The sequence below is a fragment of the Capsicum annuum genome, chromosome 5 (assembly GCF_002878395.1).
Source record: "Capsicum annuum cultivar UCD-10X-F1 chromosome 5, UCD10Xv1.1, whole genome shotgun sequence".
NCBI lineage: Eukaryota > Viridiplantae > Streptophyta > Magnoliopsida > Solanales > Solanaceae > Capsicum > Capsicum annuum.
The window spans coordinates 118852220-118924308 of NC_061115.1; positions in this window are offsets into that span (position 1 = coordinate 118852220).

Consider the following 72089-nt stretch of genomic DNA (forward strand, 5'->3'; position numbering starts at 1 on the left):
GGCTCAGTTCTTCAAGATTTTCTTGGAGAAGTACATGCCTTGCAGCCTTTGAGATCGCTTAAGGGTTTAGTTATAACGATTTGAGCAGGGCTCCATGATAGTTTTGGAGTATGAGGCTTTTTTTCATGAGTTAGATAGGTGTGTTACTTCTATTCTAGACATGGTGTACAAAGGGTTTGGTTCTTTGCTTCAAGATTAAGACTTCCCATTCATATGTCTACTAAAAGTTTGTTTTTTATGGATAGGTCTTGAGTTTTCTAACCATGCTTAGGTGATGGAGGATATGTATTGTGGGGCCAAAGGGGCCAACAGTAAGCTACCTGGATATCAGGGTAGTTTCACTGGGAATCATAGTAGCTCCCAACTTAGAGGTAGTCATTTTAAGGGTAGGTAACCACTGCGTCAACTATATCAGCCTCAAAGTTAGCCTAGTAGACCAATTTAGGAAGCACTGCAAATTACGAACAAAGGTCAGTCTTATGTTATTGATCACCCTAGTTATGGTAGTGGTTGTTAGTCTTTGAGGGATTCATCTTCTAGTTATTTTGTTCATTGTGGCTACTCCGAGTTAGATTTATCTTTAGGTTCAAGTTTACCACAGGTGAATTATTATAGTAATTAGGGTCATGGGCATTATTTGCCAAAGTTCTCAGGTCATGGGGCAATTGTTGTTTAATCTTAGAGTGTTCCCCTAATTATAGTAGTTTATCCCTCAGCTAGAGATGGTTTGCATTGTCGTAGAGGTGGTCCCCATGGTTCTAAGGTAGGTCTCAAGGAGATCAGTGAGGAGCCCATCCAGGTACAGGGCATGGTCAATTGTATATAGTGCCTGCTAAACACGAGGCTTTGTTCTTAGATACTTTTGTCACATATATGATTATTGTATGCCGACAGTTAGCCTTTGATTTATTTGATTCAAGATAAACTTAATCTTATGTTTCTATTTATTATTCTACACAGTTAGAGCTATCTTAGGATTTATTTTTTATTCCATTACGTGCATCTACTCCTATGGGTGATTCTTTAGTAGTGGATTGGGTGTTTAGATCTTTTGTTATGACTGTTACGGTAATACCCATAAGATTCAGCTCTTAGTTCCATGCTTAAGGGGTCCAACGCTAGAAAATTTCACCAAGTATTTATGACAATAATTTTCAAGACCTCAAATCTTTATGGATCTTTACTTTGGTCCTACCAACCTTGAAATGTTGGTTTATGAATTAGTTCATATTTAGGGAGCTTAAAAGTATGTCTCGGGAAAGTTTTGGGATCTTTGAATGAGGTTTGAGACTTCTTTTGATGGCAGAAATAGAGAGCTAATGAGATAAGGTCATGATGTATTAGTCTCTCCCATGGTAAGGTGGTGCGCAACGCATTGCTTTCTTCCTCGGAGTAAGCAACACAACACATTGGTTTCTCCGATGGAGAGAGAGGCACCACGTGTGGCACTATCCCACACAATTATGTGATTTATGTGCTGAAATGGGCATTTGAGTCATTTTCCCTCAACCTAATTCATCCTTAACATGTTTTGGGACTTCCAAAAAGGAAATATTTTCCCCTTTCAATCCAAATTAGTTTAAAGAAACCCTCTTCTTTTTTGAAGAACAAAACCCAAGCTCCTTGTCAAGAAATCAAGAGTTTAAACTTCTTATTTCAAGAAATCCTTAAGAAACTATCTACTACGGTATGTTGGTATTTATCTATGGGTACCTTTAACCCATTGAGCCCAAAAATACCCTTTTAATTCGTTAATGGATCTTTCATTTACTATGGAATTTCATATGGTCAAGATAGGTTAAATTCATGCGTTCCCTAGTAATTTAAACTCAATTCATGTCCCTGAATGATCCCATGAAAGGTGGTTAGGATGCTTCATGGTTTAAATTTAAGTTTCACATGTCATATTCAAGAGAATTTAGTGTTAAATCCCCAATTGATGAATTTACCCATGAAATCATGTTTTCTCCTAATACCTAATACCTAATACCTTCCGATGTTCAAGTTCATGATTCTTACATGTTTGATGAAATGCCTATGTATTGGGTCTTTGAACCATGATCCCAAACTATAGTTATAAAGCTTTGCTATCGTATTTTATGATCATTCCATGCAGTAGATTAAGAACGCTCGATACTTATGTGTTTTACGAGATTTTAGATTTTCTGATTATGATTTAGTTAAACCATGGATATTATTAGTTTACTCAGCTAATATAATCATGAGGAGCACCATAAAAAATAATGTTCATTTAAATTTAGTCCAATTCAGTACCATTGTCAGTTTAATTAGGAGTAGGATTTAGTACCGAGTGAATGCAAGGATGGTGGCTCTCCCGTCAGCTTAGGCAGAGTCATTAGTAGTAGTTCCTAAATCCCAGAACTATATAGCCAACATAGGATATAGGGGGTCACCCATCAGTTTAGGGGTCCCTCGTCAGTTTAGCATTGACACCCTGGTCCTTTGAGATTCTATTTTAGTGGATCCATACAACCAATGTTAGTACCCATGGCACGGTACTCACACCCTTCAAACTGGGGTTAGAGGTTTGACCCTAACTAGCTCAGATTGGTGCATGTCGATTATATGATTCCTCACATATTTTTAGTCAGTATGTTAACATATCTCAGCGCAACTTTACTTGACCAAGTTTACATATTTATCCGTTATTCAGTTATACTGATTTCATTTTATCTCAATAACATGCTTATGCTTGGTATTTTACTCGCAGATATATCATGTTTAAGCATTCATGCTTAGTTATCTTATGCATTTTAGTAAGTCCTTACCTCATATACCAGTACATTCAAAGTACTGACCGCTTACCTTTCTTTTCACTATGTTGACATATAAAATAGGTTCGGATGCTCAGTTTTCTGGCCATTCTTAGACAGCTCAGCATTACCCAGTAGCAGTAGTGGTGATTCCTCATCCATCGAGGATAAGATATGATTTTATCAGTTATTTCAACATTTCCTTATGTTCAGTCAGTTTGAGTTAGTTGGGGGTTTGTCCCATCAAATCATCATGTACTTTAGAGGGTATTAGATAATCAGTTAGACAGCTTGTCAGTTCTTTAAGTTTTACCAATTGTTTTAGAGATATCAGTATTACATCCTTTGGTATTTCAAATTTATAGTATCTAATCATATTATTTTCCATACATGTTGTATAATTTCTATTTTATTCAGTGATCATAACAAGTAACAGTTTATGGGTTAACCTGTGGTCACATTTGACCATAAGCCCCATTGTCACGACTATGAGGTAGACTCGGGTCATGAAAAAAATTGCTATCAGAGCTGAAGGTTTTAATGTGTCTTAGGGAGTCTTTACGCAGTGTAGAGTAGAGTCTTGTGCATAGGTGTAAAGCACGCCACACTTATGGATAAGAGACTATGAGACATTTTTAGGAAAGTTTCCCCTCTTTCAGTTTCCATGTCATGTGAAAGAGCATGATCTCTATTGAATTTCTCTTACTAATTTGTCCTTTTTTTGTTTACAATAATGCCTCCCAAGATAAACAATAGAAGAAGGAATGGGGATCAGCCCGTCACCCCATTGATTCAGAAAGATCCCCTAAACAACCATATTTATCACGACGAATTTAGGGTTGCTTTCATGACCTTAGCCTATTTTGTAGCTTCTTAGAACAACTAGCAGGCTATTGATCTATCCTATCCTGTGGTTAATAAAACAATATTTATGATTTAGGATTTCACTCGGATGAATCCCCTTCTACTTTTGGGATCTAGGTATGAGAAAGATCCCTAAGAGTTTTTGGAGATTGAGTAGAAAGTGACAGATAACATCGGTGTCACTTTGAGTTATAGTGCAAAGTTGACTACATATTACCTGAAGGATGTAACTCACTGCTGGTTTAAGCGGCGAAAAATGGACAGAGGAATTGATGCAGGACCTATAGAGTAGGAGGAGTTTGCCATAGCATTTTTTGATAGTGTAATATCCCGTATGTTCCTAAGCTTGGAAGTGAACCAGTTTTCTTACGCATGAAACCTCCTATCATGTAAATCATATTTTATTGCATGACTTATAATAAGTATCCTAGTGATAAGAGAGCTTATGATGTGTTAAGCATTCTCATATGAGTCACTTAGAGTAATGCAAGTTAATAGCTTTTGAATCCATCAAGTTTTAGTGTGTGGTTCTGTAAGATTAACCTTTGAACGAGGATAACTTATTTCTATGTGATATTTTGGTAGATTTAGACCCACCAAATTATAGAGAATTGAATTAGCGTGTCAACGATACCAATTTTACCAAAATCCGACAATCGAGCATGAAGTTATAGTCTTGCAAAGAGGAGTGGGACAAATCGCACATGGATACTAGACCAAATGTGTGATGACATGTGTGGCGCACAACCATAGTTGTGCGATAGCATGTGTGACGTACACCTCATTGTGCGATAGTATGTATGGCACATATCTTAGCATGTGTGATGAGGTGTGCGACGGACACTTATGATTTCACCCACGAAAACACTTAGTTTATGAGGATAATTAAGTCTTTTAACACTCCTTACACTTTCCTAAACTTAACTTTACAAATTTATATATTCTAAACATATTACAACTCTATTAACATCTCAAAGTTCTTTATCCAAGAGCACAATAGGAGAAAAACAACTAGGGTTACACAATCAAGCTTGAAGATCAATTTTCAAGGAAATTCCTCCGTCAATCATCAAGAATCTTCCTTCTAAGTTATGCGTTGTGTTCATCTATGGATCCAATCCGTTCATAGAGCTCAAGAACCAAATTTTAAATACTATTTTTGAACTTTTTCTGGTGATATGAGAATGTACATGTTGATGATTGTTGTTTAAGTTTAAAGATGATATCGAGAGGTGTTTTCATGGAATATATATGCTTGTTAGTTGAAAACTATGAACTTTAGGTGGTGTAAAATGGTACAAGTTATGAAACAAACCTATGCCTTAAAGAATGCATGCAAGGTGTTCGATAAAATGCTTAGAATTCTAGAAATTCATGTTTATATGGTTCCATGATGTCTAAATGACAAGTCCATGTTAGCTATATACTTTATTATGAATTCCATGCTTCTCATGTGTTGCTATTATTGTGGTATGAAGTATGTGTGATAATGGAGATACACAATATGCATATGAAATATTGTTATGCACTCTCTACCATGCTTAATATATTGAGGAACTACATAATGTATAATATCCCCCATTTATGATAATGTAAATTGTGGGCTCTAATCTTATAAACAAGTCAGTCATGTTGTGTCAGTTTCCTCCCATCGAGTCCTGGGGGTATTCGTACCCGAAATCTTTAGTAGTGTGCCTAGAGCCATGTCATGTTTCACGATATACAAAATCAAGCCATGATTCAGTAGAATCCAGTCAGTCATGTGACTTAGGAAACCTCATGGTCTCAGTCAGTTATTAGATATCAGTAGTATTCCATAAGTCAACAAAATTCAGTAAGTTCCACTCACGTACAGTCAGTTAAATCATATTTAATCTATTTAGATCAGAGTAGGAGTTAGCACCGAGTGAACCCAAGGATGGGAACTCACCTGTATATGAGGGTGTGATTCTTAGCAGTTATCCTTGTGTTCTAAAACTATATAGCTAGCATAGGTTGAGACTTCACAACCTGTTATATGAGGGTAGATGAGGTGGCTTAACCTGTTATCTGAGGATTCCCACCATTCTCATAGCAGTTACCTGTTATATTAGTATTGCTCACATATTGTCCTTACCAGTGGCACAGTATTGACACCATTCTAGTCAGGGAAGAGATTGGACCCCAGCTTAGCCATAATGGCACATATGGGGGCATGTCGGTTAAAAATCTACCTCCCACAGTCTCAGTAAATGAACTCAGATTGTTCTTCAGATATCAGTATACCAAGACTGTCAGATTTAGTCAAATTCAGGTATAGTGCAGAACTCAGATAGTTCCATCAGATTTAAGACTGTCAGATACAGTCATCCATGTTATCAAAACTACAGTTTCAGCTATGTCAACTTCCAGTAAACAATCTATTAGCATACAAATCTAGCTATCATGTACTCACGATCTTATTTACTATGTATGTATGTTTACACTTTCATGTTCATATTAGTCAGTCAGTCAGCATTGTTCATGTATGTAAACCCTTTTGCATTAGGCTACCTCACTAGTATACTTAGTACTCTAGTTTTTCTGACGCATTTGTGCTATGGTGCTTTCTTTTATGTTACACCATAGGTTCAGAGACACGAGCTCCAGATCAGTAGTAGCATCCAGCGACAGAGTTACAGTGAGTCCTCATCCATTCGAGGACGATAGTACTTTATTTCATTTATTATTTCAGATCAGTTTTGTTAGATGGAGTTAGTTGGAGATATGTTCCTTCAAATCCTTATTCAGACAGTACTTAGAGGTTTCCAGATTCACTATTCAGATTTAGTTCAGATTTGATTCATTTTTCAATTGTTTTGGGTACCTTTCACCTATATAGATATTATGCTTTGACAGATTTTTATTCAGTTGAACCTCATGGCCTACACATTCATATTTTCTGCACTATTACATTATATATTGTAGTGTACAAGTACAAATATTAGTCATGGGTTTGCTTGTGGTCCCTCAGGGTCATAAGAACCTTATAGCATTCTGGTTAAGATAATTGGGGCGTTACAAACTTGGTATTAGAGCCTAAGGTTTAATAGTGTCCTAGGTCATCTGAAAGCTGTATCTAGTAAAGTCTTGTACCTGGGTATGTTGCGCGCCAAATTTATGTACAGGAGGCTATAAGATGTTTTAGGAACAGTTTCCCTTATTTTAGTATTCATATCATGCTAGTGGGCATTGTCTCAAGTTAAACTCTCAGTCTAAGCCGTTCTTCTTTTATTTCAGAATATGGCCCCAAAGAGAAGAAACCAGCTAGCTCCTTAGCTCGAAGATCCTTTGGTCGAGCATGTTTCTCATGCGGAGTTTAGGGCTGCATTCACTGTAATTGCTCAGTCTATGGCCGCCCAGAATAAAATACCACTAGTTATTCTGTCTAATTCAGTGGCAAATTCCACAGCAGCTGGGATTTGGGACTTCACCCGAATAAACCCTCCATCTTTTTTTGAGTCTAAGTCTGACGAAGACCCTCAGGAGTTCAATGACCAAGTCCATAAGGTCATTGATATCATGGGAGTTACTTCTGTTTAGAGTGCTGAGTTAGCTACATACCAATTACAGGATGTTACTCACACTTGGTACTAATAGTGGATGTCCAAGAGGGTAGATGATGCAGGTCTTATTGAGTGGGAGGAATTTGTCACAGCTTTCTTAAACAGATTCTTTCCCCAAGAGCTAAGGAAATCCAAAGTTCTTGAGTTCATAAACCTAAGGCAGGTAAATAAGATGATTATATAGTATTATATATAATTCACTCAGCTAGCCAGATATACCCTTCATGTGGTTGCAGACAACAAGGCTAAGATAAGCAAGTTTGTGTCAGGGGTGAATGATAGCATTGAGAATGAGTGTAGGTTTGTGATGCTGAATAGTGATATAACTTTAGACAAGCTCATGACCCGTACCCAGCAAATAGAGAAGAAGAAGTTTAGAACTAGGGAGAGGCAAAACAGAGAGAAATATCAAGTAGTTTCAGTTTTCCTCAGCCCAATTCCGAACGAGGAAACCATTCCAAGTTTCGTCCAAAGTCAGCAGCTTCAGCTTCTTCCTCCACTAGTACCCCAGTGGAAAAATTAAGAGATGGCAATAGAGATAGAGCACCAGGCTCGAAATCTCACGGCATTGTTAGTAGTGCCCGTACTTATCCTCAGTGTTAGGCATACGGTAAGCACCATCAGGGTGTGTCTAGAGGGGTCATGGCATTTATTTTGGTTGTGGCAAGCTAGGCCACAGAGGTAGGGACTATCCTTAGCTAGGTCCTCAGCATCAGCAAAATTATTCCATAACTCAGTCTGGTCGCTCTAACCAATAGGGTGCCATTTCCAGTACTACTAGTGGGCAACACCCAAATAGACTCTATGCTCTTTAGACCCGATAGGGTCAGAAAAATTCTCCTGATGTTGTTACTGGTATGTTATAGATTTTCCATGTTCACGTTTATGCTTTACTAGATCCAGGTGCATCCTTGTCTTTTGTCACTCCATACATTACAAGAGATTTCAAAATCAGTCCTAAAATTTTAGCAGAGCCCTTTTCAGTCTATACCCAAGTGGGTAAAACTATCATAGCTCAGCGGGTATATAGGAACTGCTCAGTTATGATATTTCAAAAATCCCCTTCAGCAGATTTAGTTGAATTAGAGATGACTGATTTTGATGTCATTCTTAGTATGCATTTACTTCATTCCTGCTATGCCACTGTTAACTGCAGGACCTAGATAGTTCAATCAGTTCCCAAATGAGCCCGTCCTAGAGTGGAAGGGTAGTAATTCATCTTTCATGGGTGAGCTTATTTCTCACCTTCGGGCAAGGAGAATAATTTTGAAGAGGTGTGTGTATCATCTCGTGTATGTTAAATATTCAAGTTTCAAATGTCCTAGCCTTCAATTAGTTCTAGTTGCTAATGAATATTCAGATGTCTTTCTTGAAGATCTTCAAGGAATTCCTCCCAAAAGAGAAATAGACTTTGGGATAGATCTTTTCCCATATACTCAGCCTATCCCAATTCTGCCATATAGAATGGCACCTGCGGAACTCAAGAAGCTAAAAGATCAGTTAAAGGATCTCTTAGATAAGGGATTCATCAGGCCCAGTGTGTCCCCATGGGGTGCACCAGTCTTATTCATGCACAAGAAAGACGATTCTCTCAGGATGTATATTGATTACCATCAGCTAAACAAAGTCACGGTCAAGAATAGGTATCCGCTTCCTAGAATAGATGACTTGTTTGACCAACTTCAGGGTTCCAATTATTTGTCTAAGATAGACCTTAGATCGCGCTATCATCAGCATAGAGTTAGAGAACGTGGCATCCCTAAGATAGCTTTTCGTACTCGGTATGGTCACTTCGAATTTCTAGTCATATCCTTTGGTGTTGCCAATGCCCCTGCATCATTCATAGACATGATGAATCGTGTGTTCAAGAAGTACTTGGACATGTTCTTCATAGTCTTTATAGATGATATTCTTATCTATTCTCGCACCGAGCGTGATAATTCAAACCATCTAAGGATTGTTCTTCAGACTCTCAGGGATCATTAGTTAATCACTAGGTTCAATAAATCCAAATTTTGGATAAGATTAATAGAATTCCTTGGCCATATTATTTTTGATGATGGCATTAGAGTAGATCATCAGAAGACCGAAGCGGTAAGAAATGGGCCTCACCCAATAGCTTCATTAGATATTAGAAGTTTATTGGGTTTGGCTGTCTATTATAGATGGTTTGTCAAGGCATTTTTTTCTATTGCATCTCCCATGTACAGATTGACTCCGAAGAAGGTCAAGTTTTAGTGGTCAGATTCATGCGATAAGAGTTTTCAGGAATTGAAGACTCGACTCACTTGAGCTCTAGTTTTAGCTCTTCTAGATGGTTTAGATGGGTTCATAGTATATTGTGATGCTTCCAGAGTGGGTTTAGGTTATGTCGTCATACAGCATTGTAAGGTCATAGCCTATGCTTCCAGACAGTTAAAGCCCCATGAGAAGAATTATCCAACTCATGACCTTAAGTTAGCAGCCGTAGTATTTGCCTTAAATATTTAGAGGGATTATTTCTATGGAGTTCATGTAGATGTCTTCACAGATCATAATAGTCTCTAATATGTCTTTTCTGAGAAAGATCTTAATCTTCATCAGAGAAGGTGGTTAGAGCTCTTGAAGGATTATGACATAAGTGTCGTTTATCACCAGAGCAAGGTCAACGTTGTGTCCAATTCTCTCAGTAGACTCTCCATGGGTAGTGTTTCTCACCTTGAGGATAGAAAGAAAAAGATAGCCCAGGAAATCTATCAGCTTTCCAGACTAGGAGTTTGCTTAGTCGACTCTTCAGAGGGTGGCGTATATGTTTAGAGTAGTTCAGAGTCATCTCTAGTTTCCGAGGTGAAAGAGAAGCAAGACAGGGATCCTATCCTTGTGAAGCTAAAAAAGTCAGTTCAGGATCAGAAGGTCGAGGTTTTCTCCCAAAAAGGAGATGGTGTTCTTCATTGTTAGGGTCATCTGTGTGTTCCAGGTGTAGTTGACTTAAGGCAGTGAATTCTTATAGAAGCGCATGAGGCGCAATACTCTATTAATCCATGGGCCACTAAGATGTACCATGACTTACGGGAGATGTATTGGTGGAGTGGGATGAAAAAAGATATTGCAAAGTTTGTGGCTAAGTTCTCTACATATCAGCAGGTTAAGATAGAGCGTCAGAAACCTAGTGGTTCCATGTAGGATTTCACCATTCCTACTTAGAAATGGGAAGAAGTGAATATGGACTTTGTGATGGGTCATTGTAGACAGAATGACCAAATCATCCCATTTCCTTTTAGTTCATACTTCTAATTCAGCCGAGGACTATAACAAACTCTATATTAGGGAGTTGGTCAGATTACACGGTGTTCAATTATCTATCATCTAAGAAAGTGGTACCCAATTCACCTCTTACTTTTGGAAAGCATTCCAAAAGGGTCTTGGTACCCAAGTCCATCTTAGTATAGCGTTTCATCCTCAGACAGATGGTCAAGCATAGAGGACCATTCAAACTCTTGAAGATATTCTAAGGGTGTGTGCAATTGATTTCAAGGGAAGTTGGGACGACCACTTGCCCTTGATTGAGTGTACATACAACAATGCTATCATTCTAGTATTCCGATGGCTCTATTTGAAGTTCTCTATGGTAGGAGGTGTAGATCTCCAATTGGCAGGTTCAAAGTTAGTGAGGCCTCAGTCATAGGTCCTGACTTAGTGTTCGATGCCTTAGAGAAAGTTCAGTTGATCATAAAAAGACTCTAGGTTGCTCAGAACCTACAGAAGTCATATGTGAATATTCATAGGAAGGATCTCGATTTCAAGGTCAATGACTATGTCAATCTTAAAATACCTCCCATGAAGGGAGTAAAAAGGTTTGGCAAGAAAGGGAAACTCAGTCCCCGCTATGTCGGTCCCTTCAAGATTCTCAGTCGCTCCGGAAAGGTAGATTATGAGCTTGAATTGCCTTCAGATCTAGCCTCAATTCATCCAGTCTTCCATGTCTCTTTGCTCAAGAAGTTCATAGGTGACCCAGCAGTTGTAGTCCCTATTTCAAGCATTGACATTCAGAACAACCTCTCTTACGAAGAGATTCAAATAAAAATCTTGGACTACCAGACTCGTAGATTAAGGAACAAAGAAGTCCCTCTAATTAAAATACTTTGGTGAAATTAGTATCATGAGGGAGCTACTTAGGAAATAGAAATAGATATGCGTACCAAGTATCCTCACCTCTTCACCGCCACTTCCAATCAAGCTCAAGGTAACAGCGCTTCTTAAGCTTATAAAGTTCATATTTAGTATTTAGTTTCATGCTTATATTCCCATTATAAACTTTGTACCTATCACCTACCATTGCATACTCAGTCATTCATTTATGTATTATTCTAGTATTTAATCATGCACCACATATGCTTTCTCATTATGAGAACCACAGTCATGCATTCATGAATTAGTTACACGTGCATTCGATATGCATGTCAAGTATGATGTAGTCCATTTATTAGATGTGTCAGCCATGAGATCATGTTTCAGTCATTCATGTCCAGTTCATTTTCTGTTCATCTTTCATCCCCTCTCAGTAAATTATCATTTGAGGATGAATGTTCCCAAGGAAAAGATATTGTAATACCACGTATGTTCCTAAGCTAGGAAGTAAACTAGCTTTCATACGTATGAAACCTCCTATCCTTTGATTTACATTTAAGTGCATGACTTATAATGAGTATCCTAGCGATGAGATAGCTTATGATGTGTTAACCATGCTCATATGAGTCACTTGGAGTAATGCAAGTTAATAACTTTTGATATTAGGATTTAGTGTGTGATTCTGCAAGAGTAACCTTTGAAGGAGGATCTCTTGATTTATATGTAATATTTTAGCAGATTTAGACACAACAAATTGTATTGAATCGAATTAGCTTTCCAACGATACAAATTTTACCAAACTCCAACACCCGAGCATGAAGTTATGGTCATGCAAAGAGGAGTGCAACGCCTAAAAAATTTCACATGGCTATTGGATCAAGTGTGTGATGGCATGTGAGGCTCATGAACTAAGTTGAGTGATAGCATGTGCGATGTACACCTCATCTAGTACAATAGGATGTGCGGCGCACATCTTAGCATGTGCGATGAGGTGTGCGACACACACTTATGATTTCAGCCATGAAAACAATTAGTTTTGGAGTTATTTTGAGGATGATTAAGTGTTTTAAGACTCCTTAAATGTCCCTAAACTTATCCTTATGAAATTTATAGCTGCTAAACAAATTAAAACCCTATTAACATCTCAAAGTTCTTTATCCAATAGCACAACAAGAGAAAAACAACTAGGGTAACACAAAGAGCCAATTTCAAGGAAATTCCTCCTTCAATCATCAAGAATCTTCCTTCTAAGGTATGCGTAGTGTTCATCTATGGATTCAATCCGTTCATAGAGCTCAAGAACCATGTTTACATACTATTTTGTGAACTTTTTGTAGTGATATAAGTATGTACATGTTGATGATTGTTTTTTAAGTTTCAAAATGATATGTAGAGGTGTTTTCATGGAATATATATGCTTGTTAGTTGAAAACTGTGAACTTTAGGTGGTGTAAAATAGTACAAGTGATGAAACACACCTATGCCTTAAAGAATGCATGGAAGGTGTTCGATACAATGCATAGGATGCTAGAAATTCATGTTTATATGGTTCCATGATATCTAAATGACAAGTCTATGTTACTTGTGTACATTAATATGAATTCCTACTTTTCATGTGTTGCTATTATTCTGGTATGATGCATGTGTGATAATGGAGATATACAATATACACATAAAATATTGCTATGCACTCCCTACCATGCTTAATATGTTGAGGAACTACATGATATATAATATCCCCCATTTATGAAAATATGAATTGTGGGCTCCAATGTTATGATCAAGTCAGTCAGTTTTCTTCCATCGAGTCCTGGGGGTATTCGTACCCAAAAACTATAGCTGTGTGGCTAGAGCCATGTCATTTTTCATGATATACAAAATAAAGTCATGATTCAGTAGAATCCAATCAGTCATATGACTTAGCAAACCTCATGGTCTCAGTCAGTTATCAGATATCAGTAGTATTGCATCACTCGATGGAATTCAGTAAGATCCACTCACGTATAGTCAGTTAAATTATGTTCAATCTCATCAAATGGGAGTAGGAGTTACCACCGAGTGAACCCAAGGATAGGAGCTCACCTGTATATGATGGTGTAATTCTTAGTAGTCATCCTTGCATTCCAGAACTATGTTTCCAGCATAGGTTGAGATAGCGTAGCCTATTATATGAGGGTTGATGAGGTGGCTTAACCTGTTATATGAGGGTTCCCACTGTTCTCACTATAGTTACCTATTATATAATGGTTTCTCACATGTTGTCCTTACCAGTGGCGCGGTATTGACACCCTTCTAGTCAGGGCAGAGATTGGACCCCAGCTTAGCCATAATGGCACATATGGGGCATTTTGGTTAAACAACTACCTCCCACATTTTCAGACTTAATCTCAGTAAAAGAACTCATATAGTTCTTCAGATATCAGTAGACTAGGACTATCAAATACAGTCAAATTCAGTTACAGTGCAGAAGTTAGAGAGTTTCATCAGCTTTAAGACTGTCAGATACAGTTGTCCATGTTATTAGAACCATAGTTTCAGCCATGTCAGCTATCCATAAACCATGTATTAGCGTACAGATATAGCTATCATGTATTCACAATCTCAGTTACTATGCATATATGTTTACACTCTCACGTTCATATCAGTCAGTCAGTTAGCATTGTTCATGCATGTAGACCCTTTGGCATTAGCCTACCTTACTTTTATAATCAGTACTCCAGTTGTACTAAAGTATGTCCATTGTGGTGCTTTCTTCTATGTTACACCATAGGATCAGAGACACGAGCTCCAGATGAGCAGTAGTAAAAATTTAGAGATGGCAATAGAGATAGAGCAACAGGCTCAAAATCTCACGACATTGTTAGTAGTGCCCGTACTTATCCTCAGTGTTAGACATATGGTAAGCACCATTAGGGTGTGGAAAGTCAGGCCACAAAGGTAGGGACTATCCTCAGCCAGGTCCTCAGCGTTAGTAGAATTATTCCATAACTCAGTCTGGTCGCTCGAACCAACTAGGTACCATTTCCAGTGCTACTAGTGGGCAACACCCAAATAGATTCTATGCTCTTTAGACCCGATAGGTTCAGGAAAATTATCCTGATGTCGTTACTGGCATGTTATAAATTTTCCATGTTCATGTTTATGCTTTGCTAGATCCAGGTGCATCCTTGTCTTTTGTCACTCCATACATCGCAGGCGATTTCAAAATCATTCCTAAAATTTTAGCAGAGCCCATTTCAGTCTCTACCCCAGTGGGTAAAACTATCATAGCTCAGTGGGTATATAGGAACTGCCCGGTTATGATATTTCTGAAATCCCCTTTAGCAGATTTAGTTGAATTAGAGATGCTGATTTTGATGTCATTCTTAGTATGGATTGGCTTCATTCCTGCTATGCCACTGTTAACTGCAGGACCTGGATAGTTCAATCAGTTCCCAAATGAGCCCGTCCTAGAGTAGAAGGGTAGTAATTCATCTTTCATGGGTGAGCTTATTTCTTACCTTCGGGCAAGGAGAATGATTTTGAAGAGGTGTGTGTATCATCTCGTGTATGTTAAATATTCAAGTTTCAAATGTCCTAGCCTTCAACTAGTTCTAGTTGCTAATGAATATTCAGATGTCTTTCCTGAAGATCTTCAAGGAATTCCTCCCGAAAGAGAAATAGACTTTGGGATAGATCTTTCCCCAGATACTCAGCCTATCCCAATTCTGCCATATAGAATGGCACCTGCGGAACTGAAGAAGCTAAAAGATCAGTTAAAGGATCTCTTAGATAAGGGATTCATCAGGCCCAGTGTGTCCCCATGGGGTGCACCAGTCTTATTCATGCACAAGAAAGACGATTCTCTCAGGATGTATATTGATTATCGTCAGCTCAACAAAGTCACGGTCAAGAATAGGTATCTGCTTCCTAGAATAGATGACTTGTTTGACCAACTTCAGGGTTCCAATTATTTGTCTAAGATAGACCTCAGATCAGGCTATCATCAGCTCAGAGTTAGAGAACGTGGCATCCCTAAGATAGCTTTTCGTACTCGGTATGGTCACTTCGAATTTCTAGTCATATCCTTTGGTGTTACCAATGCCCCTGCATCATTCATAGACATGATAAATCATTTGTTCAAGAAGTACTTGGACATGTTCTTCATAGTCTTTATAGATGATATTCTTATCTATTCTCGCACCGAGCGTGATATTTCAGACCATCTAAGGATTGTTCTCTATACTCTCAGGGATCACCAGTTATTCACTAAGTTCAGTAAATCCGAATTTTGGATAAGATTAGTAGAATTCCTTGGCCATATTGTTTTCGATGATGGCATTAGAGTAGATCCTCAGAAGACCGAAGCAGTAAGAAACTGGCCTCGCCCTATATCTCCATCAAATATTAGAAGTTTATTGGGTTTGGTTGTCTATTTCAGATGGTTTGTCGAGGGAATTTTTTCTATTGCATCTTCCATGTACAGATTGACTCCGAAGAAGGTCAAGTTTCAGTTGTCAGATTAATGCGATAAGAGTTTTCAGGAATTGAAGACTCGACTCACTTCAGCTCTACTTTTAGCTCTTCTAGATGGTTTAGATGGGTTCTTAGTATATTGTGATGCATCTAGAGTGGGTTTAGGTTATGTCGTCATACAGTATTATAAGGTCATAGCCTATGCTTCCAGACAGTTAAAGCCCCATGAGAAGAATTATCCAACTCATGACCTTGAGTTAGCAGCCGTAGTATTTGCCTTAAATATTTGGAGGCATTATTTATACAGAGTTCATGTGTCTTCACAGATCATAACAGTCTCTAGTATGTCTTTTCTTAGGAAGATCTTAATCTTCATCAGAGATGGTGGTTAGAGCTCTTGAAGGATTATGACATAAGTGTCCTTTATCACCCAGGTAAGGCCAACATTGTGTCTGATTCTCTCAGTAGACTCTCTATGGGTAGTGTTTCTCACCTTGAGGATAGCAAGAGAAAGATAGCCCAGGAAATCTATCAGCTTACCAGACTAGGAGTTTGCTTAGTCGAGTCTTCAAAGGGTGGTGTATGTGTTTATTGTAGTTCAGAGTCATCTCTAGTTTCTGAGGTGAAAGAGAATCAAGACAGAGATCCTATCCTTGTGAAGATAAAAAAGTCAGTTCAGGATCAGAAGTTTGAGGTTTTCTCCTAAGAGGGAGATGGTGTTTTTCATTGTCAGGGTCATCTGTGTGTTCCAAGTGTAGATGACTTAAGACAGCGAATTCTTGTAGAAATGCATGATGTGCAATACTCTATTCATCCACGGGCCACTAAGATGTACCATGACTTAAAGGAGATGTATTAGTGGAGTGGGATGAAAAAAGATATTGCAAAGTTTGTGGCTAAGTTCTCTACATATCAGCAGGTTAAGATAGAGCATCAGAAACCTAGTGGTTCCATGTAGGATTTCACCATTCCTACTTAGAAATGGGAAGAAGTGAATATGGACTTCGTGATGGGTTTGCCTAGAACTCGTAATCAGCATGATTCAGTTTTGGTCATTGTAGATAGAATGACCAAATCATCTCATTACCTTCTAGTTCGTACTTCTTATTCAGCCGAGGACTATAACAAACTCTATATTAAGGAGTTGGTCAGATTACATGGCGTTTAATTATCTATCATCTAAGAAAGAGGTACCCAGTTCATCTCTCACTTCTGGAAAGCATTCCAAAAGGGTCTTGGTACCCAAGTCCATCTTAGTATAGCATTTAATCCTCAGACAGATGGTCAAACATAGAGGACCATTCAAACTCTTGAAGATATTCTAAGGGTGTGTGCAATTGATTTCAAGGGAAGTTGGGACGACCACTTACCCTTGATTGAGTGTACATACAACAATGCTATCATTCCAGTATTCTGATGTCTCCATTCAAAGTTCTCTATGGTAGGAGGTGTAGATCTCTAATTGGTTGGGTCAAAGTTAGTGAGGCCTCAGTCATAGGTCCTGACTTAGTGTTCAACGCCTTAGAGAAAGTTCAGTTGATCATAGAAAGACTCTAGGCTGCTCAGAACCTACAAAAGTCATATGTGAATGTTTATAGGAAGGATGTTGAGTTCAAAGTCAATGACAATGTCTATCTTAAAATCTCTCCCACAAAGGGAGTGAAAAGGTTTGGCAAGAAAGGGAAACTCAGTCCCCGCTATGTTGGTCCCTTCAGGATTCTCAATCGCTCCGGAAAGGTAGCTTATGAGCTTGAATTGCCTTCAGATCTAGCCTTAATTCATCAGGTCTTCCATGTCTCTTTGCTCAAGAAATTCATAGGTGACCCAGCAGTTGTAGTCCCTATTCCAAGCATTGACATTCAGAATAAACTCTCTTACGAAGAGATTCAAATCAAAATCTTGGACCACCAGACTCGTAGATTGAGGAACAAAGAAGTCCCTCTAATTAAAATACTTTGGTGAAATTAGTATCATGAGAGAGCTACTTGGGAAACAGAAATAGATATGCATACAAGTATCCTCACCTCTTCACCGCCAATTCAGATCAAGCTCAAGGTAACAGTCCTTCTTAATCTTATAAAGTTCACATTTAGTATTCAGTTTCATGCGCATGTTCCCATTATAAACTTTGTACCTATTACCTACCATTGCATACTCAGTTATTCATTCATGTATCATTCTAGTATTTTAATCATGCACCAAATATGCATTCTCATTGTGAGAACCGCAGTCATGCATTCATGAAGCAGTTACACGTGCATCAGCTATGCATGTCCAGTATGATGTAGTCCGTTTATTAGATGTGTCAGCCATGAGATCAAGTTTCAGTCATTCATGTCCAGTTCATTTTCCGTTCATCTTTCATCCCCTCTTAGTAAATTATCATTTGAGGATGAATGTTCCCAAGGAAAAGATATTGTAGTACCACGTATATTCCTAAGCTTGGAAGTAAACCAGTTTTCATACGTATGAAACCTCCTATCCTTTGATTCCCATTTTAGCGCATGATTTATAATGAGTATCCTAGCGATAAGATAGCTTATGATGTGTTAACCATGCTCATACGAGTCACTTGGAGTAATGCAAGTTAATAGCTTTTGAATCTATTAGGATTTAGTGTGTAATTCTGCAAGAGTAACCTTTGAACGAGGATTACTTGATGTATATGTATTCTGGCAGATTTAGACACACCAAATTGTATAGAATCAAATTATCTTTCCACGATACAAATTTTACCAAACTCCGACACATGAGCATGAAGTTATGGTCATGCAAAGAGGAGTGCGACGCCTAAAAAATTGTACATCACTACTGGATCAAGTATGTGATGAAATATGAGGTGCATGAACTAAGTTTTGTGATAGCATGTGCGATGTACACCACAGCTAGTATGATAGGATGTGCGCCGCACATCTTAGCATGTGCGATGAGGTGTACGATGCACACTTATGATTTCAGCCATTAAAATACTTAGTTTTTAGTTATTTTGAGGATGATTAAGTGTTTTAACACTCCTTAAATGTCCCTAAACTTAACCTAATGAAATTTATTGCTGCTAAACACATTAGAACCCTATTAATATCTCAAAGTTCTTTATCCAATAGCACAACAGGAGAAAAACAACTAGGGTAACACAAAGAGCCAATTTCAAGGAAATTCCTCCTTCAATCATCAAGAATCTTCCTTCTAAGGTATGCGTAATGTTCATCTATGGATCCAATCCATTCATAGAGCTCAAGAACCATGTTTACATACTATTTTGTGAACTTTTTGTAGTGATATGAGCATGTACATGTTGATGATTGTTTTTTAAGTTTCAAAATGATATGTAGAGGTGTTTTCATGGAATATATATGCTTGTTAGTTGAAAACTGTGAACTTTAAGTGGTGTTAAACAGTACAAGTGATGAAACACACCTATGCCTCAAAAAATGCATGGAAGATGTTCGATAAAATGCTTAGGATGCTATAAAATCATGTTTATATGGTTCCATGATATCTAAATGACAAGTCCATGTTACCTATGTACTTTAATATGAATTCCTACTTTTCATGTGTTGCTATTATTCTGGTATGATGTATGTGTGATAATGGAGATATACAATATGCACATAAAATATAGCTATGCACTCCCTACCATACTTAATATGTTGAGGAAGTACATAATGTATAATATCCCCCATTTATGAAAATATGAATTGTGGGCTCAAATGTTATGATCAAGTAAGTCATGTTGTGTCAGTTTTCTTCCATTGAGTCCTGGGGGTATTCGTACCCAAGAACTATAGCTGTGTGGCTAGAGCCATGTCATTTTTATTGATATACAAAATCAAGTCATGATTCAGTAGAATCCAGTCAGTCATATGACTTAGCAAACCTCATGTTCTCAGTCAGTTATCAGATATCAGTAGTATTGCATCACTCAATAGAATTCAGTAAGATCCACTCATGTACTGTCAGTTAAATTATGTTCAATCTCTTCAGATGGGAGTAGGAGTTAGCACCGAGTGAACCCAAGGATAGGAGCTCACCTGTATATGAGGGTGTAATTCTTAGTAGTCATCGTTGCATTCCAGAACTATGTTTCTAGCATAAGTTCAGACATCGCAGCCTATTATATGAGGGTTGATGAGGTGGCTTCACCTGTTATATAAGGGTTCCCACTTTTCTCACTATATTACCTGTTATATGAGGGTTGCTCACATGTTATCCTTACCAGTAGCACGGTATTGACACCCTTCTAGTCAGGGCAGAGATTGGACCCCAGCTTAGCCATAATGGCACATATGGGGCATTTTGGTTAAACAACTACCTCCCATATTTTCAGACTCAATCTCAGTAAAAGAACTCATATAGTTCTTCAGATATCAGTATACCAGGACTACCAAATACAGTCAAATTCAGTTATAGTGTAGAACTTAGATAGTTCCATCAGATTTAAGACTGTCAGATACAATCGTCCATGTTATCAGAACCATAGTTTCAGCCATGTCAGCTATCCATAAAACATGTATTAGTGTGCAGATCTGACTATCATGTACTCACGATCTCAGTTACTATGCATGTATGTTTACACTCTCACGTTCATATCAGTCAGTCAGTTAGCATTGTTCATGCATGTAAACCCTTTGGCATTAGCCTACCTCACTTGTATACTCAGTACTCCAGTTGTACTGGCGCATGTCCGCTATGGTGCTTTATTTTATGTTACACCATAGGATCAGAGACACGAGCTCCAGATCAGCAGTAGCATCCAATCGCAGAGTTGCTATGAGCCCTCGCCCATTTAAGGATGATATTATTTTACTATATTTATTATTTTAGCTCAATTTTTTTAGACGGAGTTAGTTGGAGTTATGTTCCCTTAAATCCTTATTCATACAGTACTTTGAGGCTTTGAGATTCAGTATTCAGATTTAGTTTATATTTGATTCAGTTTTTAGTCATTTCGGGTATCATTACACATTTGGATATTATGTTTTGATAGATTTTTATTCAGTTGAACATTATGCCCTACATGTTCATGTTTTCTGCACTATTACATTGTATATTATAGTGTATAGGTACAGATATGAGTAATGGGTTAGCTTGCGGTCCCTCAAGGTCATAAGCACCGTATAGCATTTTGGTTTAGATAATCGAGGTGTTACAGATAGGTTCTATCCCTTAGAATTTATAGAAGCTAAGGTTCAAGAGTTCATTAACTAGAAGCAGGGTAATATGAGCGTTAAGGAGTACTAGCTCAAGTTCACTCAGTTGGCAAGGTATGCTCCTACTATAGTGGTGGGTAATAGGTCTAGAATGAGTAAGTTTGTATTTGACGTAGCTGATAGGATGGTTAAGAAGAGTAGGACCACCATATTTTTTAAGAATATGACCTATCAAGACATTTGGTTCACACTCAAAAGATTGACAAAGAGAAGCTTAAGGAAAAATAAAGAGAGAATAAAATGGCCAGAATAAGCATTTTTAACTTCTCTAAGCCAACGTCAGAAGGCGGTAACCATTCTCAGTTCTACTCTAAATTTTAATCCCCGACTCTATTTTTAGCTAGTGCGCCTGCGCCTAAATTCAAGCAAGACAGTCGGGATAGAGCTCAAGGGTCCAAGTTCTAGGGTAGTGTGAATAGTGGTCGTACAAATCTGCTCTACATGAAATATGGTAAGAACCATCAATTTAAGTATAGAGCGGGTAGGGATATGTGTTTTGGATGTGGAAAGATGGGCCATAGGATCCAAGAGTGTCCGGTTGAAATATCCTAGGTTTTGACCCTTAGAAAATTTCCTTGAAATCTATTCTCCGAACCTAATATCACTCATGGTACTATCCATATACTGGGCTATGAGTGGTATGGTCCTGTCGTATGCTAACCAGTGTTAGTTGGTTGATAACGCTCAAATTACACTCTTGAATGGGTGTAATCAATCGTTGTCAATATAAAACCCAACTAGGTTAGGGTCGAATCCCACAGAGAATAATGTGTGAACCCAAGTTGTTTGCGATTTAATTCATTAATAGTTTAATGTTTCCCGAAATTGGGGGTTTAAGTTTCACGAATAATTATTTGTCACTTTAATTTCAATGTTTGTAATCAAGAGTTTATGAAATAACCAGAATTATGATCACTAGGGCTTACGGTACATGACATATGATAAAGGTGATTCAAGATTGTAATAGTGGGTAGGATAACAAGCTATCTTTATCGATGTTATGCTCAAATGTCTCTCGCCCATTTTAAGTGTTTAATTTCCTAATCCTTTTGGACTTAGGAAATTTCTATTCACTGCCCAGATTTTACCTCAGGTTAACCAACCTTGTTACAACGCTTATTATGAAACAAAGGATTTCCAAGTCCCTATTGATAATTCACTTCCTACTATATTTGATTTCTTTCTCAAGAAAATCAATGCAGGTGTGTCGAGTGTTTGCAACCAACAGACATTAGTTAAAGCTTTAGAATTATCAAAAAATCCTACCACCTATTAAATCTTAAATACTTAGCACCTTATCAAGACCTACCCTATATCACATAATTTAGGTTAATGGAGTTTAGCTACTCATGATGAAATAAACCAGTACAAAAGTTGAATTCATTGTTAGGCAGATTAACTTACAACAATGATTAAAATCAAGAAGTGTAAGTTGAACTGAATCTCAATACAAAACTCCTAAAAAATTGACGACAATCTTCTCTCGACAATAATGTTCTAGAGCGTATTGGAACTTGAGAGAGATAAAAATCGTGTACAACATATATTGTAAGATATTTCGATGATAATTAGAAAACTGTAAAGGCTTCTATTTATACTTTAGTCTAATTAAGGAAATAAAATAACAACTTAAGTAAATTTCTCGGACAGGTGACACTATTAGGTGATGCCTTATCAAGGGTCTGACCCTTATCAGAAATTATGCCAGATTTCCTTTAATGTAGACAAGATCCACCTAAGCCTGATGATGTAGGTGAAAACATATCAGGAGCTGGATAATGTATGATGGATGTCGTCAGCTCCTGCTTAATTTTGATAGTTTCTGCCTAAGGCTGATGTTGATCCAGATGCCTTATCACAAAATATCATCACAGGCTTCAACTCATGCCAATTCTCTGGTTAAGAATGACAATATTCATGATGGCGTATCACACTTTTGACGTCCTATCACCAAATGTTGTCACAGGCTTCAACTCATGCCAAGTCTCTAGTTAAGTCTGATGAAAACTGTGATAGCCTATCATAGGGCTAACCACTTATCACAGATGTCGTCAACCATACTTTTCTTCAGATTTCTCCAAATTTCAACTTCTTTGCTTCCATTCTTGTTGGTTCTCTATCTCATCAGCTTAAACTGTAAAATCATACATAAACAAATGAAAAATGACAAAAGTTTCTTAAGACTTCACAATTATTCATAGCTAAAAGCATAAAATGTGTTAGGATTTTCTGACTCATCAAAACTTTCAACATAGAACAATTTCTTGTCCTCAAGAAACTAAACACAACCAAGATGATACAGAGCACTTTCAGCAGTCAGTTATTCATTTAAGCTCAAACTATATTGACCATCTCCAAGGTTACTTAAATTAAAAGCAACTGTGTCTATTATTGAAAACAACTATGCAACATGCAAGGATCGAGATATGGGTAAAATTTAGCAATAACAACCAGGCATATACCCAAATTACACTATATAAATAAGTCAATAACTAGCAATATACCCGGTGTGCACTCACAACAAAGAAATCCCCTTTTAACTCATATCAGAATTCATATACATAACATTGGTATAGTCACAAGACTCACTCTCAAAATGAAGTTCCAAATATTACATGTCAAATGCCATAGGCTTGCCCTTATAGTCGGTACCCAAGTCTTCAGACAGGTCAGTTAGGATCACTATAGGGCTTTTCTTAAGCTTGTAACATAGGTGAGGGGCTGGTATGATATTCATGGATATTTTAGAGTGACTATGCCTCCTTGACACTACACTGAACTCTTGGGGTTTCAAATCCCAACCTTCTTTTCTTCCTCTCTTTTACTGATCACACATGCTTAAGATGCATACGGTCTTTTCAATGATCATATTATCTTTTATGCAGTTTTCTCTTTTCTTATTCCTTTTTTACCGCACCTAACTTTTTATTCTTTTCTTTAATTCCTCCTCTCGTCATACTCTTTTTGCATCACCCACCCCTATGATATCCACCGTCAACTTAGGCTATCTGCCTAAGTCATGGTGCATAGTATCTATGGAGGACTAGGGTCAAAACAGGCTCATTGTGATATAGACAGGAAGGTGAGAGGTTTCATAGAAAGAAATTGACTAATTAGGCTCAAAATAGGGATCAAGAGATATTATGCACATAAGGAAGGTCATTTTGGCTAAAGTGGGCTAAAATAAAAAATGACCTTTGATCCTTTTCAAACTCCTATCCTATGACCATGGTAAGACTAACAGGGCAAGTTCTAGATTCAACACACAACGGGAATTGAGTAAGACCTGACACACATATGTCACACAAGTATCTTGCATGTTACTACTTATCTAGTTTATGCACTTGTTTAACAAAGGTTATTCAGTTGCCAGACTAATTCAACAAAAAGATATACTGTGGTCATAAATGGATATAATTCAAATAGTAAAAAATATAACAGACCAATGGAGAGGTACTCAAAAATCACAAAATAAGCTAACTGCCTCAAGTACTCCTTATTATCTTCACAAATTTTTACAACAATATTCTGCCTTACACCTTTAACTTACAATTGAATATAAAATGAATTCAGAGTTTAGGGAATACATGGAGTGAATCAAGTATGAGTCTTATGGTTCTCCAATCCTGCTGCTATAAAATCTGCTATTTTTCTCAATCGGGAGCACCTGGCCTTGCAGTGGATGAAGCCCTGCTAGATTAGGCACCCACAGGCCTAGCTTGGATGGTTGCCTCTAATTTATCGTGGTTCGCTAGGGACTCCATTCTTGCTTTGTTTCAATTCCTCTTTTTGTCCTTTCTTTTTGCCTTCTTTTTCACACTTTTTTCTTTCTCGCTATCCGGTTATTCTCTCTTATCTTTGCTCTTCTTCCCCCTCTTTTTATTCTTTTTATTTGGTGAATATCTAGTGCTACAGCAAAAACCCAACATATTTCTTTACCTTGTCCAATGCCGCTCTGGATTTAGCATGATCAGCCCCTGATATTTCTTTTGCTCGTGCATCAAATTGGTTCTCCAAATCTACAACCAATTCAGGAAAAGACAAAAAAGACTCAAGGGTAGCCTTGATTCTCTTGTCCACTATAGCAGCAAACTATTTGTCAAAGGGACGTAGTTGTGCCTCATACCATTTAGCTTATTTAGCCACTTTTTTGATATTAATTGATGAACTGCAAATCCTACTACTACTATAGGAGCTAAGGGGTTGGGTTCATTTTCAGGAACTAAACCTTTATGTGCTGAAGAAGTTGGTTATGCAGTCTTAGAATCTTGCACCTCCATATTAGGTGTTGAACCGACATCTGTGACTAGAGGGTCTGCTTCTACCCCTACACCTCCATCAAGTCTCAGTCCTGGCTGATTTATATCATACCATATGGGGTTGTGAGTCTTTCAGGTAGGAATATCATAGTTAACCTCTACAATCTTTGGCACATTAGTAGCTTGGCACAACTTTGTGATAAGACAAGGAAAAGTATAAGAAGTGTCGGTTCTCGACATTCTAATCTTCATCTCTTCAGCAATGATTTCTAAGAAATTTAGGGGGAGCTTCTATACTAGGATAGCTCGGTCATCACCCAGAATGTTGTCTCCATTAGTGGGCATCATCCAGATATGCACTATATCCCACCAAAACTTTGCATCTTGAGTCAAAGAGGACTTTTAGATTTTCTAATTTGGATTGGTCACCCATGCAGGTTCTCCTTCGGCTATGATGTTGGCCAACCATAGACATTGTTTTGCTTGATTCTTCATTCGAGCATAAACTAATGGTGCAGTGCCCTGAGGAGTGAAGTTAGGGCCATGCAAAAACCGATTGATTATTCTAATTGAGACATCAACCCTTACACCCCCTACCTGAACACTATCCAAAAGGGTTCGACATGTAATTCTTTTTCCTGGTCTACCAATGTTTTCTAACTAAGCTTGGTAGTTTGCGTAAAACTCTCAGACCAGTTCAGGTCAAAACAAGCCTCCCTCTTTTTCGATCCATCCTAAGCCGTACTCTTGGAACTTTTATTCCACTTCAGGGTACCTTCTCAACCCTTGGGTAATAATCTACTTTTCTTCTTGAATCAGCCTTTTAACTCTTCTTCTATCAGTTCTGCAAAGCCCAGCAGTGATGATGCCCTCTGCTTTGGGTATTTGCCATCTTGCATTGTCTCAAACTTTAGGATTCTTACATTTGATAAGTTTTCACATAGCTAGAGACTCTTTATTATCTTATTGTTCAGTGGACGGGGAGTCGTATGTTGTTTCCTCAAACTCAGACTCCTCAGACCCTTCCTGTTTCTCTATTTCACATACAGTGTGTTCAAACTCCTACTGCTCATGTTTAGAATGTTCAGATGCCTCCTGCTAGAAGTTGCTGTTGTTTTTGTGTACTCACCTCAACTGGTAAGGGTGGTGGAGGTTTTATAGGGGTTTGCTTCTTCTTTTGCTTCCTGAGATGAGGTTCTTCCTCTTCATAATCAGACTATTTATCAATGTGTTTCTGATGTACACTTTTCTATTGTTCCTTCTTGGTAAGCTGAGGACTCTTTCCTTTCAGTTCCATTATAAGGTTCCTGTAGAAATAGAAAAACGTTCGTCAATCCTCAAGAGTACAAACACAAACAAATTAATTATTTAAGCTTCACATCCTTTGAGAAGGCTCATTCACGCTTCAAGTTTCAGGTGTGATGACGTTTTTTGATAAGACATCATAACTGTGATAGATTATCACAATTGTTGCCAACCTCAGACAGAACCTACAAAAATTTATTCACTTTTAACAATATTTTTGATAAGCCATCATAATTTTGATTGGCTACTAGCAATGTTGTCAGATCTAAACAGAAACCACTTCATTCTTAGCAGCTTTTGATGACATTCTCGATAAGCCATCAGAATAGTGATAGCTTATCATGAAGGTTTGTCAGCTCTTATTAGGGGTCACTAGAGACTTTCATTTAGGATTAATAACCCAAATTCTTCTTAGAATCACAGGGATTTTTCAATTCTTAAACTAGGGTTTTAGCTTTTCGCAAGTCGTGCATAGTTGTAAACACTAGGTTTCAACTTTTAACAACAATGGTAACACAAACATGATTCATCCTTTTTGAACACCTAATGTTTTCACAAGCTTTCCACTTAACCCACGAAAAGATAAGAGCTAAACTTCGATTATACCTAGTAGGCGATTTATCTTCTTGAGTAGATTAGAGTAGATAAAAATGTAAGAGAGAGAACTTTTTTTTTTCGCCTTAGCTTCAAAACCACAGTCACAAGGAAGATGCTTTATTGAAGCGTTTTAAAAAGAGTAGGAAATAAACTAACTAAGGAAAGAAATAAGCTAAAAAGAAAAATAAATCTAACGAAAATCTAAAGAGGTTCCACGACCTGGCCTGGTCGGATTTTCTTTAAACTGGGCCCAGAATTCAGTTTTTATGGCTTTGGGCTATTGATGACTTGTGATGGCTTATCACAAGCGTGATAGCCTATCACAAATGTCATCACCCTTAATAGAGGATGCCTCAAGTTTGTCCTATCTGACGATATTTTTGATAGCTTTTAACAGTTGTGATAGCTTATTAGAAATGTTGTCATGACCTTTCAGCTGACCTCCTCATTTTTTAGCTTCTTTGCACTAAATCCTAAATATAAAAGTAAAAAGACCTGTTTAAACATAAAAACTTTGGGTTGCCTCCCAATAGCGCCTGATTTACTGTCGCGGCACGACTTGGTTATCTTGAGTACTCAGATTTCACGAAGATAACATGATGATACCCCTTTAGCATCATAATAGAAGATGTCAATGATTGATAAAGAACTCATCTATTTTTTCTGAATCATGGATGATCGTATTTTGAAGTGTTCTTCTTTGTTATTAAACCTGAACTTTAGCTCATTCAACTCCATGTCTACTAGCACACTCCCAGTTTCAAGTAATGGCCTACCCAAGATGATGGGCACCTCAAAATCCACCTCGCAATCTAGGACCACAAAGTCATCAGGTAAAATAAAATTGGCTACCTTTAAAAAAACATCACCCAATTTCTTATACACAGCCAATGGCATTAGATTTATACTGGTTCCCAGATCGCATAGTGCTTTTGTGAATTTCAGGGAACCAATAGTACACAAGATGGTAAATTCTCCCAGATCTGCTTTTTTCTGCACTAAAGACCTTACAGAGATAGCACCATAGTAGAGAAGATTGTCCTCCGGCTCATGGCTAACCTTCTGTTTCTTAGTCACAAGGTCCTTCATGAATTTTGTGTATCCTGGCTTTTGCTCAAGTGTTTCAACTAGAGGCACATTTATTGTCAATTGCTTGAGCATTGCCATGAATTTTCCAAATTTTGCATCATCATCTTTCTTCTTTAATCATTGAGTAAAGGGAAGTGGTGGTCTTGGGATAGTTTTCAACACCACTTTCTCTTCCTTCTCTTTTTCCTTATCCAAAGTATCAACAAAACTATTTGGCATTTCAGACTCCACTGGATTACTTTCTTCATATTCATCAACAACTACTTCACCATCTATAGATTTGCCCACAGATGGGTCTAGTAATATCTTGCCACTTCTAGTGGTAATCATCATGCATGAGCCATTATTTTGTGAATTCTGTATTGTATAACTAGGTAAAGTACAACTTTTTCTCTGGTTAAGTGTTATGGAAATTTGACTCATCTACTGCTCCAACTACTTGATAGAAGTAGAGTGTGAACTAATCAACTGACTCAGGTTAGAAAATTCACTCTTCATAGTAGTTACCCTCGAGTTGGTAGCCTCAACTCGCTTCAACAATTTTTCCATAATGTCCTCCATGGACATCTTGCCAGAGCTAGTTGGTGCAATATTCTGACTTCCAGAAGGAATATATAAACCACTCCTATCATTATTGCTTCTCCAATTTCCTTGCTCTCTATCTTTATAATCAGGCTTGTCATAAAAGTTTTGACCTTGATTCCCTTGGCTACTACCTCGGAAACCCACCTAATTACTCATATAGTTTTCCTCCTCATCAGCATTAGTAGCCACAGAGCACTGAGATTCCACAACTTTGACCTTTCTAGTCTTGCCTAACAGCAAGTGCTTCGCTAGAAGGTCCATCTGTGTCTTTAGTTGGGCCATGTATTAGTCTCTCTTCATATCTCTTATGCTCTACTCTGCATTTATACCAACAGAAACAGTCGATCTAGCTACCACCGAATACCTGGTATGCCAAGCCTGAATTTATTTTGTCATCCTATCCAGCATATCTGAGGCATCTTGAAAAGACAGATCAACAAATGTACCACCAGCAGCATTATCTATGATCAACTTTGTTACAGAGTTAAGAGCCCTATACAATGTCTCCATCAAGTGTAGGTCCATTATATTATGGTTCAAACTCTGTGTCAGCTTCTTCTTGAACCTCTCATATGTCTCATGCAAAGCGTCGGTAGGGAGCTATCTAAAGTTGCTGATCTCGTCTCTCAACTGTACCCTCTTGGAGGATGGAAAAAACCATTACTAGGAGTGCTTCTTTTAAATCCTTCCAGTGGGTGATGGAATCAGGCGTAAGATTATTTAACCATATTATTGCCTCTCTAGATAGAGACAATGGAAACAATCTCAACCGGATTGCATTCTACCTCATTCCTATATTATCAAAAGTTTTATAAATAGTGATAAAGTTCACCAAGTGCATGTTTGGATCGTCACTAGGCAGGCCACCAAACAATCCCTTCAAATTCAGAAGTTGAATCATGGTACTTATTATGCTAAATTTTGCACCAGGTTCCAACAGTGGAGGAATGATAGCACCTGTTGTACCTTCTCCGTCCATTTCTTCATCATCATTATCAATGTCATAGTGGACAAGTTATTGACCATACCTTTCTCTGACTAGATGGTTTCTATTGAAATTTCACTACACAGGTGCAGAAATTTGCTCTGCTCACCTTGGGTTTTGAGGATTCAGTAATTCCTTATCACCCAAGTCTTTATCATCGGGGTTAAGATGATGTATTTGTTGACCCTCATTTTGAACGTTTACCTGATCCCTGGCCAAGGCTGCTAGTTTGTCAGCCTTTTGTTGTTCTGATATTCTCCCAATCAACTGCAATTCCAGATTAATTGGTAATAACGGTTCTCCAAAACTTTTTGTTTTTGGCATAAACAATAAGGATCCTGTAATTAAACAAAAAAAAAAAAAACAAACGTAAATATAGGAAACTTAACTAACAGTAAATTAGTGCACACAAACTTTTAGTTTATAATCGTAATCCCCAGCAACGGCACCATTTTTAATAATGCTCAAATTACACTCTTGAATGGGTGTAAACGATTGTTGTCAATATAAAAGCCAACTAGGTTGGGGTAAAATCCCACAGGGAATAAGGTGTGAACCCAAATTATTTGCGATTTAATTCACTGATAGTTTGATGTTTCTTGAAATGGGGGTTTAAGTTTCATGAATAATTGTTTGTCACTTTAATTTCATTGTTTGAAATCAAGAGTTTATGAAATAACCATAATTATGTTCACTAGGGTTTATGGTACCTGACAGATGCTAAAGGTGATTCAAGATTCTCATGGTTGGTGGGATAATAAGCTATCTTTATCTATGTTATGCTCAAATGTCTCTCGACCTACTTAAGCATTTAATTTTCTAATCCTCTTAAACTTAGGGAATTTCTATTCACTGCCCAGATTTTACTTCAAGTTAACCAACCTTGTTACAACATTGATTATGAAACGAAGTATTTTTGAGCCCCTGTAAAAATTCACTTCCTACTGTATTTGATTTCTTTCTCAATCAAAGCAAAGTAGGTATGTCTACTATTTGGAACAAACATATGTTAATTAAAGCTTCAAAATTATCAAGAAATCCTACCACCTATGGAATTTTGAATACTTAGCACCTTATCAAGACCTAACCCTAGATCCCATAATTGATGTTAATGGATTTTAGCCACTTATGATGAAATAAAAAAGTATACAAGTTGAATTCATTATTGGTCAGATTAACTTACAACGCTAAGGAAAATCAAGAAGCGGAACTTGAACTGAATCTCAATACAAAACTCCCAAAAAATTGGCAATAATCTTTTCTCGACAATAATATTCTACAAAATATTAGAACTCGAGAGAGAGAAAAATCGTGCACAACGTATATTGAAAGATATTTCCATGATAATTAGAAAACCCTAAAAGCTACTATTTATACTTGAGTCTAATTAAGGAAATAACTAACAACTTAAGAAAATTTCTCAGATAGGTGACGCCATTTGGTGATGCCTTATTAGAGGTCTGATGCCTTTTAAGGAATGACGTCAGATTTACTTTAATGTTCACAAGCTGTACCTAAGGCTGAAGATGTAGGTGATGACGTATCTGGAGCATGACGACGTACCATAGATGTCTTCATCTCCTCTTCCATTTTGATAGATTCTGCCTAAGGCTAACATTGATCCTGATGCCTTATCACAACTCTGATGCCTTATCAAAAAATATCATCAAAGGCATTAACTCATGCTAATTCTCTAGTTAAGGAAAACAATATTCATGACGATGTATCACACTTTTGATGTCCTATCACCAGATGTCGTCACAGGCTTCAACTTATGCCAAGTCTCTAGTTAAGTCTAATGGCAACTGTGATAGCCTATCATAGGGCTGGCGACTTATCACAGATGTCTTCTTCCATACTTCTCTTTAGATTTCTCTAGATTTCAACTTGTTTGCTTCTATTCTTGTTGGTTCTCTATCTCATCAGCTTAAACTGTAAAATCAAACATAAACAAATCAAAAATGGCAAAAGTTCTTTAAGACTTTACAATTATTCATTGCTAAAAGCATAAATATGTTAGCATTTACTCACACATCATTAGTGGGGTGGTTTTGATCACTAAAATAGGTACGACTTAGGGGTATGGTTCATAGGGATTGGTACAAGATTTATCAAGGACTTGTATGTTGGACAATATTTGATCCTTCTGGTATTTAATCCTGTTGATGAATCGTATACTGAACAGTGTTTCATCCAAAGATTGAAGCTTGGATACGAGTGGTGGATATCGATTGTACAGGAAGGTATGACTCATATGGGTCAATTGTATCCATATGATGGGTTTTAGGGGATTTAAGTGAGCGTATTTCAACATTCCCTACTTACTTTAATTAGGACCCATGACTTCTAATATATTTAGGAGGTTATTTACCCTATTATTCTATTTATTAACACTTAGAAACATTTCCAAAATACTCAAGACCTTTTGGGGTAAGAAGGATAGGGTTTCATCTTATGAATTACTTTAGGTCTTACTTTGGTGATTTCATTCTATCAATTCTTTGATATAAGGCATGATTCTCTTCCCAAATTATAATTTCAACAAAAGAAATGATTTATATGATATATTTCATGGTTTTAATATTTCATGATTAGGGTTTTCAACTATTATTTAGGGGTTTCTATAATGAATGCTTGGTTATGTTTACCTATGGTTTTAATTATGCTTTTATAGGCAATAATGGTAGTTTTGGGAAATTGGATTGGATAGTAATGTTTTAATGGTATTTGGAATTGGTTTTGGTTATATTATGCCCCCAAGGTGTTTGATAAAATATTTATAAAGATACGTTCATTACATTAACTTCTTTTAATGGAACTCTTGTGTGTTTTAGACTAGACAAAGGATTAATGCATGGTTTAAATGGTTTAGAAAGGATAAAACCTAAATGGTTATACTTGTGGAGAACATGGAAGTCTCCCAAGTGGATTTAATAAGTTAATTGGAAGGGCACCAATGGCCCCCTTAACCTAAATGGTTTGGCTATGGATATTTCTTACAAAAAAAGGGTGTTATGTCCATACCACTTATATTGTCCTTGGTTAATAAATTATAAATGGATTGTTTGGATAAAGCTTTAATTAGGGATTAATGGCGGGGTGTGTAGCTAAACATGGAAGGTGGCAGTTCCGAGGGGACCAAAAACACATATTTACCGATATAAAGGGTCTTGATGATCATGTGTGAGTGTCATATTTTATAATCAAGGGATATACTAGTCATCCGATGGGATATTTCCTGGTCGTGTAGCTACATTCACTAGGGCCCTTTCAGAAGGAGAGATAAACCTATATCTCTTGTGGGTTGTTAGGAAGGTGAAGCTACACAACCCAGGAAAAGGTTTTAAGTGCATTCTAAATCCTATCCCCATTCCCAACACTTATATATGTATGGTTGTATACAATATGGATGGTTTTACTTTTCTTATTACTGACATTATTTTATCCTTATCTTGCGATTCATGTTAGCGGTCATTTGCTAACCCCATTTATCGGTGGTTGCATACCCATGCTATATAGGAATAGACAATTCTACTCCTCCTGTTTAGCATGAGGTAATAGTATCAGCATTTGGACTGAAGTGGCGAGCTTACATTCTCTCAGGAGGCATCATTTCATGTTATGGATTTCTGTAAACACTTTTCTTTTATTTTGGATATTGGTTTTTGCCATGGTTGGGGGCATGTCCCAACCGAATTTGTTTACTTTTTAGGATAAATTCCTTATGTTACTTTTGGGTGTTGGTATGTGCGGAATCGGTATTGGTGTTATTCTTGCCATTAGAATAGGTTGAGAATCTAACATAATCAAACACAATTTCTCACTGTTTCATCATATTTAATTTTTGAATAATTTGTATATTTTTTTTAAGGACAAAAGTGTTAATTTCCCACCCCTATATAAGCCTATAACAATATATTCAGCCCTTATTTCACAAAAATATGGTTGTTACTCTCAAATAACCTCAAGAACAAGTCTAGGGTTTTCATAGGAGCTACAAATTCTAGAGATTCTACCATTAGATTTCAAGAATTTTCCATCAAAGGTATGTCAAGTGTTCATTCATGGATTCCTTTCATCTATGCATCCCAAGAATCCAATTTTAAATTAAAAAATTTGATGTTTATGTTGTGGATTTATTATGTTCATGTAGTTATTGTTGTAGGATTCCCAGGTTGGAATCTTTATGTGTTGTTCAGGAAAATACGCTAGTATGTGGGCTGAAATTTATGATATTGAGTTGACTTAGGGAATGATGTGGTAGTAATTTTATACCATGTCTAAGGCCTAAGTTATGCATACTAGGTGTTTGATAAAATGCCATAGAGAAAAATACTTTTGCACTATGACTCAACAGAACCTAAATGATGAATTTATGTTACCATTATGTTCAAAATGAATCCTATGCTATTGTTATGCCTTGTACTAGATTTATGTAATGTTCTTGGGATTAGTCTTAGGGAATTATGACATGTTTATATTCATTTTTATTCATGTGAAAGCTTATGGTATGCAAATACTTTATGAAAATCTCCAATGATAATACTATGAATTATTGACCATTGTTTTGTGTTTAAGAAATGTCATGTCTTGTCAATTTCAAGCTATCAAGTCTTGGGGGTACTTGTACCTGAAAACATAGCTTTGTGCCAAGAGCCAGCGTCAGTTTTATGATAAATCTCTATAACACCATGATTAGTAGTATTCTCAGTCAGTTTCTGAACTCAGTAGAATTCAGTCAGTTACATGACTCAGGAAAACTAAGAAATCTAAGTAATCTCAGTCAGTTATCATTTCTCAATAGTGTTCCTTCAAAAAATAGAACTCAATAAACTCAATGCAGTTTAGTTCAGATAATTATGTTCAGTATCTATTTAGATGAGAGTAGGATTCAGCACCGAGTGAGCCCAAGGATGGGAACTCACCTGTGAGTAGAGGGTGTGATTCTTAGAAGCAATGTTTGTGCTCCAAAACTACGTAGCCAACGTAGGCTAAGACATCAAACCTGCTATTTGAGGGTAGATGAGGTGGCTTAACCCGTTATATGAGGGTCCCACCATTCTCCTTAGAGTACTTTTTAGATGCGGGATTTCTCACAGCTTGTCTTTACCAGTGGCGCTGTATTGATACCCTTCCAACTGTGTTACAAGTTGGACCCCAAATTTATTTAGAAAAAAGGGTATGTTGGTTAGATGAATTCTCCCACAGTTTAATTTATAGAATCAAGACTGATAGATACATTCACCTAGTTTTAGTAATAGAACTCAGATAGTTCTACAGAACCCAGGACTATCAGATATAGTCACTCAGCTCAATATTTTACTCAGCTAGTTCCATCATAACCTAGACATTCAGATGCCCTCACCAAGTATCAGTTATATATGTTATATCAGTTATTAGTAACCCATGTTATCAGTATTTAGATTCAGTAGTAAGTATCACTCACAAATCTAGTTTAATTACACACTCATATATGTATTCTCATGATCATGTTATACATTAAGTTAGCATTGTTCATGCATATGAATCCTTTGCATTCATCCTACCTCACTTGCATACCAGTACATTTAATCGTACTAACGCATTTGTGCTATGGTGTTTTTATACCATAGGTTCAAAAGCATGAGCTCCAGAGCATAAGTAGCATTCCTGTTTCAGTAGTCAGAGTCAGCAGTGAGTCCTCATAATTTGAGGATGTTATGATTTGATTATTTCATATCTTTAGTACTTAGTTACTTCAGCAGTTGTAGTTATTTGGAGACATGTCCCATTAAATCCTTATTTAGATATTCTAGAGGCTTTTAGACTATAACATGATCAAAGCTATTTCAGTTGTTTTTGTAATGATGTATCGTATTTCCAGATGTTATATTTTATCATTTGTTTGACCTTATGGCCTTTCAGCCTTTATTTCTGTATTTTTACATCATATTATACAGTGGTCAGTTATAGATATCAATCATGGGTTTGCTTGTGGTCCTTTGGGGTCATGAGCACCATGTAGCATTCCAGGTACTAGATTCGGGGCATTACAAACTTGGTATCATAGCCTAAGGTTAAATAGTGTCCTAGGAAGTCTTAAAGCCATATCTAGTAGAGTCTAGTGCATGGGTGTGTTGCGCGCCACATTTATGTACAGGAGGCTATAAGATGTTTTAGGAACATTTTCCCTTCTTTAAGTATTCATGTTGTGGCAGTAAGCATGAGCTCAAGTTTAACTCTCAGTCTAATTCATTTCTCCTTTTTTTCTACAGAACATGCCTCCCAAGAGAAGAAATGGAAATCAGTCATCCCCTTACCCCGTCCAAGCAAATCCCATGGATGAATATGTTTCTCATGCAGAGTTCAGAGCTGCATTCACTACTCTTTCTAACTCAGTTACTGCCCATAATGGACGACCAGTTTTCATTCCGGCCAACCCAGTGACCAATATCGCAGCAGCTAGGATTTGGGACTTCACCCGAATGAATCCACCATCCCTTTTTGGGTTTATGTCAGATGAGGACCCTTAAGAATTCTTTGATTAAGTTAAAAAGGTTAAATATATCATGGGGGTCAGCTGTTGAGGGTGCTGAGCTAGCTGCATATCAGTTGCAGGATGTGGCTCACACATGGTTCAAATAGTAAATAGCAAAGAAGGATGGTGATGCAGGGCCTATAGATTGGGAGGAGTTTGCCACTGCTTTTATTGAGAGATTCTTTCCCCTAGAGCTGAGGAAAGCTATGGTGCTAGAATTTATCAACCTCAGGCACGACAATATGATAGTGAAAGAGTATTCTCTTAAGTTTACTCAACTAGCTTGATACTCTTCTCATGTAACTGGCAGATAGCAGGGCTAAGATGAGTAAGTTTGTTTTTAGGGATTAATGATAGTATGGTCCATAAGTGCAGATCTGCAATGTTGATTAGTGAGATAGACATAGTAAGACTTATGATCCATGTTCAACAGATAGAAAACTAAAAGATTAAGATGAGAAAGAAGCAGAATAAGAGAGTAAAGATAGGTAGTTTCAACTTTGCTCAACCTAAGTCAGAGGGTGGAAGTCGTTCTTAGTTTTGCCCAAAGTCATCCGTTCCAGCACCTTGTTCAGCCATTGCTCCAGTGCAAAAATTCAGAGACAAGAATAGAGATAAGGCACGAGGCTCTAAGTCTTAGGGCAGTGTTAGTAGTGCCCAAACTACTCTTTGTTAGACTTATGGCAAGCACCATCAGGGTACTTGTAGAGCTAGAAGTGATGTTTGCTTCGGATATGGCAACCTAGGCCACAAAGTTAGAGATTGTCCTCAGCCATGTCCTTAGGGTCAACATAACTGTTCCTCAGCTTAGTTCGGTCGCCCAAATTAGCAGGGTGCCACTTCTAGTGCTACTAGAGGGCAACACCCAAACAAAGTCTATGCTCTTCAGTCCCGACAGGATCAAGAAAATTCTCCTGATGTGGTTACTAGTACGTTAAAGATCTTTTCTTTGCATATTTATGCTTTGGTAGATCCAGGAGCTTCTTTGTCTTTTATTACTCCTTATATAGCAGTTGATTTCAGAGTCAATCCCAAAATTCCAGCAGAGCCCTTCTCAGTCTCCACCCTAGTGGGACAAACCATCATAGCCCGATAGGTATACAGAACTGCCCGATCATGGTATCTGAGAAATTAACTTCAGCAGACTTAGTCATGTTAGAGATGACTAAATTTGATGTTATTCTTGGCATGAATTGGATTTATTCTTTCTTTGCGACATTCGACTGCAGAAACAAAATTTTCCTATTTTATTTTCCAAATGAACCTATCCTAGAGTGGAGAGGTAGTACTTTAGTTTTTACAGGTCAACTTGTTTCCTACTTTCGGGCAAGGAAAATGTTATCTAAGGGATGTATATCATCTTATTTGACCTAAGGTCACTAGTTCCAAAACTCTGAGTTTTTAATTAGTCCCAGTAGTGAGTGAATATTCAAATGTCTTTCCCAAGGATCTTCCTGGAATTCTTCTTGAAAGGGAAATAGACTTTGGTAGTGATCTTTTTATTGATACTCGACCTATATATATTCTGCCATACAAAATGGAACCAACAGAAACCAGAGAATTGAAAAATTTTTTGAAGGATCTCCTAAATAATGGATTCATCAGACCTAGTGTGTCCATGTGGGGTGCACAAGTCTTATTCATGGGAAAGAAATACAGTTCTCTCAGAATGTGCATTGATTACTGTTAAGTCAATAAAGTCACAGTCAATAACAAGTATCCACTTTCCAGAATCAATGAATTATTTGACCAACTATAAGGAGAAAGCTATTTTTCCAAGATAGATCTCAGATCAGGCGATATCAGCTTAGAGTCAGAGAACGTGACATTCTGAAAACAACCTTTCATACTCGATATGGTCACTTTGAATTCTTAGTTATGCCCTTTGTTCTTACCAATGCCCCACCAACTTTCATGGACTTAATGAATCATGTGTTCAAGTAGTACTTGGACATGTTTGTCATAGTCTTCATAGATGATATCCTTGTTTACTCTCGCAGTGAGCATGATCATGCAGACCATCTCAAAATAGTATTGCGGACTCTCGAAAATCATCAGTTTCATGCCAAATTCAGTAAGTGAAAATTTTGGCTAAGGTCAATAGCATTCATTGGTCATATCATTTCCAGTGATTGCATTAAAGTTGATCCTCAAAAGACCAAAGTAGTAAGAAACTGGCCTCGCCTTGTATGTCCATTAGATATCAAGAGCTTTTTGAGTTTGGCTGGCTATTACAGATGGTTTGTTCATGGATGTTCTTCTATTGCATCCACTATGCCCAGATTGACTTAGAAGAAAGTCAAGTTTCAGTGGTCAGATCCTTGCGAGAAGAGTTTTCAGGAGTTGGAGACTCCACTTACCTCTACTCTAGTATTGGCTCTTCCATATGGTACAGATACGTTCGTAGTGTATTGTGATGCATCCAGAGTAGGTTTGGTTTATGTCCTCATACAGAATACTAAGGTTAAAGCTTACGTCTCTATATAGCTTAAACCCCATAAAAAGAATCATCCTACTCATGATCTTTAGTCAACAGTTGTATTCTTGCCTTTAATATTTGAAGGCATTACTTGAATGGTGTTCATATAGATGTGTTCATAGATTATAAAGGCCTTTAGTATGTCTTTTCTCAGAAAGAACTTAACCTCAATCAGAAAAGGTTGTTAGAGCTCTTGAGAGATTATGACATGAGTGTCCTTTATTATCTAGGGAAGGCCAATGTAGTGGCCGACGCCCTCAGTAGACTTTCTATGGGTAGTGTTACTAATGTTGAGGACAGTAAGAAAAAATTAGCTCAGGAAGTCCATCAACTTGCCAAACGAAGTGTCTGCCTAGTCGATTCAGCAGAATGTAGTATATAGGTTCAGAACAGTTCAGAATCATATATAGTTTCTGAGGTAAAAGAAAAATAGGATAGATATCCTAGTCGAGTCAAGTTGAAAAAATAAGTCAAAGATCAAATAGTAGGGGCTTTCTCCCAAGGGGGAGATGGTGTTTTGCATTGTTAGAGTCGTCTTTGTGTGCCAGGTGTAAATGACTTAAGGCAGTGAATTCTCACAGAAGTGCATTGTGCGCGTTACTCTATTCGTCCAGGGCCACTAAGATGTACCCAACTTACAGGAGATCTATTGGTGGAGTGGGATAAAGAGAGATATTGCAAAATTTGTGGCTAAGTGCTCTGCATGTTAGCAGGTTAAGATAGAGCATCAAAAGCCTAGCGAGTCTATGCAGGAGTTTAGTATTCCAACTTGGAAGTGGAAAGAAGTGACCATGGACTTCGTGATAGGTTTGCCTAGTACTCATTGCCAACATGATTCTGTTTGGGTCATTGTAGATAGAATGACTAAATCAGCTCATTTTCTTCCAGTCATACACTTATTTAGTCAAGGATTACGCCAAACTCTATTTCAGGGAGTTTGTCAGATTACACGGTTTCCAATGGAGGACCCAGGAATTCAAGGTTGTGGGTGCTCAAAAAAAATTTATAAAAAATAATATGTAGCTGTAAGGATTTGAACCTATAAAACTGGACATGGGAGTCACATCCTCAATCCACTACACTCAACCATATGTTTGTTCTCTGGGTACTTTTCAATAAATTATACCATTTATTCTGTTTTCTTATATAATTATACCTCATCGAGTTTAGTGGGTGTCGGAGCACTCCAAAATTACACATGGGTCCGCCTCTCATGGTGTCCCATTTCCAATATTTTAGACAAAGGTACCCAGTTCACCTCTCCCTTTTAGAAAGCATTCCAAAAGAACCATTAAGACTTTAGAAGATAAGTTGCAAGCAGATGCAATTGATTTCAATGATAGTTGGGATGATCACTTGCCTTTGATTGAGTTTTCATATAAAAACAACTATCATTCCAGTATTCGGATGGCTCTATTCAAAGCTCTCTATAGTAGGAAATGCAGATCTCCAATCGGTTGGTTTGAAGTTAGTAACCCTCAGTTATAGGGCCTGACTTAGTATTTAATGCCTTAGAAAAAGTCCAATTAATCAGAGAAAGACTCCGAACAACTCAGAAACGACAGAAGTCTTATGCAGATGTGCATAGAAAGGATCTCGAGTTTGAGATTGGTGACTTTGTTTACCTAAATATCCTCCTATGAAGAGAGTGAAGAGATTTTGCAAGAAGGGATAGCTCAGTTCCCGATATGTTGGTCCCATCAAAATTCTCAGTTTTTTCGACAAGGTAGCTTATGAGCTCGAATTGCCTTTAGATCTAGCCTCAGTTCACCCAATGTTCCATGTCTCTTCGCTGAGGAAGTGCATAGGTAACCCATCAGTTGTAGTCCCTATAGAGGGCATTGATATTCAGAACAACCTCTCTTATGAAGACATTCTAGTCAAAATTCTTGACTACCATACTCATAGACTAAGGAACAAACTAGTCCCTTTAGTCAAAGTACTTTGGTAGAATAAGTCCGTTGAGGTAGCTACTTGGGAAGTAGAAGCAAATATGTACATCAATTATCCTCAACTTTTTTTTTCTAACTCAGACTCAGCCCAAGGTAATAGTTTTCCTTAAGCTTGCTCAGTTATCATGTTCAATTTCATTACCAACTTGGTATTCAGTTTCATGCTCAGAATTATATTATAAACTTGGTATCAAATACCATTGCATATTCAGTCATATGTTCATGCATCATGTCAGTCATGTAATCATGCATCAAATATGAATCCTCAATATGAGAAATTTTGCTTATCAAAAATCTCAGTCATGTATTCATGAATCTGTTACGTATGCATTAGATATGCATGTTTAGTATGATATATTCAGTTTATCAATCATGTCAGTCATGAAATCATGTTTCAATTATTTATGTCATGTATATTTTAGTTTTTATTTTCTCCATCTCAGTCAATCTCATTCGAGGACGAATGTTCTCAAGGGGAAGATATTGTAAGACCCTGCAAAATTTCCCAGCTTAAATCAGTCCTTTAAGCTTGTCAAGGGAGTCCCATACTTAGAAAATTCTAGATAAGCTCCAAGACATAGTTTATTTTTGGCCTTCAAAAGTTGGCAATATCATTTTTCTACCTTAATGTCCTTTAATGGTCCATATTTTTGTTAATTCAAAATCAGAGCGGTCAATAGGTGTTCCCAAATAAGTTTTGGATTTTTCAGACCTCGTTTAAACCATGTTTGGTGTCCCAAAATAGTGGACTAACGTGATCATGCCATGCCGCATCTCCTATCATGTTGATTTACATTGTTGCAGGGACAGCCTATAAAACTACTGAGGCTTGGCGTAATCATGGCGCAATGAATCGGGTATCACGATGATGCATCGACCCGTTGCATCGCCAATCTCATCGATACCCAATTTTTAGTTAGTAAATGTCCGTATTTTTAAGGGCAAAAGGTTCAATTTCCCATCCCTATATAAGCCTATAACACGAGATTCAGCCCTTATATCATGAAAATATTGTTGTTACTCTCAAATACTCTCAAGAACAAGTTTAAGGTTTTCATAGGAGCTTCAAATTCAAGAGATTCAACCATTAGTTTTCAAGAATTTTCCATCCAAGGTATGTCAAGTGTTCATTCATGGATTCCTTACATCCATGCAGCCCAAGAATCCAATTATAAATTATAAATTCTGATTTTTATGTTGTGGATTGATTATGTACATGTAGTTATTGTTTTTGGATTCCGAGTTGGAATCTTTATGTGTTTTTCATAAAACTACGCTAGTATGTGGGTTCAAATTTATGAAATTAAGTTAAATTAGGGAATTATGTGGTATTAATCTGATATCATGCCTAAGATCTAAGTTATGCGTACTAGGTGTTTGACCAAATGCCTAAGAGAATAATACTTGTGCATTATGACTCAACAGAACCTAAATGATCAATTCATATTACCATTAAGTTCAAAATGACTCCCTTCCTATTGTTATTCCTTGTAATATATTGATGTAATGCTCATGTGATTAGGCTTAGGGAATTATGACATGTTTCTATGCACTCACATTTATGTGAAAGCTTATGGTATGCAAATACTTTGTGAAAATCCCTAGTGATAGTACTATGAATTATTTACCATGTTTATGTGTTCAAGAAGCGTCATGTCTTGTCAGTTTAATGCTATCGAGTCATGGGGGTACTTTTACCTGATAACATAGCTGTATGCCTTGAGCTAGCGTCACTTTCATGATAAATCTTAGTCACGCCATAATTAGTACTATTCTCAGTTAGTTTTAGAACTTAGTAGAATTCAGTTAGTTATATGGCTCAAGAAAACTCAGTAATCTCAGTAATCTCAGTCAGTTATCAGATTTCAATAGTATTCCATCAGATAATAGAACTCAATAAACTCAGTCTAGTTCAGTGCAGTTAATCATGATCAATATCTATTCAGATGGGAGTAGTATTCTACATCGAGGGAGCCTAAGGATGGGAACTCACCTGTGAGTAAAGGGTGTGATTCTTAGAAGAAATCCTTGTGTTCCAGAATTACATAGTCAATGTAGGTTGAGATATCAAACCTACTAGTTGAGGGTAGATGAGGTGGCTTAAATAGGTATATGAGGGTCCCACCATTATCCTTAGAGTATCTATTAGATGAGTGATTTTTTATAGCTTATCCATAGCAATGGCTCGGTATTGACACCCTTCCAAATAGGATTACAGGTTGGACCCCAAATCTATTTAGAAAAGGGACATGTTGGTTTGATGAATTCTCCCATAGTTTCAGTTACAGAATCAGGACTATCAGATAAAGTCCCCTAGTTTCAGTAATAGAACTTAGATATTTCTACAGAACCCAGGTCTATCAGATAAAATCAATCAGCTCAGTACAGAACTCAGCTAGTTCCATCAAAACCTACACTTTTAGACGTAGTTGCATATTATTATTTATAATAGTTATCAGTAACCCCTGTTATTAGTATTCAGACTCAGTAATCAGCATCAATCACAAATCTAGTTATCGTTACACACTCATGCATGTATTCTCACGATTATGTTATACAGTTAGTTACCATTGTTCATGTATATAGACCCTTTGTATTCAGCCTTTCTCACTTGCATAACAGTACATTTAATTGTACGAATGTATTAGTGTTATGGTGTTTTTATTCCATAGATTCAGAAGCACGAGCTCTAGAGCATTACTAGCATTCCAGTTTCAGTAGTTAGAGTCAACATTGAGTCCTCATCAGTCGAGGATATTATGATTAGATTATTTCATATCTTTAGTACTTAGTTATTTCTATAGTTGGAGTTAGTTGGGGCCATGTTCCATCAACTTCTTATTCAGATAGTCTAGAGGCTTTTAGACTATAGCATTTTCACAGTTATTTTAGTTGTTTTAATAATGATGTACCGTTTTTCCAGATGTTATGTTTTATCATATATTTGAACCTTATGGCCTTTCAGCCCTTAATTCTGCATTTTAACATCATATTATGCAGTGCTCAATTAAAGATATAAGTCATGGGTTAGCTTGTGGTCCTTCGTGGTCATGAGCACCGTGTATCATTCCAAGTACCAGATTAGGGGCATTACTCACATTGGTCTCTCCCATGGTGAGGAGTTCCATGAAGTATTTATTTCTCCCCCATAGTAAGCAGCGAGGTGCGTTGCTTTATCTAGCAGAGAGAGAGATGCGATGTTTGGCTCTACACTGCAAAATTATGTGATTTAAGTTCCCAAGGGGAATTTGAGTCATTTTCCCCTACTAAATTCATCCTTAAAATGATTTGGGACTTTCAAAAGGGCATTATTTTCCCCTTTCACTCCAAATGGATCTCAAGAAACCCTCCTCTTTTCCTAAGAATAATATCCAAGCTCTTTCTTGAGAAATCAAGAGTTCAATCTTCTAAGTTAAGAAACCCTTCATAAATCCTCAAGAAACTAGCTACTAAGGTATGTGGGTATTCATCAATGGGTCCCTTTCACCGATTGACCCCAAAAATATCCTTTTAATACAATTATGAAGCTTTCCTTTACTATGGATTTTCATATCTTAAATGGGTTAAATTTATGTGTTCCCTAGCAATTTAAATTCAATTCATGTCCATGTATGATCCCATGAAACATTAGGTATCTCCATACTATAATTTTTAGTTTTCCATATCATATTCAAGTGAATTTCACGTTAAATATCCAATTTTTGAATTTAGCCATGTAATTATGTTGTTTTCACCATACTTCGTTATAACACTCCAACACTACCCCCTTGATGTCACACAATGCTTAGGACCACAAGTGATCCCAAGCTAACCCTTGTAATAGCATAACTTATGAGAAACTTAATGAAATACATAAATCTTGAAGAAATAAGCAGAAGATAAATATTTTTTGAATCTGATCAATACAAACAATTTTAAAATAATTACAACTCTCATTATACAAGACAAAATTGGAATCAAATACACTAATTCTATTGACTGTCTATGAAGACTCTACTAGTATTGACTATAGGTAGGCGAGACATTACCCAAAACTATCTCGGATAAATACGACTAAAAAATGAAAGAAAAAAGCTACTCAAACTATAACTGACTCAAACCCTTGAATCAAAAAGGATCATTACCTGCTGACTAGAAGGTGTAACATTTGATTATTAATGAGCATGCTACAACTTGTAACTATATTATTAAACAATGTAGCATATACATGTATATGTGGATCAACACTTTTGGAATATACTGGGAATGTGGAGGTGAATGCATAAGTAAAACAATATCACAATGTTTATATAAACTTGTAATTAGATGCAAGCTAAGTGTAAATGACTCATATTGACTTAAATAACTAAAAGATGAAACTCATAAATCATGAATAATAAAGCATACTGTATAAATCTTATGAGCCATAACACTTCTGAAAGATGTACCTTTACTCTTTCTATTAGTTGAATAAGTAGGACTTAAGTTAAGTCTATTTTAAAATCATCCAGCTAAGTGTAAAAAGGACTTACTTTTATATTTGTAAACTGAAAACTGAAATCTCACAGCTAATATCAGATGTAAAATAATATCTGAATAAAATTTGAGCCTTTACACTTAGTTTCAAAAAGTTGTTCTGCTGTTCTAATTTAGGACTTAGGAATTACGGATTTTCTTCTAAAAACTTTTCTTTTATTCTTCTCTGTTAGGGAGGTTCTCCTAACGAAGATAAATCATGTGAGATTTCATGGAGTCCAACGTCTATTTCTCTTATGATAAAAGCCTCATATTGATTAAAGGTTTCATACTGTTTCCAAGGAGTATAACCTAAGCTGAGTGATCACAATCTGTAATTGCATCCATATAAATATGAATAATCTGATAATTTGAACCTATGTTAGCTCGTAGCTCTAGGGAATAAGATCTTGGAATAATACCCAACTCTGTACTAAATACTACACTCTTTAATCTATATGCTCATTCTATGGGAAATCTACTTTAAAACTAGCATAAGGGTTTACAATGAAAATCAGTTATCCATCTGTTTACTTTATACTGTAATCAAAACTAAAATCAATATTTTAAACTGGATTCCATATCTTAACAGAGGATCAAATAATCAAATCTTGTTCAAAATCTGAATATATACTTATCATAGGTTCTTAAAAGCATAATCTTCTTGAAATATCAATACTAAAACTTACGGCGTAAAAGCCATGCTTTTAATTTATGTAAATTCTTAGAAAAATAACACGCTCAATATAATTCTTGAAATACTTCAACAATATCAAAATAATAAAATCAAAATCACAATATCATGCTTAAACTCAGTTGGAAATCTGTAATCAATATCTCAAGTCATAATCACAGTATTCAAATCATAAAAGAGAATTTTTTTAAATCAAACAAATATGGAATTTCATACTTCAATACCTTTATAAATCCATTACCCAAAACAAGATACTTTAGGTATGAACCTTAATTGGAATTCATGTAAATTCATTTTTAAAAGTTAGTTTTGGGCAGAAGGATGAAAGAAGTATCATTGTTCATAACCCCACATACCTTATTATGCTTAATTTGATGTAAAATCTTGAATTTGTAGCCTTCGTAATGTTCTTGAATGATTTTCTTGAAGTTCTTGAATCCAGAAACTTAATTTCTTGATTTTCTTGAAAAAGGAATGGTGAAACTTTGGATTTCTTATTGTTAAAGTTGGAATTTTAGGGTTTCTGGGAGAGAGATAGGGTTAATAATGAGTATATTTGCTTAGAATGACATCAAATCTACTATTTTTATGACCTGGGGTGTTTGGGAAAATACATGATTGCCCCTTGGAATTAATAATTTCAACTGAATCTCGATTTTAAGGTTTATCGTTGAGCGCTATTCATTCCACCATTATCAACATTTATGAGTGGTGTAATTGCGGTGAGCCACTATTTTTTATGATCCTGACTTTGATTCTTACCACTGAGTGCTACTGTTTCCACCGCTACAGGCAACGCCGAGTGGTGTAGTCATGGAAAGTTACTACCTCACACAAAAAATACTATAACTTTTTACATGGGTATCAGATTTAGGAGAAATTATTATTGTTTGAAAGATGATTCAATTATATAAAATTTTGTGGGCATTATCTGGATAATTCGGTATGCATTAAAAGTAATACACTTTCTAAGTTAACCTTTGTAGAATTTAACACCAAACTTTGGACGAATCTAAGGTTCTTAGCTCAACTTTGTTCTACGAAAATTCTATGAAAGTCTTTCACTTTGAGAGCACTTGATAAAATAGGATATGAATCATGACACATTTGTCAACATAAAAATCATGAAATTAAAATTTATACACATAGGAACAATGTTTCAAATCCTAGTGCAAAAATAGGGGGTGTTACATTATCTCCCCCTTGTAATCATTCGTCCGCGGATGATTGATAGGAACTTGTTAAAGACTTAGACGTATGGAATAAAGTGGACATGATGTGTTTTCCACGAAAGGTTATAACTGACCTGAAACATTAAAAACATCTATCATGTAACCGATTATTGAGCTAACTTGCTTTTACTTACTATAAGGAGCTGATTCACAGTAACAATTTTTAATTTGCTTAAAGTGTTCATGGAAAAATCATACATATAGAACTATGAACTGATAACTTATGAAATCATGAATCATGAGAAAATGAAACTAAGATCATACAATGGGTATTACGCTATCTAAGCTGGTATTCTTGGAAAACTATGGTCATTCACTAAACACTTGTGAATTGAATCATGACTAAATATATGAATATGAAACTGATTCATGACACATGAACTGAGTTGAATTTGCAATTTGCATGAATGCAAACATTTAACTTCATGGACTGGCCTTAGTCATGAAACTTTATGTCGTATGACTAGATGAAAAGTTACAAATCTATAGGGGCTTATCTTCTTGATTGCTAAACTGGATCATAGGCTCTATGAATTGGACCATATTGCCTGCCCAAACTTAAATTGAGTATTTCTCCAACACTCTTCTAAGAAATTCTAATAATATGGCATGATTTGAGTAAGACATATAAATCATAAGATAGGATAGAATTACCAGGCATTAGACCATGCAACTTCTTGCTTTCAAGATTAGCCATACTTCAAAATACTCCCTTAAATATACTATTACCCTTAATTACCATACTCATTGATTCAATTTATAATTCTCACATGGCATTGATAAATCAATCTACTAAAGTCTAAACTAAATTAAACTCTCTCACCATGATCAAGCCTAACTTGAAATCACACGATACACATACTATACCATAATGATAGTCTAGACCACATGATCCAATCTTCTATGTCTCTCCCAGAGCTCACACCCTAAGCATAACATGACTTACAACTTCAACGACTAACTCTAAACACTTACTATGGATTAGCTAGCATATATTGCATTCCCCCACTTTCTCAAGCCTATCATTATAACCACACGTGAACTTCAAGTAAAACACCCATTAATTCATCTTTCTCATATTCAATATACCTCTATCAACAACCTTTTTCTTACACTATGCTTAAGAAACCAAACCCAAAATTCTTAACTAACTATGATACATGCCAAGGATTTACTTCAATATTCCTTCATCTCTTACCCTTAGATAGAGAAAGAATAAATAATCTTTCTTAATGAGGGTCATCAACTCTGTCTCATCTAAGAAATTTCTTATACATTATCATCATCACTATCTTCACATAAGAAGAGATCTATGGAGGGCTAATTCATAAGGACCTAAAGAATAAAAAAGTACAATACATAACTTAGACACTTAACTGAGGCATGAGGAATAGAATGTCAAAAGTATGGATTCATTAAGGAGATCTAAACCAGGGATGTACATGATATAAATTTGAATTTTGCTAGTATCATGAGTTTTGAGAGTTGATCATACTTTGAAACACGAGTTCATACTTATCTTAAGCTATTCAACATAAAATTAGAGTTCATAGATTTATGAGTGAAACTGCTACTCACTGGAAGTTGAGAATGAACTTGAATAGGCATAAAATGCATAAGAATTGGCCTTTGGCATGGATCTCTCATGCAAGATATTCATTTTGTCTTATAATGACTGAAATCCAAGGAATACTCTGGACTAAGAAGCGGTCACTATCTCACACAACTCTTATTGACATGTATCACAATCAAATTCAGAAAAATTGAATTGGTTCTTCACTCTACCATCTCCCTCTTAGATGAAAGCTGACATTTAAATCTTACGGGTCTATTCCATATCCTCGAGATTGAGCCGTAATTTCTTTACTCTAACGGTCTAAGCCTAAATGCTAAACTCACAAGGATAACTGATATTTTGAACTTACTGACTTCATTCTTGGACACCCTCTTAGTACATACCACCTTTAACTCCCTTTAACTTTAATAGTCATCATCATAGACTTACACTCCATTAACTCGACAAATATACCCGTATTACTGAAACACATAAAACGTTTTTTTTCCTTCATAGTCTACTAACATCATAAATTTAAACCTATTCTTTTCCTAAACTACAACAATCAAATTCTTACTTAAAAAACTCACCACCAACTATACATAACTCCTCAACTTAGCTATTATGGACACCCTCCACTATATAGCTATCCTTCTTTAACTTAACCACTTAAGGGTACTATTAACAACATACAACACTCAATAAAATTCAAAAATAATACACCCACATATCACCTTGGGCAACCATCTACATTATATTTACAACATCATACTGAATTATGAATAAATGAACTTAAACTCTTGCATACATTCAAGCCTACTAGATCACTTCTATACAACTAGCTGCACTGACTAAGAAATCATTATTTCCACCTTAATGATAAACAACTATTAAAACTTAGTATCCAGTGTTAGGCATGTTTAACAACCAACTCTCACATATTATTCTCAGTTGGAATCTATAAAATAAAGCATCAAGAAACACTAGCCAACTAGAACTTCATAACAATAATAATTGGTCATAATAATATAATATATCTTATTAAAATACATTATCACATCCTACTTATAAACATTATGACTATTTACCCATAGATACACCTAAATTACTTTCATAGCTCTATAAGTTTCAACTAAACTTCTTTTTGCAACCTTAGGGGAAGCCTAAATTAATAACACTCAACCACCAAAAATAGTATTAATATCGTATACCTTTGTAACACGATAAATACCATCAATAAAGCCTCTCAAACTTTAAGCAAACAATAATTCACCTTACTAATAACTCCTTCTCTACCTTCCACTATCTAACACATAAAAACATATCACCTCAACAAAAACTCAATAGCATGCATAAGTTCATCTCTATATTTTCTATTAACCATTACTCTCAATTTTGAATATAATAAACTATATTAAAATGCTTACAAATATGATTATACAAGACCCAACTTGAATCAAATACATTAAATCTACTGACTGTCCATGAATCCTTTACTAGTTTTGACTATAAGTGGGTGGGACATGATTCCTAACTATCCAGAATAAATATGACTCAATAAAGAAAGATAGAGGCTACTCGAACTGTAACTGACTTGAACCCTTGAATTAAAAAGGCTCATCACCTACTGACTGGAAGCTGCAGCTATTTGATTATGAATTTGCATATTATAACTTGTACCTATGTTATAAAATAATATAGCACATAGACGTATATATGGATTGGTACTTTTGGAATATACTGAGCATATGGGGGTGAATGCATGATTAAAACATTATCTTAATGCTTATATAAACTTGTAAAAAAAGAAGCATGCTAAGGGTAAATGACTCACATTGGCCTGAATAACAAAAAGATGAAAATCATAAATCATGAATGATAAAGTATACTTTATAAATCTTGTGATCTATAACACCTTATTCTATAAGTTATACTTTTACTCTTTTTATTAGTGGAATAAGTAGGACTGAAGTTAAGTTTGTTTTAAATCATGCAGGCTAAGTGTAAAGAAGACTCACCTTTATATCTGTACTGAATGATAAAATCTCATAGCGAATATATGATATAAAACAATATCTTAATAAAATTGTGAGCCTTTACACTTAGTTTCTAAATATTATTTTGTTATTCTATTTTAGGAATAAGGAATTAGGGATTTTCTTCTACAAACTTTTCTGTTATTCTTCTCTGGAAGGTTCTTCTATCTGGCATAAACCATGTAATCTATCATGTATTCCAACGTCTAGTTTCCCTAAGAGGAAAATCTCATATTGGGGAAAGTTGTGATATTGGATGTATTTATATACCTAAGCATCATAACATACCCATATTTTAGCTAAGGTTTTTGATAAAAGTGCCTAGTTTCTTATGTTCTTACTCTACTTTTGTGTAATTAAGCTAACTTATCGCATAATATGATTTCAAGAGTTAATGAGGTAGAAGAAGTCATGATGGGAATACGGAATGTAGATGGCAAATCAGACAAGAAAAAGTAACATGTTGGACCGAATTTGAAGCCTTGAAACTATGTCAAAGCCTAATTTGTCATTTAAAATTAGTTTAGGGGCTTCAAAGGCAATTATGAGAGAAAACATTACTAAAAAGACTTGATGATGAAAATTCATGTATTCTATTCCATTCTATATTATTTTTAATCAGAGAAGGGTGGGTTAGAGAAAAAAAATGACTTTCACTTGCAATGAAACTATTACTTCGTACTTAAATCAAAACCCCCTTATTATGTTTTTGCGGTAATGAATGATTAAAAGTCAACTAATCTATATATTATTAAATTAACACAATATTCCCTATGGGATTTAACCCCAACCTAGTTGGGTTCTATATTTTACAACGACCACTTAGACTCGTATAAAAGTGTTGTAATTTGGGCATATCAAATTTGTAAGCCGTTGTTGGGGAATAGAATTGTTAATTAAGTTTATATGTGTTAATTAACTGTTAGTCAAGTTTCCTAATTTTATGTTTATTTGTTGTTTTTGTTTTTTACAGGCTTATTGTTGTTTATTCCATGAACCAGAAGTTCAGGAGAACCATTATTACCCTAAAATTAGGAACCTCATCTCATTGAGAGAATGACTAACCAACAGGAAGCTGAAAGATTAGCCGCTTTGGATAATGCTCAATTAAATAAACAAAATGTAGGTAACCCTGGTGGGTACCTAATCCATATAAAGAGGACTTGGTAGATAATGATTTAATTAACCTGGCTAATAAGTGGTGTACAGTATAAGTAGTTTCACCTGTAAACCATAGTTGTCCGTTCAGAGGGAGATGAGTCTGCCAAGATGTACAGTTTTATATTAACTACGATAAGGATTATATGTATTGAGCAGCTGCTACTGGAGCATTATTCCTCCATCTTTAGCACCTGAATCAAAGTTCAACATTACTAGCACCATGATTCTGTTGGTCCATCTTAAGGGACTATTTGATAGACTTCTCAGTGATGATCCAACTATGCACTTAGGGAAATTTATCACTATTTGTAAGTGTTTTGAAAATCTGGGAGTAGGGTAGAATGCAATCCGTCTGCGTCTATTCTCGCTGTCTCTATTTGGGGAGCCAACACTATAGCTAAAGGGTTGACTACTGAGTCTATAACAAACTATAGGCAGTTGAAAGGATCTTTCCTAGAAAAGTTTTTCCACCATATAGGATGTTATAGTTGAGTGATAAAATTAGTAACTTAAGTCATCTTTTGACCGAAGCAATTCCTAAGACATGTAAGAGGTTTAAAAAGAAGTTGATACAGTGCCCCAACCCCAAAATGACTGATATACATTTGATGGACACACTGTATATAGCCTTAAATTCTATCACAAAGTCGGTTGTGGATAATGATGAAGGTGGAGCATTCGTGGATCTTACTTTTCTGAAAGCTTTGAAAATTCTTAATAGGATTACTAAATATTGTAAAGTTTTACATAATAGGGATTTAGAGGTCTCAAGCTCTACTATATCTAGTGGTATATTATTAGAGAAATGCCAAAAAGTGGAAAAATTCAACCATGATATGGCCCATATGAAGATGAAGAATGCTTTGTTCACTAAGTATTTCCCATCTAGGAAGACTAAAATGGTTAAAGCGTTAGGTCACAAAGTAGATTTGATTCTAATTTTTAGGTAGAGGCTAATTATCTGAATAATAAGCATAGTTTTCGAGGCAATATCCAAAAGAATAAAGGTCAGACATACTATGATAAATATGGTTAAAGATATTGTAGCCAAGGGAGATATAAAAATAAAACTGACAGGAGTGGATTATATGTACCTCCAAGAAATCATGATAATACTGCTACTGGTTTGGGTAAAATATCCATATAGAACATAATAGAAAAGTTGTTGAATGGAGTAGAGGAGACCAATGCTGGTGTGACAATGATGATAAGTGATCTATCTTTTATGGGCCAGTTGGTGGATTCTCATTCGACCTCTATAAAATAATTAGAGCAGTTCATGAACCAACTTTCAGTGGCATTCAACCAGGGGAAAAGTGACACTTTGCCGAGTAACACAGTGAAAAACCCTTAAAATTATGGCTCTTTCATAGGATTTACACTCAGAGTGGTAAAGTATTACCGAGCCCTTCTATGGGCATAGGTATGATTGATGATGTGGTTGAAAAAAATAAAGAAAACTATCCAGCAAAGTATGAAAAGCTAGATTATAGTAAGATTCTATCTAACCATCAGTAGGTTGATGAGTTAGAATAACAAAAGGGAAAGGATAAAAAAGCATTGGTTACCAAACTCCAAAAGTTACCTCCGCCTTCCCTCATTGATTGAAAAAGAAGGTTGATGACATAAAATGTAGCAAATTCATGGTGATGCTAAAATAGCTGACGGTGAATGTGTCTTTAGTGGAGGCACTACATCAAATGCCTGGATATGCTAAGTTTATAAAGAACCTTTTGAAAAAGAAAAGAATAATGAGGTATAAACCAGCGGATAATCTTCACCATTGTGGCACTATTTCGACAACATCACTGGTGTAAAAAATAGTAGACGTGGGAGCAGTCACCATCCCATGTGCTATCGGGTTACTTGATTTTTCTCAGGCTTTGTGTGATCTCATAGAAAGAATTAACCTTATACCACTTGCTATTTGTAAGAAGTTGGGTTAGAGGGATTCTACACCCATAAATATGCGACTAGTGATGGCAGACAGGTTAGTGAAGCAGACAGTGGGGATATTGTATAATGTGCTAGTCAAGATGACAGCTTCATATTTCCTACTGATTTTATTATTCTTGATTGGGAGGTGGACTTCAAATTACCCATAATCTTGGGTAGATCTTTCCTTGAAACTGGGAGCATGCTTATTGATTTGCGGGCAAATGAGCTACTATTCTGACTTAATGATGAGGTAGTTTGGTTAGATATGTGCCAGTCTATGAAGCAGCACAAAAAGATGAATGTATTCTCCATTATTGATGTTTATTATGAGGATGAGCAAGAGGTACCGATCGAGGAGAAATTTATTGTTGAAACTTTGGATAAAGTCTTGATGAACTTTGATAACGAAGGCATTGAAGAATATAAAGAGATAGTGTATGCCCTGATAGGAATGGGATCATATTTAAATGATCTAAATAAGATAGATTTGGACCTAAAAAAATATCCAACACCACCGGCTAAGCCATCTATTGAAGAGACACCAGTGTTGAAGTCGAAGGAGTTGCCAGGCCATCTACGGAATAGGTTGAGGCACTTATATCTATGATTATAAGATACAAAATAGATATAGGTTCGACTATTACCGATATTATTGGTGTTCCTCTAGGTATTTGCACTCATAAGCTTCAGCTTAAGAAACATTGCACATGATCCATTGAGCACCAACGCCGCCTTAACCTACCGATGCAAGAAGTTGTTAAGAAAGATATTATTAAATAGCTTGATGTAGGAGTTGTATACCCTATCTCTGATAGTAAGAGGGTAAGCCCCATCCAATGTGTGCACAAGAAAGGGAGCATGACTGTAGTGGTAGAAGAGAAAAATGAGTTGATTCCACTCAGACCTATGATTGGATGGAGAGTTTGCATGAACTATCATAAGCTCAACTCATGGACTATGAAGGACCATTTCCTAATGCCTTTAATGGAAAAATGCTTGATTGGTTGGTGAGAAGAGGTTGGTATTGTTTCCTGGATGGGTATTTAGGTTATAACAAGATTTCTATTGCCCAGAGGATCAGGAGAAGAAGACGTTTACTTGACCGTATGGTACTTTTTCTTTCAAGCTGATATACTATATGGTCTGTGTAATGCACCCACCACCTTTCAACGATGCATGATGTGTATTTTTTTGATATGGTGGAAGACACCTTGGAGGTGTTTATGGATGACTTTTTAGTGGTAGGTGATTCTTTCGAGCTATGTTTAGTAAATCTAAGTAGAGTATTAAAGCGATGCGAGGAATTCAATCTAGTACTAAATTGGGAAAAGTGCCACTTTATGGTGAAGGAGGGCAATGTCCTGGGTCACAAAATTTTAGCCAAGGGAATTGAAGTCGACTGGGTAAAGGCTGAGGTTATTGAGAAACTACCTCCTCCCATTTTAGTAATGGGAGTTCATAGTTTCCTTGGTCATGCGGGATTTTATCATCGATTTATAAAGGACTTCTCCAAAATTGCAAATGCACATTGTAAGCTTTTGGAGAAGGAGCCCAAGTTCACATTGATGATGATTGCAAGAAGGAATTTGAATGCCTTATGGAGAAAGTAGTTGATGTCCAAATCATTGTTGTGCTAGATTGGTCGATGCCGTTAAATATCATATGTGATGCAAGTAGAGTAGCACTTAGGGCTGTGCTTGGCTAAAAGAAATAAAGGATGTCTTATCTCATTTACTATGCGAGCAAGGTATTGTATAGGGCCCAAAATAATTACATTGTTATTAAGTAGGAACTTCTCATGGTGGTCTATGAATTTTAGAAGTTCCATGCTTATTTATTAGGGACCAAAGTGTTGGTGCATACAGACTATGCCGCTTTGAGGTATTTAATGACAAAAAAGGATGCTAAGCCAAGTTTAATCAGATGGGTGCTACTTTTTCAAGAATTTGACTTTGAAGTCAAAGACCAGAAAGGATGCGAGAATCAAGTTGTAGATCACCTGTCCAGACTTGAGGGAGATCAAGAGTCAAGGATGAGATCAAAATTTATGAAACATTTTTGGATGAGAAAATCCGAGCTGCTGTGCTTGAAAGAGTACCTTGGTACGCGCACTTTGCAAATTATGTGGTAAGTGAGATTATACTAGAGAATCTTTATTTTCACCAAAGAAAGAAGTTTCACCAGGATACACACTACTTCTTTGATGAGTTGTATTTCTTTAGGCGTTATGCAAAAAATATTATCAGGAGGTGTATCCCTGAGATGGACATGCTGAGTATCTTGGAAGCTTGTCATGCTTCCCCAGTTGAGGGTCACCATGCAGGTGAACGTACTGCGAGGAAACTACTGTAGAGCGGCTATTATTTGTCGACCTTCGATAGCGCTCAAATTACACTCTTGATGGGTGTAAGCGATCGTTGTCAATATAAAAACCCAACTAGTTTGGGGTCGAATCCTACAGGGAATATGGTGTGAACTCAAGTTGTTTACGATTTAATCCGCTGATAGTTTAATGTTTCCTGAAATGGGGGGTTTAGGTTTAACAAGTTTTTTTTTGTCACTTTACTTTCAATGTTTGTAAATCAAGAGTTTATGAAATAACAAAATTTTGTTCACTAGGGCTTACAACACATGACAGATGCTAAAAGTGGTTCAAGATTCTCATGGTGGGTAGGATAATAAGCTATCTTTATTGATATTATGCTCAAATTTCTCTATAGCTACTTAAGAGTTCAACTCCCTAATCCTCTCAGACATACCAACCTTGTTACAACGTTGATTATTAAATGAAGTATTTTCGAGTCTCTGTTAATAATTCACTTCCTACTATATTTTATTTCGTTCTCAAGCAAATCAAAGCAGGTGTGTTTACGGTTTTCAAACAACAGACATTAATTAAAACTTATGAATTATCAAGAGATCCTACCACTTATTGAATTTTTAATACTTAGCACCTCATCAAGACATAACCCTAGATCCCATAATTTAGGTTAAGGGGGTTTAGACACTCATAATGCAATGAACGAAACACATAATTGAATTAATGATTTGAAAGATAAACTTATAGAGATGAATAATAACTAGTGAATCGTAGATTAGATCACAATGGAAAATCCCAAAAATACTGATAATAATTTCTCAAAATAGTAGTGTTGTTAAACTCTAGGAGTAGAGAGATAAGAAATCAGAGTATGTTGTCAAAACTAAAAGTGTCGAATAATGTCTGGAATCCCTCTAGAAAACCCTAAAACAAAGCTTTAAATAGTTTACCCTAATTATGGAAACAAAATCAAGGTTATAGCTTTTCCTCAAAATAGATGACGACATCCGTGATAGCTTATCAGGAGTCTGACGACTTCTTACGGATGTCGTCAGCTCCTCTTCACTTTTGGTTCTTATTGTCTAAGACTAACGACGACTATGGTGGCTTATTAGGATTTTGATGGCTTATTAAGAACATCGTCACATTCCTGCTCCAATTCTCATGTCCTATATATGTTTTACGGTATCCTTGATGCCTTATCACCATCCTGATGGCCTATCACAAATGTTGTCACCTCTTCTAGCTGAAACTCATCTCCTATTTAAGGCTGATGACATTCTTGATAACTTATCAAATCCTTGATGGATTATCACAAAATGTCGTCACAACTTCCACTTTAGGCCAATTCTCTCTCTACTAATGACGACCATCTTGATAGCTTACCACAGGGCTGATGACTTATCACAAATGTCGTTAGACACACTTGTTTTTAGATTTCTTCAAATTTCAGCCTTTTTGCTTCCATTATTGTTGGGTCTCTATCATATCAGCTTAAACTGAAAAATCACACCTAAACTAATAAAAAAAAACTAAAGCTGCTCAAGACCTTGCAATTATTTATAGTTAAAAGCCTCAAATGTGTTAGCATATGCTCACACATCAACACCCTCAACTTAAAATAATTGCTTTTCCTCAAGCAACCAAACCATAACTATATGGATACAAAGTACCCTTTGGCAGCTAACAACTCATATTAGATAAGAATAATTTCACCATCTCCAAGGTCAGTCAATTTAAAACTCACTGTTAATATTTTGAAGAACAACCATGCAATTCACAAACATCAAGATACGGCAAAAATTTAGCAATAACAATCATGCTAAACCAAGATCACACTATCTAAATAAGACAGTGGGTTAGCAACATACCCAATGTGCCCTCACAATAATAAAATCCTTTTTTCACTCATATCAGAATTCACATACATAAACATAGGGACAATCACAAGATTCACTCTCAAAATGAAGTTCCAAACTCTGTAAGTCAAATGCCATAGGCTTACCCTTGTAGATAGTACCCAATCTTTAGACAGGTCAGTTAGGATCACTATAGCACTTTTCTTAATCTTGTAACGTAGGTTAGGGCTGGTATGATATTCATGGATATTTTAGACTTACTATGCTTTCTTGATACTACACTAAACTCTTAGGGTTTCTCTTATCAACCTTCTTTTCTTCCTTTGTTTTATTGGTCACACATGCTCAAGATGGATACAGTCTTTTCAATTATCGTATTATCTTTGTATTATCTTTAGCACTACTTTCTCTTTTCTTATTCCTTTTTCACCACACCCAACTTTTTATTCTTTTCTCTTATTCTACCTCTATTCATGCTCATTTTGCATCATGCACCCATATAATAGCCACCCTCAACTTAGGCTATTTGCCTAACTCATAGTGTACAGTATCCAAGGAGGACAAGGGACAAAGAAGGTTTATTGTGAGGTAAACGAGAAGGTGAGAGGTTTCACAAAAAGAAACTGGTATATAGGCTCAAATTAGGGATCAAGAGATATTATTCACGTTAGAAAGGTCATTTAGGCTGAAAGTGGGTTACAATCAAACATGGCCTATGATTCTTTCCTAACTCCTATCTTAGAACCTAGGTAGGACTAACAAGGCAAGTTCTTGATTCAGCACACAGCAGGAGGTGAGTAAGAACTCAGACACAGATGGCACAGAAGTACATCACATATCACTACTTATCTAATTCATGCAATTTATTCAGCAAAAATCATTAAGTCGCCAAACTAATGCCTAAAAAAGATGCGCTGTGGTCAAAAATAAATATAATTCACATAGTTATAAATTCAGATCAATAGAGAGCTGCTCAAAAATCACAAAACAAGATAACTGCCTCAAGTACCTGTATTACTCTTAATTATCTACAAAAAATTGTTTAAATAACATCCTATCCTACACCCTCAAAGTAAAATTGAAAGTAAAACTAAACTAACTGTTAGAGTATACCTGGAATGACTCAATCCCAGGGATCATGGGTTGCCTCCTATGTAGCACCTGATTTAACATTGCGGCATGACTCAGGTATCTTGATTACTTTAGACTTCATCGAGACAGATAATAGTGATACTTTTTACTGATTCTTTCGCACCAATGTAAATCTTGACACATTTCCCATTTACCTTAAAGGTACTAATGTCATCATTTTCAAGTTCCACTACTCTATATGGGTTGACTTGTCTAACTTCAAAAAGGGCCTGACCACTAAGATTTTAGCTTACCAGGGAACAATTTGAGTCTGGAATTGAATAGAAGTAACAAGTCACCCTTTTGGAAGTCTTATTTCTCTATCCTCCAATCTTGGTACTTTTTGATCTTTTCTTTATGCAGATGTACTCGTTCATATGCCCTTAGATGGTATTCATCCATCTCATTTAGCTGCCACAGTCTTAGCTCTGCTGCCTCCTTCCAATTCAAATTCAGCCTTTTGAGTACCCATAAGGCTTTGTTCTCTAGCTCTATTGCTAGGTGGAAAGATTTTCCATAGACCAACTGAAAATGGTGACATTCTAATGGATGTCTTTAACATAGTTTGATATTCCCACAGGGCATCATCAAGCTTTCAAGACCAATCTTTCCAGCTAGCATTCGCCGTTTTGGCTAGGATGGCTATAATCTATCAATTTGACACCTCCACTTGCCCACTGGTTTGTGGGTGGTATGGAGTATCTACTCAGTGCTATTCCACCCTATATTTTGCTAAAGCTGCTGGAAATAGTTTATTGTAAAAATGCGATCCTCCATTGCTTAAATAGTATGTTGTACTCCAACGAGATAGAAGATGTTCTTGTGAAAAGCAACAACCCTCTTCCCTTCATAATTAGACAATGCTACATCTTCGAGCCATTTTGAGATGTAGTCAACAACAAATAAAATATACTTTATCCCATACAATCTTACAAAAGGACCGATGAAATCAATGCCCCAGTCATCAAACAATTCCACTTCAAGCATCTTAGTCAAGGGCATCTCATGTATTTTGGAGATTGACCCCTACCTCTGACATTGGTCACATTTCAGCTCAAACTCGTTGGCATCGTTGAACAATGTTGGCCAATAATAGCCACTCTACAACACCTTCCTAGCCATTCGGTCAGCTGCATGGTAACACCTTACTTAGGAAGCATTACATGCTTCTAATATGCATAATACATCAACTTCCGAAACGCAACTCCCTATAATATTGCCTGTACATGGCTAGAAAAAATATGGTTCATCCTAGAAGTAATGAGTCACATCATGCAAGAACTTCTTCCTTTGATGGAAAGAAAGATTTTGTGGGATGACCTCACTCATAACATAATTTGCATAGTCCACATACCAAGGCCATTTTTCAGCAGCGGCAGCAAGGATCTCCTCATTAGGGAATGCATCATTTATCTTTGTTTCACCACTAATTTCCTGTTCACCTTCTATTCTAAACAGATGATCTGCAACCTGGTTTTCACAACCTTTCCTATCTTTAACCTCAACGTTAAATTCTTGCAGCAACAATACCCATCTAATCAGCCTTGATTTTGCATACTTCTTAGCCATCAGATACCTCAAGGCAGCATGGTCGGTGTGGACCACCACTTTCGTCCCAAGAAGATATACTCTGAATTTCTCAAAAGCAAACACTATAGCCTGAAGTTCCTATTCAATAACAGTGTAATTCTTTTGTGTTCAATTCAGTTCTTTGCTAGCATAATATATCGGATGAAACAGTTTGTCCCTTTTTCGTCCCAATACAGTTCCAAGGGCAATGCCACTAGCATCACACATGATCTCAAATGTTTTTGACCAATCAGATGCAACAACAATAGGGGCCTTAACCAACTTCTTTTTCCAAAAGTTTATAAAGTGGATTTGCAACTTTTGAGAAGTCATTTATAAATCTACGATAAAAGTCAGAATGTCAAAGAAATATAAGCACTCCCTTCACTAAAATGGGAGGTGGTAGTTTCTCAATAACTTCCACTTTTTCTCGATCAACATCTATCCCTTTTTCTGAAATTTTATGGCCAAGAATGATGCCCTCCTTTACCATGAAAGGGTATTTTTCCCAGTTAAGCACCAAATTAAATTCAACATATCTTTGCAAGGCTAGATTCAGATTTTCCAACACATGTCGAATAAATCACCCACCACAGAGAAATCATCCATGAATACCTCTGTGGTATACTCTACCATGTCTGAAAAGATAGACATCATACACTATTGAAAAGTAGTGGGAGCAATGCATAGCCCAAACGGCATCCTCTTAAATGAAAAGGTGCCTAATGGTCATGTGAATGTCGACTTCTCCTGATCTTCAGGAGCAATGCAGATTTACTTGTATCCGAAATAACCATCCAAGAAGTAATACCACCTCCTTCCATCCAATCGATCAAGTATTTAGTCCATAAAGGGCATCGGCATGTGGTCTTTCAGAGTCCAAGAATTGAGCTTGCGGTAGTCCATTTAAACTCTCCACCCAGTTACAGGCCTAAGTGAAATCAACTCATTTCTTTCATTAGCAACCACCGTTATGCCCCATTTTTAGGTACGCATTAAATTGGGCTCACCTACTTGCTGTCAGAAATAGGGTAAACCAATCCTGCATCCAACCACTTAATAATCTCTTTCGTTAACACCTTTTACATTGGTGGTTTAAGACAGCGCTGATGCTCTATTGTTAGAATACAATCTTTCTGAAGTTGAATTTTATATGTGCAGATGCCCGGGGAATGCTAATAATATTTGTTATGGTCCAGCCTATAGCTCTCTTGTGCCTATGAAGTACTAAAATAAGTGAGTTTATTTTTTTATCATCCAAATCATCCACAATAATAACAGGTAGCATGTTCTCGTTACCCAAAAACACATACCGTAAGTGTCTAGGTAGGTCTTTCAATTCCAACACCAGAGGCTCCTCAATAGATGGCTTGGCTGGGTGTGTTGGTCGATTAGCAAGGTGAAGGTATAGATTTTTAGATGCATAAGGATATGAAACCATTCCTGCCAAAGAACAAACGGTCTTTTCATACTCCATGATGCCTTCACTATGATAATTCATTATAATTGCTGCCAAAGGTTTGATAACAAGTTGCTTTGCTATGGACACTTCCTGTTCATCCTTATAATACACATCAACTACTGAGAACATACTCATTTCTTCATGTTGCTTCATTGACTTACCCATATCAAGACGGACCACTTTATCATTCATCCTGAATAAGAGCTTATTCACTCTCAGATTTATTTAACACACTTTCGATAGTGATAAAAGGTTGACCTAAAATTATGGGCACCTCAATGTCCATCTCATAATCTAGAATGGCGAATTCTGCAGGGAAAATAATATTGGACACCTTCACCAACATATCATACAGAATGCCAACCCGTCGCTTTACCAACCTATCCGCCATCACGAGTCACATATTGGTGGATGTGGTATTTCCCAGACCCAACTTTCTATAAAAAATTAGTGTCATCAAAGTAATGCTTGCTCCCAGATCACATAATGCCTTGGAAAATTCCATAGTCGCAATTGTCCAAGGAATAGTAAAAGCGCCCCGACCTGGCTTCTTCTGGACCAAGGTCCATGTAGAAATAATGCTGCAATGGTGGAGATTTTCTTCCAATTCTCATCTCATAGCTCTTTTTTTAGTCACAAGGTCCTTCATGAATTTTGCGTATCTTTGCACTTGCTTAAGTGCCTCAACAAAAGGCACATTTATTGTCAGTTGCTTGAGCATTGCCATGAATTTGCTATATTTTGCATCATCAAACTTTCTTTTCAAACATTGAGGGAAAGGAGGTGGTGGTCTTGGGATAGTTTTCAGTTCTACCTTCTTCTCCTTCTATGTACCTTTCTCTAGAGCATTATCTGAATTATCCAACTTCTCAGACTCCACTGGATCACTTTCTTTCTATTCATGAGAAACTACCTCATCATATAAAAATTTTCCCACAGAAGGTCCAAGTAATATCTTACCCTTCCTAGTGGTCATATCCATGCATGATCCATTATTTTGTGGATTCTAGACTATGTCACTCGATAATATTTTGTTTTCCCTCTGGTTTAATACTTTGGAAAGTTGGTTCATCTGCTTCTCCAACTATTTGATTGTGGTGAAGTGTGAGTGAACCAATTGACAGATAGATATCAGATCAATCATCATATTGGTCACACCAGAGTTGGTTGCCTTCACTCCCTTCAACAATATGTCCATCATGTCCTCCAAGGACATCTTTTTAAAACTTGTTGAAACAGCCTCACAATTTCCAGAAGGAATATATAGCCCACTCCTGTCATTGTTATTCCTCTAATTTCCTTACTCCCAATATTTATAACAAGGCTTATCATAGTAAGTTTGACCTTGATTCCCTTGGCTATTGCCTCAAAAACCCTCCTAATTATTAATATAGTTAGGCTTTTCATCTGTATCAACATCACTTCTATCCTAATATCCCAAAGTTTTCACCTTTTCAAATTTTCTTTATAGAAAGTGCTTGGTCAAAAAATCCATCTGTGTTTTAAGGTAAGCCATGTCTTGGTCATGCTCCTCTTCTCTTCTACGTTGTTCTGCAGTAATACCCACAGACACAGTGGGGATAGCTACCATAGAGTCTCTGGTATGCCATGCCCGACTCTGTTTTGTCATTCTTTCCAGGATCTCTGAATCCTTTGGGAATGTAAGATAACCGAATGAACCACCAACTGCATTTCCTACCATTGGCTTTGTGACATAGTTAAGAGCCCTATACAAAGGCTCCATGAAATGTATGTCCATCATTTTATGGTTCAGACACTGTGTTAGCTTCTTCTTGAATCTTTCCCAAGTTTTATGCAAGGCTTCAGTCGGGAGCTGCCTGAAGTTGTTGATCTCATCCCTCAACTGTACCCTCTTTGATAGTGGAAAGAACCTTTCTAGGAAAGCTCCTTTCATCTGCCTCAAGTTGGTTATAGAATTAGTTGTCATCTCATTTAACCTCATGATTGCCTCCCCAGACAGAGACAACGGTAACAACCTCAATCGAATATCATTCTAGCCCACTCCTAGGTTATCAAAAGATTTTCATATGGTGACAAAATTCACCAGTTGTAGGTTTGGATCATCCCCAAGAAGGCGACCAAACAACCTCTTCAGATTGAGGAGTTAGATCATAGAACTCATAATGTTAAACTTGGCTCCTCGTGCCAATGGTGGAGGAATAATTACACATGTTGCACCTACCCCATCCATGCCATCATTATCATTATTCAGATCATACTGGACTGGCTGATACTCTTGTATTCTTTGGAACAGATAGTTTCAGTTAATATTACGTGGCACTTGTGCTGCTATGTGCTCTGCACGCCTTCGGTTACCAGGGTTCAATAACTTCTCATCCCCTAAATCTTTATCCTTAGGGTTTAGATGTCGTGTATGTTGCCCGTTATTTTGCACATTCACCTGAGCTCTAACTAAGGCTGCCACTCTATTAGTCTCTTGTTGTTCTCCCATTCTTCCTATTTGTTAAGGTTCAAAATTTAGTGGTAATAATGTTTCTCTAGAACTTCTGGTGCTTGGCATACACTATAAAATCCTGCAAATAAACAAAAAGAACAAATAAATGTAAATCTAGGAAACTTAACTAACAGTCAATCAGTGCATAAAAACTTTATATTACAATCGTATTTCTCAGCAATGACGCTATTTTTGATAACACTCAAATTATATCCTTGAATGGGTGTAAGCGGTCGTTGTCAATATAAAACCCAACTAGGTTGGGGTCAAATCCTACAGGGAATATAATGTGAACTCAAGTTGTTTGCGATTTAATCCACTGAAAGTTTAATGTTTCCTGAAATGGGGGATTTAGGTTTAAGAAGTTGTTGGTTAAAACTTTGCTTTCAGTGTTTGTCAATCAAGAATTTATGAAATAACCAGAATTATGTTCACTAGGGCTTTCGGTACATGACAAATGCTAAAAGTGGTTTAAGATTCTCACAGTGGGTCGGATAACAAGCTATCTTTATTGATATTATGCTTATGTGTCTCTCGACCTACTTAAGAGTTTAACTCCCTGATACTCTCTGACTTAGAGAATTTCTATTTACTGCCTAGCTTTTACCTCAGGTTAACCATCCTTGTTACAACACTAATTACGTAATGAAGTATTTTCGAGTCCCTGTTGATTATTCACTTCCTACTATATTTGATTTCTTTTTGAAGAAAATCAAAGAAGGTGTATCTACAGTTTTCAACCAACAGACGTTAGTTAAAACTTCAGAATTATCAAGAGCTCCTACCACCTATTAAATCTTGAATACTTAGCACCTCATCAAGACCTAACCCTAGATCCCATATTTCAGGTTAAGGAGGTTTATCCACTCATAATGCAATGAACGAAACACATAATTGAATTTATGATTTGAAAAATAAACTTACTGAGATGAATAATAACTAGTGAATCGTAGATTATATCACAAAGGAAAATCCCAAAAACACTGATAATAATCTCTCAAAATAGTAGTATTATTAAAGTTTAGGAGTAGAGAGAGAAAATATCAGAGTATATTGTTAAAACTCAAAGTGTCGAATAATGTCTGGAATCCCTTTAGAAAACCCTAAAACAAATCTTTACATAGGTTACCCTAATTATGGAAAGAAAATCAAGGTGATAGATTTTCCTCAAAATAAACGATGATATTTGTGATAGGTTATCAGGTATCTAACAACTTATAACGGATGTCGTCAGCTCCTCTTTACTTTTGGCTCTTGCTGTCTAAGACTGACGATGAAGATGGTGGCTTATTAGGATTTTGATGGCTTATCAAGAACATCGTCATACTCCTGCTCTAATTCTCATATCCTGTCTACATCTGACGGTATCCTTCACGCCTTATCACCATCTTGATGGCCTATCAAAAAATATTGTCAACTCATCCAGCTGAAACTCATCTCCTGTCCAAGGCTGATGACATTCTATAAAACTTCAACTTTGGGCCAATTCTCTGTCTGCTGATGACGACCATCTTGATAGCTATCACAAGGCAGGACTTATCACAAATATCTTCAGCCACACTTGTCTTCAAATTTCAACCTTTTTGCTTCCATTATTATTGGTTCTCTATCATATCAACTTAAACTGCAAAATCACATAAAATAATCAAAAATAAATAAAGTTTTCTCAAGACCTTGCAATTATTAAGAGTTAAAAGCCTCAAATATGTTAGCTATGCTCAGACTTCAACCTCATTTAAAGATACATATGACAAAAATGATGGAAGTAAAGTTGTTCGACGTTTTGGGCATTAAGATCATGGGACCCTTTGTGAGCTCTTATGGGTTGAAATACATCTTAGTGGTCATTTATTATGTGTCTAAATGGGTTGAGGCTATTGCCTTGGTAGATAATGAAGGAAAGAGAGTGTTTTCATTCCATAAAAAGAATATTTTCTCTTGCTTTGGGGTACCACGTACCATCATAAGCTATACTAAATCACATTTTTTCAACCGAGTATTTTGGGATGCCTTGGCTAAATAAGGTGTTAAGAAACACAATGTTGCAACTCCATACTACCCAAAGACTAGTGCTCAAGTTAAGATTTCAAATTGGGAGATAAAACCTACTTTTGCAACAATGATGAATGTAAGTAGAAAAGATTGGTCCAGGAAGCTGGATGATGCCTCATGGGCATATAGAACGGATTTCAAGACACCCATTGGCACATAATATACCAATTTTTAATGGAAAGGCATGTCAGTTGCCAATTGAATTGGAGCACAAGGCACTGTGGGCACTCGAGAGGCTAAATTTGAATTGGAATAAGGTAGCAGAGTTGCGAAAGGGGTAGCTAAATGAGATGAATGAGTCTTATCTCGCGGTTTATGAATTAGCAGAACTATACAAAGAAAAATTGAAGAGGTACCATGATTAGAGGATTAAAAAGCGCAAGTATCATAAGGATGATTGGGTACTTCCCTTCAACTCTAGAATGAAACTCTTCCTGGGTAAACTTAAGTCAATATGGTTTGGCCCATTAAGAGTTAACCAAGTGTACCCTTAGGGAGTAGTCAAACTCAAAAATGAAGACCATATCATCTTCAAGGTCAATGAGAAATGATTCAAATTATATATTGGTCCAATAGAGTTAGTTAAAGGTTTAGGTATAGTCTGTCTCAATGATGTCTGAGTAATCGAGATGGTTGAGTCATGCCGCGACAAAAAATTAGGCACTGCATGGGAGGCAACCCATGATTTTACTTTGATTTTATCTTGTTAAATAAAAAAAAGACTAAAAATAAGAGTTGAGCCACAACCAAAACTATGACACTTGATGGGAGAAAACCTCTCTTCTAATCATTTTTAATTATTTTTGATTAATTGTAGGTGTTTGATGCACTAAAGAGGTGGTAGGTTATGAACATGGTTTAAAAGTGAGTTATATAAAAGGTGGTAAGTTTAGGAGTAATAGGAAAATTACTGGTAAGTTGGCATGGTCAAATATTAAGGCTTGAGTCATGATTTGTGTTAGAGTTGTGACCCGAATTATTTTAATCCAACCTCAAAAGTTTTGAGGTGTAACCTATTTTTGTTATTTTCAAAGAGGTCTATGGTAGTAATGTAAGTATCAGGCCCAAGCTTAATGTTGGCAATACACTATGTAGCGCTTAAAGTTAACTAGGCTACGCATTGTGCATCGCTGAGGACATAACCTAAGCCCAATGACTCGGAATCCACCATTATAAATAGAAACAACACCCCAAATCCTTAATTCTCCTTTTATTTCACCACAAACCAGTGAAAAGTTGTACCTCCAACATACCTTTCTCCCTACAATCTTCTTACTTTCTGAACAATCCCAAGAATTTTTCTGCTTCTTTCCCAAATCTTCCATCATTAAGTTAAGTTTTTATTTCTTAATCCTTGGTTGTTGTGACTTTATATTATAGTTGTTAATTGATTTCTTGAGGATTATGGATTGAATTCTTTCCATAGATTTGTAAAAGGAAGGTTTTGAAAATCTTGGGAAGGCAAACACCTTGGCTATAATGAACACCATTATTGTATTATTTTGATCTTTTTGCATGTTATTGAATCGTTCATAGCTAACATAGTAGTTGTGTAGCCATTATTTCACATCTTATTTTATTGCACAATGTGTGTTAAAATTATGTGAAAGTGATGGTGTTTTTTATATCTTGGTATGGTTGATAATGTAGGGAAGGACATTGTTCAACAATTGTTTAATTGAAATAAAATTGGTGGAATTGGTGTTGTGAAGGGGTTGATTTTATGCAACAATTGTGCTATGCCATGTGCAAATTTGAATTGAAATTTGTTGTGGAATATGAGGGGTTTATGGAGTGTAATTGTGAATCAGAAAAAAAGAAAAAGAAAAGCCACCATATGAGTTTCAAATGTTCTAATAATGCGTGAATAATTTTCATACCCAAGATCAAAGTGTATGTCGGCGAAGTTTGAGTACACAACAACACCACTAAATTGGTTCATGCTAAAAATTAAGTGTGGGGTGCTGATTTCACTACCCTCTTCTTAATTGTAGTTAGTTTTGTTATGTGTGGCTAGCATGAATAAGTGATGAACTCGGTTAATTTGTCTCCTAAAGGACGCATAGGCAAAGAAATAGCATCTACATATTAGAAGGGACAAAAAAGAGAACGAAAGGAAAAATTTGCCTCATCCTTCTTTCAAGGGCCTCGACGCACTTTTGGCATTTAAATGGGTCAAACAGTAGGGCCAGGAGTGGTACACAGATAACAAAGTAGCTATATACTTTCTACTGGATCTCATTCAAAGAGAGTGTTTAGCGAGGCACTGCCTTCGTATTTTGGCCAGGATCACTGAACTAAAGCTTGACTTAATTTTTCAAGACATGGGTTAGTGCAATATGGATTGAACTTGGGAATTTTATGCTAAGTAGTTCCATAATACCCACAAAAATGAAGTGAAAATTTGAGGGCAGATCCTACATCTGACGATCGAGTTTTTTTAACTCTCACATGGGTACTCCAAATATAGACCACTCTAGGTTGAAGGAATTGTGAAAAGAGCCTCTGTATAGAGATATCAGGAATACTTTTGTGTGGTTCACAAAATTCAGATCGGTGGGTCTACCACAAAGACAAAGGCCAATGCAATACCTTTCTATATGCTTTCGGAATAGGCAAGCACGTATCAAGCTAAGGATACTTAATGCTTGCTTGATTCTGGGAAAGCATTTCACCAAAGTCTCATGACATTCAGTATGTATAGTGTATGCTTTGACGACTGATGTTCTTATAAATGTTAGAGCAGTTATACACACTTATATGCGCAAAGAAAGGACGCATAAAAAGGCACCATTCAGTTTAAGAAGCTTGCTGATCGCCATCTTAAAATAGAAAGACATTAAGTATGAGCTAGTCAATCACAAGTTGCCTTAGAAACCAAAAAGAGTGGACGTCACAAAAGCTAATGATCCAGACGCCATCGAAGCTTCAATTCTTAGAAAACAGAATAATACACACGATATGAGAGATTTTTCTTCCATGTTTATGGTATGACAAAGATCACTATGATAAGAGGAGGTCATGTACCTACTGCTGTAGAGCTACGTCAGCTGGATTATGACAATTTACTTAATGAGCAAGCTAGAGCCACGTGTAGAGTGGGGCCTGTATTTTATGAGCGATTAGATGGTGATGCACAAACGGATGAAGATCAAAGACAGTTGGATTCTGACATTGATGCCAAATCTAGTGAGGACAACTCTGATGAAGATTCTAATACAGGTAGCATGACCCTGGATGTGGAAGACGAGTCCTACTAGCTAGGTTTTTTTATTATCTATTAACACTAGGGATAGTTCTTTACTTAAAGTGTGGGGTGGCTAAAACTTATTCTAGATTTCTTACTATTTTGCGTTCTCTTTAGTACATTTGTTCTTGCCTCTTTGTATATGTTAGTTTGGTGCATTTAGTTTGCTTTTTAGTTATAGTTAGATGTTTTTCTCAATGATGGATGGATGACAACCGTCTTAAGAGAAAATAAGTCATGTGTAGGAGCTAACAAGTGAATTTAAGTTGTTCTAGTAGGCTACACGATAATATAAGCATGTGATAAATCCTTACTGTTGAGACACCTAAGTTTTAGCTTATGACTCGTGTTGTTATTGTTGGCTTAAATTGAATTCATATGACTTTTTGTTTAAGAATCTGTAATGATCCAGTTGGAGTTAACAATGTACCATGTGTGTATGAGAATATTTGTACATATTTTGTTGCAATTGATACTAGAACTTGCCTGGTGTGTGTCCAAAACTAAATAGAGAATGTATGTTTAGGAGATGATGGCACTTTTTTTATAGCCATTTTTCATGCCCTCTTTGAACCACCTTTGTGCATAATTTTAGCTAGCCCTGTTAAGCGTTTAGCTTATTCTTTGGTAAACTCATGTGTAGTCTAATCCTTCCTTCATTAACCTCAACTTGATCTAAATGTCCTAAGCACTTTAGTAAAAAAATTTAGTAAATTAGGAGTTTTTAAATAGAAGGAGAAAAAAGTGAAAATGAAGCCCTAAAGTAATAGATTTTGGTGTGTAAATCTGATATGTTTATTTGGGAGTGAGATATATATAAAAAAAAGGCATAAAAAGTTGTTAAAAATGAAAAATTGAGAACATAGAAAATACTTCTTCCATAAGTTATATGAGTGAGCTTTTTGAAATGGAGTGAATGAAAAAGATTTGTGATGTTAGATGAAGTGAATATTGGTTGTTAGAGATTGATCTTCATTTTCTAATATAGTGTAGTAAAGTGCCTAGGGAAGATAGTCACTATTACTGAACAAAATAGTACTTACCCATCTCTTAGCCTACATTTCAATCCATAAAAACCTATTTGATCCTAATATTAACATTCTGATATTAGTGGAGCACTATAATAAGGGAAAAGATATGGTCATCATTTGTAATCTGACAATTCTTTGTGTAGTGAGCATAATTTGATTCTTATACACATTGTGTTAGAACTTGAATTATTCTAAGTTATTGGGTAACTCTATTATTGTGAGAGCACATGTTTGATGAAAAATTGGGTAGTTTATATGATTTATTTTTTTAAACAATATTCATGAATTTGCTAACTTAATGAGTCTATTCATGAGGGTAGGTCATCTACAGTAATGATGCATGAATCTACTCCCTGTTCATATTTGTTTTGTGAGTATTTGAGCATTTTATTTTTCCTTTGTGCGTAGTAGGTCTTGTGTATGCATAAATGGATAAGTTGTTTGAGGACGAACAATGCTTTTATTGTGGGGTGGTGATCTTGGGTATATTTATATGCCTAAGCACCATAACTTACCCATATTTTAGCTAAATTTTGAGAACAAAGTGCCTAGTATTTTATGTTCTTACTTACTTTTATGTAATTGAGTTAACTTATGTGATTAGCATGATTTCAGGTGTTAATGTGGTAGATGAAGTCTTTATGGGACTACGAAATGCGGATGGCAAATCACACAAGAGAAAGTAGCCTTTTTTTCAAATGTGGCACCTAGAAATTATGTCCAGTTGAAAATTAATTTAGGGACTTAGAAGACAATTATGAGAGAAAAGACTACTAGAAAGACTTGATGCTGACAATTCACGTATTCTATTTGATTTTGTAATATTTTGAATTAGAGAAGGGTGGATTTTGGAGGAAAAAGAATGACTTTCACTTTGTTCAAGCTTTGCACACCAAGATCGTCTTTTATCTTTTGGTATGATAAATATGACTATAGAGATTTTTCAGTTTATCCATAAGTAGCTAAGCTTATTGGCTAGGGTTATGGAAAGCTTATAGCATACTATTTGTTTCTATTGGTTTTGAATTCATTATACATTGATTCACTTATATCGTACTCTCTTTGTTATT